This window comes from Miscanthus floridulus, chromosome 8, assembly GCF_019320115.1.
Source record: "Miscanthus floridulus cultivar M001 chromosome 8, ASM1932011v1, whole genome shotgun sequence".
In the NCBI taxonomy this organism is placed as follows: domain Eukaryota; kingdom Viridiplantae; phylum Streptophyta; class Magnoliopsida; order Poales; family Poaceae; genus Miscanthus; species Miscanthus floridulus.
This window is the reverse complement of record NC_089587.1, coordinates 224,207,734-224,275,996: the sequence shown is the minus strand read 5'-3', so window position 1 is coordinate 224,275,996 and position 68,263 is coordinate 224,207,734. Positions and strand designations below refer to the sequence as shown.

General features: G+C 47.7%; 8 protein-coding genes, 1 long non-coding RNA gene and 1 pseudogene across 11 annotated transcripts in view; 7 read left to right on the top strand and 3 right to left on the bottom strand.

The window, feature by feature from the left end:
- The window catches only part of LOC136470718 (secreted RxLR effector protein 161-like), a 357-nt gene extending 3 nt beyond the window's left edge, over positions 1-354 (top strand). The window contains exon 1 of the mRNA XM_066468463.1: positions 1-354. This exon is cut by the window's left edge and continues 3 nt beyond it. Coding sequence (XP_066324560.1) covers positions 1-354 — 354 coding nt within the window.
- Positions 355-4,938: 4,584 nt separating this feature from the next.
- On the top strand, positions 4,939-9,560 carry LOC136475156 (kinesin-like protein KIN-10A). Its single transcript, XM_066472711.1, has 6 exons — positions 4,939-5,732; positions 6,597-6,752; positions 6,836-6,943; positions 7,158-7,268; positions 7,340-8,770; positions 9,107-9,560. The coding sequence occupies exons 1-6, from the start codon at positions 5,091-5,093 to the stop codon at positions 9,416-9,418; spliced, it is 2,760 nt and encodes a 919-aa protein (XP_066328808.1). The 5' UTR covers positions 4,939-5,090; the 3' UTR covers positions 9,419-9,560.
- Positions 9,561-12,103: 2,543 nt separating this feature from the next.
- Positions 12,104-14,775, bottom strand: LOC136475155 (uncharacterized). Its single transcript, XM_066472710.1, has 5 exons — positions 14,580-14,775; positions 14,300-14,459; positions 13,610-13,973; positions 13,379-13,527; positions 12,104-12,470 (listed from the first exon to the last, which is right to left on the bottom strand). Exons 1-5 carry the CDS (start codon positions 14,623-14,625, stop codon positions 12,371-12,373), a joined length of 819 nt encoding a protein of 272 aa, XP_066328807.1. The 5' UTR covers positions 14,626-14,775; the 3' UTR covers positions 12,104-12,370.
- A 10,556-nt stretch (positions 14,776-25,331) lies between these two features.
- LOC136470715 (glutathione S-transferase T3-like) lies at positions 25,332-26,933 on the bottom strand. Its single transcript, XM_066468462.1, has 5 exons — positions 26,922-26,933; positions 26,613-26,674; positions 26,460-26,468; positions 26,139-26,412; positions 25,332-26,057 (listed from the first exon to the last, which is right to left on the bottom strand). The coding sequence occupies exons 1-5, from the start codon at positions 26,931-26,933 to the stop codon at positions 25,332-25,334; spliced, it is 1,083 nt and encodes a 360-aa protein (XP_066324559.1).
- Positions 26,934-27,486: 553 nt separating this feature from the next.
- On the bottom strand, positions 27,487-29,685 carry LOC136475154 (uncharacterized). Its single transcript, XR_010763108.1, has 2 exons — positions 29,323-29,685; positions 27,487-29,214 (listed from the first exon to the last, which is right to left on the bottom strand). It is a non-coding gene; the product is annotated as an uncharacterized lncRNA (long non-coding RNA).
- A 730-nt stretch (positions 29,686-30,415) lies between these two features.
- LOC136475152 (ABC transporter I family member 19-like) lies at positions 30,416-34,549 on the top strand. Of its 3 annotated transcripts, none has more exons than XM_066472708.1 (6): positions 30,416-30,750; positions 32,376-32,536; positions 32,899-32,950; positions 33,278-33,414; positions 34,062-34,148; positions 34,220-34,549. In XM_066472708.1, exons 1-6 carry the CDS (start codon positions 30,588-30,590, stop codon positions 34,505-34,507), a joined length of 888 nt encoding a protein of 295 aa, XP_066328805.1. In that variant the 5' UTR covers positions 30,416-30,587; the 3' UTR covers positions 34,508-34,549. The 3 variants fall into 3 exon arrangements, with proteins under 3 accessions (XP_066328805.1, XP_066328804.1, XP_066328806.1); XM_066472707.1 differs by having other exon boundaries at positions 33,275-33,414; XM_066472709.1 differs by having other exon boundaries at positions 30,612-30,750; positions 32,267-32,536; positions 33,275-33,414.
- A 4,270-nt stretch (positions 34,550-38,819) lies between these two features.
- On the top strand, positions 38,820-42,775 carry LOC136478324 (casein kinase 1-like protein 10). The gene is made up of 14 exons (XM_066476731.1): positions 38,820-39,283; positions 39,387-39,427; positions 39,633-39,702; positions 39,837-39,985; positions 40,132-40,227; positions 40,606-40,676; positions 40,845-40,906; positions 40,980-41,043; positions 41,154-41,238; positions 41,325-41,451; positions 41,538-41,611; positions 41,692-41,752; positions 41,832-41,932; positions 42,053-42,775. Exons 1-14 carry the CDS (start codon positions 39,208-39,210, stop codon positions 42,374-42,376), a joined length of 1,401 nt encoding a protein of 466 aa, XP_066332828.1. The 5' UTR covers positions 38,820-39,207; the 3' UTR covers positions 42,377-42,775.
- A 124-nt stretch (positions 42,776-42,899) lies between these two features.
- Positions 42,900-47,726, top strand: LOC136478323 (diphthine--ammonia ligase-like). Its single transcript, XM_066476730.1, has 12 exons — positions 42,900-43,470; positions 43,554-43,625; positions 43,735-43,814; positions 43,926-44,151; positions 44,260-44,292; positions 44,372-44,454; positions 44,777-44,849; positions 45,045-45,372; positions 45,507-45,838; positions 45,990-46,309; positions 46,430-46,772; positions 46,886-47,726. Exons 1-12 carry the CDS (start codon positions 43,393-43,395, stop codon positions 47,105-47,107), a joined length of 2,190 nt encoding a protein of 729 aa, XP_066332827.1. The 5' UTR covers positions 42,900-43,392; the 3' UTR covers positions 47,108-47,726.
- An 80-nt stretch (positions 47,727-47,806) lies between these two features.
- Positions 47,807-53,947, top strand: LOC136478322 (rab GTPase-activating protein 22-like; annotated as a pseudogene).
- A 469-nt stretch (positions 53,948-54,416) lies between these two features.
- LOC136470714 (uncharacterized) lies at positions 54,417-54,848 on the top strand. Its single transcript, XM_066468461.1, has one exon. It carries the CDS (start codon positions 54,417-54,419, stop codon positions 54,846-54,848), a length of 432 nt encoding a protein of 143 aa, XP_066324558.1.
- Positions 54,849-68,263: the final 13,415 nt, after the last annotated feature.

Genomic DNA, 68,263 nt, shown 5'->3' with positions numbered 1-68,263 from the left:
GAGGAGCGGCTGAAGCTGACGAAGGCCAGTACCGCGGCGAAGGTAGATGCAACACTTTACCAGAGCATCATCGGCAGTCTACGCTACCTAGTCTACACGAGGCCGAACATTGCGTTCGTCGTGGGCTACGTCAGCCGCTTCTTAGAGGATCCCCGAGAGGATCACTGGGCCGTAGTGAAGTGGCTGCTGCGCTACGTTAAGAGGACGGTGGATCAGGAGATCGTCTTCCCCAAGATTGATGAAAGTGAGCTACAGCTCACTGTGTTCAGCGATGTAGACATGGCGGGAGACATCGACGGACGACGGAGCACCTCTGGCGTGCTCGTCTTCCTCGAGTCGGCTCCAATCGCATGACTGTAGCTGAAACAGAAGGTGGTGGCGCTGTCCACGTGCGAGGCAGAGTACGTGGTGGCGACCACAGCGGCATGCCAAGCTGTGTGGCTGCACCGGCTGCTGGGCGAGCTGACCGGTGTGGAAGTTCACTCACCAGCACTAATGGTGGAAAACCAGCCCGCTATGGCCCTAGCGAAGAATCCGGTTCTTCACGACCGGAGCAAGTACATCGACATCAAGTTCCACTTGCTTAGGGACTGTGTCGATGGAGGGCAGATCGTCATCGAGTTAGTCGAAACTAGTCGGCAACTCGCGGACGTCCTCATCAAGCCGCTTGGCCGTCTTCGGTTCATGGAACTGAAGAAGATGATCAGCATGGTGGATGTTTTAGGGTTACAAGTAGGATTAGGGAAAGAATTATAAAGTAATCTGCTGCTCTCCCATCGTGTGAACGCGCGGCAGGAGTAGGCGTCGAAAGGGCTCCCTGCTGCTGCACTGTAGCCGCAGCAGGAGCAGGCGTCGAAAGACTCCCCTGCCGCACTGTAGCCAGACGCCAAAGTCAGTCCTGCTATCACATCTAGTCACTGTAGCAGTATGTCAGCCTGACATGTCTATGTACTAGGATTAGATGGGTAGAGTTGTATACGTAGCTTCCCACTACAACTCAGTAAAGAGTAAAGAGTTGTCATCTCCTCTATAGAGCTTCGGCCAACGCTGGTGCTTGTACTGTGTGTGCGCGCGCTCTGTTCTCATTTTCTTCTTCTACCTCTAGCTATAGTGTGTGGTCGACGACGCCGGTGAGTGGTCAGCTAACTCGTGCCGAAGATCCCGGGTCCAACACTGCTGGGCCAAGCTTTGCATCGTCTATTCGGCTTCCTCAGCGGCAGACAGCGGGTGACCCCGAAGCTTCACGGGCCGTCCTGCTTAGTTTAGCTGGCTGGGACTGAGATTATGCAGTAAACAGACTGGCCATGAGTTGTTTGCTGCCGGGATTAGTAGTTTATCAAAGTGTGACGTGTCCTTGCTTCAGTTTAGGGGAACTGTGCATGGATTCATCCAGGCAACATGCATCCCTCTCACTCTCTGGAAAGAGAGGCTGTTGCTGCGCCATGATACGATGCTGTGATGTGGTATTCATGTCTAATGATGACGGTGATGATGATAGCTTACCCGCTGACTAACGAGTTTGTGGGCTGATTTCATCATAACGAAAAGGAAAAAAGGCCTTTTGTGGGCTCTATGCTGGGCCTTAGAATCCAGTGACATGGATGGGTATGGCCTGTTCTTTTAGAACTCCAGAGCATCATGCATGCGACATGCTCTGTCCGTTGCATTCATCAGGCACATAAATTCAGTGTTTCAGCATTCAGATACATCGAAGTTCAGCTCAGACTTTCAGAGCATCCACTGACGCAAAGCCAAATTCTGTTTGCATTATTGCCAACTGTTTGGATGGTGATCCTAGCAAGGTAAGATGTCTTTGGATTATCGCCGCAGTAAGCATGTCAGAGACCGGGTTTTTCTTTTCACGCAACTGATGCTTATCTAGCGATTCAAGTCTACCGAAGATGGTCTGACACTTACTTCAGCAACACAACACACCTCTAATTAGAGCAACTCTAACAGAGTGGCTATTTGCGTTGTGGAATCTATTTTTAGGTATTTTTGCAAGAATTAAAAGTCCAACGGCTATTCCATCGTGTCATCCAAAATAACCAGTCTGCTATCCCGTGTTTCTAGCTGGGTAAAGAAAGCAAGCTGTAGAGGCTCGCCATCGGCCTATCCGTGCCTATTCCTGCATAGCACTCGCGATAGGTAGTGTTTGGTGGCATGCAAGCAAATGGTGGGAGTACACAAACCAGGGAAGTGAGCCAATCACAGCATGCCGTGTGAGTTCTAAAAAATAGATGATGAGAATTTAGAAAGGTTGTTGCATTACTCTGTTTTTTTAGAGGAAGTTTTATTTTGGACAATGGCTAAATCAATGGTTTTAGAATCTAATTTTACATAATCTCTTGGAGTTGCTCTTAAGCCGTTTAGCAAAGGGTCCTGGGTCCAAAATCTAACGACATATAGATCAAACATTGATATCTACAAATGTACTGGCTTAAAAAAAAAACGTACTTCCATATATTCATGTGCTAGTATAATGCCAGTGCATTGCTACAAACTAACATTAATTTCGTTATTTTCTTTTGAACCCCACAAAGTTTTTTCCCCTATATTTGTCATTGCACTGATGAATGGGTCTTTTACATGTTTGCTAGAAAAAACATAGAATTCTGAGTTTATCTTCTTCTTCTCAAGTACTCGGACTTAGCAAGAGAATTCTTAGGTAAAAAAATACTTACAGCCACATTCTACAATAGGACACTATCTCTTCTCAAGTTATTATAGTCTTTGGTCTAAGTTAGCAAGGATTTTGCACACCTGCATGTGCCACTATGGCAAGGAGTATCTTTTGTAAGTTAGCTAATTAGATTCTCTGTGATGGAACTTTTCACAGAGTTTAAGTTTTTGACTTAGTATGGTGCTTGAATTTTTTTTTAAACTATTTCAAGATTTAACGTGCTATTCTTCAAGATATGCATGTGTGCATGGAGGTGAGTACATGTGTGCGTTCATGGGCGTCTACGTCTCTAATGTGTACTAATTTAGGGGGGGGAAGGGAGAGTATATGTCCAATTATGGCAGGACAGTGTTTTGGGGGCTATAAGCTAGGCGTTGCAAAATTGCAATCCACTGACATTCGGCCTGTTTGCTGGTTGGTTTCTGGACTGGTTTGGGCTGGCTGGTGCTGGTTTTATGTGAGAGGAAAACACTGTTGGTTGGCTAGTTGTTGTAAGAAGGCACCTCTAGTGTGAAATCAATTTGGTGCCTGTTTAGTTTCCAAAATTTTGCAAAATTTTTCAAAATTTTCCGTCACATCGAATCTTTGGACGCATACATGAAGCATTAAATATAAATAAAAAATAAAACTAATTACACAGTTTAGACAAAATTCACGAGATGAATCTTTTAAACCTAATTAGACTATGATTAGACACTAATTACCAAATAACAACGAAAATGCTACATTTTCCAAAAATTTTCACCCTAAACGAGGCCTTGCTCTGCAAAGAGCGTTCTACGCGGCCATTATGTGAACATCGGCTCACGGCCTGCTAGTTTTGTTTCCCTCTGGCTGCGTCAGATCTAGGTAGGTCCGTAGGTATGTGAATCTCTCGCTCCTAGATTAGGCCACGTTTAGTTCGTAAAAATTTTTGGGTTTTGCAACGGTATCACTTTCGTTTGTATTTGGCAATTAGTGTCTAATTATAGACTAATTATGTTCGAAAGTTTCGTCTCGCGATTTCTCATCCAACTGTGCAATTAGTTTTTTTCGTCTACATTTAATGCTCCATGCATGCGTCCAAAAATTTGATGTGATGGGCAAAAACCAAATTTTTTTTTGAACTAAACGCGCCCTTAGTATTGCCAGGCTATTGAGAGGTGATTTTTTTTATGCAGAGTTCGATTTTTCTGCAACATCCGATTTTCAGATCCCCTTTCCCAAAAAGTTTTTCTCAATCCCCCGAAATCTCCCCTCTCTCCCTCAAATGCAGGTCTGGTAGCATTTTTTCTCAACCTCCTTTCCTACCTTCACACTCAAAGGCATATGGGCTCCACGTTGCGCTACACCACGCGCGAGCATCGCGGTGCCACCGCACTGAGCTCGGCATTGGTTGGGATTGTGCCGGTGCGCTTGGCAAGCGAGCCGCTGCAGCCACGCGCTAGGCCATGCGCGTGGGCTAGCCACCGCCGCTCCGTTGCGGCGGGCGCGCGGGCTGGCCACCGCTCGTCCGCTCGTTGCCACGAGGGAGGGAGAGGATGTCGCGATAGAGGAAGAAGAAGAGAGTGCCACTGACCTATGAGTCCAACATGACAACAGATGGAAATGGACGGATTGTTTTGTTAATCTGCTGCAGAGCATCTCCCATATCTCCTTTAGTTTTGTTTTCTCAATCTCCTATATCAAAATTTTAGGGAAAGGAGATTCTCAATCCAGTGGAGATGCTATAAGGAGTGATTATGATGCTACGAGGAGTGATTAGGGCATGTGAGTACGAGACCTCAAGCAAAGTGCAGCGGGGATTGCTCCCTAATGGGCTGCTTCGTCCGGTTAATTGGACTTTTAATTTAGTCGATATTCTTTTAATTATGTTCTAGTAGTTGGTGTATCATGCGCATCCAGTGTATTAAAGCTAACGGACTTGGCAGAGCAGTGCATGCGTGTTTCGCAATACTCCAGACCAGCTGAAATTAATTTCAAATTCAGATTAAATTTGCAGCATCTAAATGCCAATTACTCCTACTTAGTTCATATAACTACACAAGTTCTGAACCCGCATCGCAATTATACAGCGACCGCACCCCGCCCCGGACGCAGCACAGGCCTCGTGATCCCCACCGTCTCCATCCTCGCGCGGCGGCCCGATCCACCTCCCTCTCCCTCCTCCAGCTTCAAAACAAAAAGGGTCCAAACCAGGCTACCGTTACAGCTGCACGTCCCAACGGCTACTCCCATTTCAAATCCCTTCCCCTTCTCCCCGTCCCACCTCTACTCTCCACAGCGCTCCTTCCTCCATCTCTCGCCACGGGTTTCCGCGAACCCTAGAGCTCGCCCGTCTGCGGAGTACGGGCTCACCAGCAGCGGATCCCCAGATCGCACCCCGCCTCCCGAAACCCTATCTCGGCTGATCCTGATCCCCCCACCGATGGCGCCGCCGCCCACCCCGCCTGCGCGTCCGGCGCCGGTGCCTCAGGCCACGGCCGCGGCCGCGACGCCACTCAGGACGCCCGCGTCCAAGCACCGCCTCCACTTCCCCGCCGCCACCCCGAGGAACGCCAACAACGGCGGCGGCGGCGCCACGGAGCACCCGGTCGAGGTGATCGGCCGCATCCGGAACCTCGCCTCGGGTGCTACGTCCGCGCTGGAGATCGCGGGCGGCGGGACGGCCGTGCGCGTGCGCGGCGACGCGGGCGGGTGCCGCGACTTCACCCTCGACGGCGTCTCCGTGTCCGAGGAGGAGAACCTCGAGGGCTTCTACCGCCGCTTCGTGCGCTCCAGGATCCAGGGCATCCGGGTCGGGGCCAAGTGCACCGTCATGGTCTACGGGCCCACGGGGTCCGGGAAGAGCCACACCATGTTCGGCTGCGCCAACAATCCCGGGATCGTGTACCGCGCGCTCAGGGACATCCTGGAGGGAGGCGGAGGCGGCGAAGGCGATTCCGCCGAGGATGACGCCGGGTTTGACGCCGGCCTCTTCGTGCAGGTCGCGGTGCTGGAGATCTACAACGAGGAGATCTACGATTTGCTCGCGGGAAGCGGGGCCACTGCTAAAGGAAACGCCCCCAAGGTGATTTACGCTTGTTATTGTCACATGGCACGCTCTAGTCTGCTGATTATGTGCTTGCAAAATTTCAACTGTGATGTGTTTGCAAATGTGAATTCTTATTGCCTGGTACTAGTATACTTTATTAGGAATTTGCTCTAGAATAAGTAATTTGTGGTTTTGAGTGCGACATAGTGAATCTAGGCTGAAACAGGTACTGTGATTTTAACCCTGATAAACCAAAATATTTTGTATTAGGCGCTATACTTAGGTACTACTAGTAGTATTTTCTTGGGATTCAGCTGGTAAGTCACACGAACTGACAATGAAGTGCTCATAAGACATAACATGAATTAAACAGAAAATACCTTAAAGTGTCATAGATACTTTTCACGTGCTGTGATTTATTCTGCTGCTTATGTTGCTGTAAATGTGAGTTCCTATGCGACCAGTATTTCAGATCATTAATTACGGACCGAGAAGGTGGGTACCATCTTCTTGCTTTTTTGCGTGTGTGTTTTGTGTGGGTTTCTTGTCATTCGATTGTTGCGATTTTTAAATCTGATTAACTATAAGCTCAATATTAGGTCATTGTGATGTTTAAATATGTTAATGCGCTTTCTAACCCGAGTCAAGCAATGCCGAGTTTTATCCACCAAAAACAGATTGTCATTTGGCCTCAAATTGTAATGTTTTATTGGGGATTGTAGCTCGAACATCCCAGGTCTTAATTAGGAAGTGCTGACGAGTTATAATGTGAAATGTGAGAGCAAATCTCATGATTACCAATGTTGCCATTCGTTGTTCTTGGTGACTGTCACTGTAAATTTATGAATTGATGTAAATCAGTGTATCATTGAAGCCTCACAGTTCTGTATCTATGCACAGGCGAGACTGGAAGTAATGGGGAAAAAAGCAAAGAACGCAACTTATATATCTGGAAATGAAGCTGGGAAGATATCAAGAGAAGTTTCTAAGGTGGAAAAGCGAAGAACTGTGAAGAGCACACTTTGCAATGAGAGAAGTTCGCGAAGCCATTGCATGGTTTGTTGCATTCAGCCACCAGCACTTTGAGCATTCATTTTTTTTAAACCAAGCTTTTTACGAGCTATGCATTGCATCTGTAGATTATCCTGGATGTCCCATCTGTGGGAGGAAGGTTAATGCTTGTGGACATGGCTGGTTCTGAAAACATAGAAGCAGCAGGACAAACAGGATTTGAAGCCAAAATGCAGGTGTGTTATGCAACTGATTCCTGTATGTTTGTAGCATCTAGCATCCATGTGTTCCAAACTTCCAATTGCACTCTGAACAATGGCTTTCAAGTAGTTGCTCTGTGTATTTAATAGATAGTTTCACACTGATCTTGCCACATGAATTGTACCACTGTCAAAAGCCTATAATATTTTATTACATGTGCGGTCTATAATGTTGCCAATTTTTCCACAGACAGCAAAAATTAACCAAGGGAACACTGCTTTGAAGCGAGTAGTTGAATCCATTGCTAATGGTGATTCCCATGTTCCATTTAGGGACAGCAAGCTCACAATGCTACTACAGGTACACTACAAAAATTTACATTTATTGATACAGCCTCTCTATAACGATGACCTAAATATCTTGTATTTCAGGATTCATTTGAAGATGACAAATCAAAAATCCTGATGATTCTGTGTGCTAGTCCTGACCCAAAAGAACTGCACAAGACAGTTTCTACTTTGGAATATGGTGCTAAGGCAAAGTGTATTATCCGTGCTGCTCATGCCGCAACGCCTAGGGACAAAATGAGCTCTGAGGAGTCATCTGCGATGCTCAATTCCAGAATTGTTGCGATGAACCAGTTCATCCACAAGCTTCAAAAGGAGAACAAATTGAGGGAGAAAGAGCGCAATGAGGCCCAGAATGGGCTAAGGCTGAAGGAAGAGGAGCTAGCACAACTGAGAACAAAGCTCAATCTGATAGAAGGGCAAGAAATGGAGAAAACCTGGTCATTGAGGAGTGAACTCATGAAGATGGAAGAAGCGATGCTTAAGCAGCAGCAAGAGCTTACTGCACTAAGACAGCGACTGCAGGAGGTTGAGCGTGAAAAGGCTGATGGTTCTCAGCTAGTGCAGCAGGATATCTTTGGAGGTAGATTGCTGGCACGGCTATCAGAGATGCCTGCAGGCCTTGATCAATCAATGGCAATGTCCATGTCTATGGACTTGGATACGGGAGACCAGTCAGCCATGCAAGATGTCAAGGTAATAAAGGAGGATACTCGCCAGCAGGGCCACATATGGAATCAAACAGCCACAGCAGCAAGTGCTTGCACAGGGTCTGTGGTGCAAGAAGATGATGTCAGGCTGTCCGGGTATCCTGAAAAGACTGTCCTCACCACTGTGTTTGAGGAGGGAGATGAAGAGGATGCAGAGAAGGAATGTGGTCTTCAAGAGGGGGTACGCAAGGAGGTTGTAGAGGAGAACTTTAAGGTGGACATAACACAACATACACTTTCTGAGCTAGATGATCCTGCAACAAGGAAGCATCGGATTGAGAACATATTCAGGCTCTGTGGCAATCATCGTGAAATAACTAAGAAACCAAAGGTCCAGTCACCAGCAAAGGAAATGTTCTGGAATGAGAACAAGTCTCCAGCGAAGCAAGTGTTTGGGGATCAGAACAAATCACCGGCAAACCAAACTTTTGGAGATGAAAACAAGGAGCCGTCGGCATGGGGAGCTATAGAGAACCCCATGTGCGACGTCAGAGTGACTGACAGCCCAGTGTCTTCTCAACTTTCTCCAATCGTATGCCAAGTTGTGGATGCACCATTATCGGATCAACTGAATACATGCAGTGCAATGGAAGAGAGTGATCCCAACAAGGAGAACAGCCTTGCTGGACAGAAGGATGGTGGCCTCTTGGAAGTTTACATAAAATGGGAGTCTGGCAGCCTGATCAAAGGGCTGAAGCTACTGCACAACTCATGCCTTTCAGATCTGAGGAAGCTAATAGAGGCTCACTTTCAAGAAGTAGGCAGCAAACAGCAGCAGCATCAGTTCACCTTCCTTCTCCTAGGGGTACGTCACTCCTCTCTATCCATGCCATGCTTTCACCCAAGTGTTCTGTGCTACCTGTTTCTCATCACAATGGTGCTCATTTATAACCATGTACTATCTTGGGGAAATGAAACCCTACAACAATAGAGAAATGAACATCTTGCCAACGATTTTGAAATAAAAAAAAGTAGCCCATTTATTTGAACTTGTGTTTATCATTCTGGAAGAAAATCCGATTTTTCCAAACAACTCATTGATAAGAAAACCATGCATAGCAATAAATGCACTGAAAATAGCCTGCTTATATCACAAGGAAAGTACTGACAATAGTGCAAAATTGGTGGTTGATTGGTGCAGGATCCGTCCGGTGCTCCGGTGTCCAGGGACAAGGAAGCTTCGGTGCAGATAAGCAGGCTGCCTCACTGGAACAACCAGCCGGACAGCTACCTCGCGTGCCTGCGCGCAGCCAAGAAGCCGGCTGCAGACCACATGCCCTTCAGCCCGCTGGACAGCAAGCTGAACACGGTTGTGAAGGACGTGCACCTCGCCGCAGGTGCGATGTCGCCCAAGGTCAACCAGATGAGCTCACCCAAAAAGGTCAACCAGATGAGCTCACCCAGCAAGGTCAACCAGATGAGCCCCAACTACATCCGGGAGCTGAGAGCTTGAGCTCCGGGTGGCATCTGTTGTTGCTCGTCTCGTGGCCACATGACTGGTGTATCTTCTATGTATGATCGATCGACCATGTTCTTTGTAAGATTGATTGCTAGTCTGGTTTCTTTAGCCGGAACTACTACCACCCGTGATTTCAATTATGAGATGGCATCGCTCAGATGCCACCACCTATCGATTCTTGTGTGAGCTACATTTCCTTTTCCTCTGGTCGTTGGAGAGCTGGAGGCGGGGCTCTGGTCTGTAGTACTCTGTAGTCTGTACACTTGTACAGGACGCCGCGGGCGAGCCCGTGCCGTGGTTGTTGACGCCCAGTGCCAGTCCCCAATCATGAGCGCTGGCCGTGCTTTGCCAGTTTGCCGGGCGAAAAAGGGTTACAGGCACGCGTCTCCCAGCGCCAGCGGGGAGGATGTTATCAAATTACCAAACAACAATGTGTTTTATTCAGTTTCAATACATGATTTTTTTTACATCATAGAATTAAGATCCAACAGCTTTCATCTTTCTTCTGCTTTCAGCCTTCAGTTTTTTTCTACCTCCAGATAATCACAAATCACAAGATCACAGATTACATATCACAAGAAACAATTTTTTTTATGGAAAGACAAATCAGATCAGGAGAGGCCATGACCATCCATCCGATCAGAGGAGACTCTTCAGGGCTGCTGTGCGCCTGTGCCCATCTCCGGCCTCCGCTTCGTCCTCTTCCTCTGCGACAGCTGCACGCACAGATGGCACTGCCGCCCGCCTCGCAGGCTCCCGATCCTCTTCCCTTTTCCCGGCAGCAACGCGCGCAGGTGCTGCACATGTGTGTTGTAAATTCATGTGTTTTTTCATGCTAAAACACATGTGTGTTGTATAGCATTTCTGTATCAAATTTGTCCCTCCTATTATCTCGTTGTTAACTTTGTGGTTCCACTATTGTGATTTTGCTGTCGTCGTCTTTTGAAAAAAGAAGAAGAAGAATCTAAGCCCTCTCTTCCAAGCTCAGTTTTGAATATTTTAGTCCTTGCAAATCTATTCATATTCCATTTCAGTAAGACATATACCTCATTACTCTGCAATGCTCTAACACGGTTTTAGAGTCTGACTGAGGATGCCTTGGTGGCTATGGTATGCCGCAGGGTGTGAAGAGCAGTGCCCCAGTTCAGGAAAACATACATGGTCGAGAACAAGGCTCCGCGGAAGAAGCCAAGAAACTGGAGGAGCTCGACACCAGCCTGGAGAAGCATTACATAGCAGGGCTCCGCATGAGAGATGGCAGGACAATCGGCCTTGGCGGCCTCTATAAACTCTGCTTGCAGATGCTGCGGCATTGAAAAATTCAGAGAGCCTGCTCTCTACAACCTACACAGTGTCTTGTTTATTCTTGCACTTATCAATTTTCCTGGCCGGTTTACGTTAACTACTGTGTTGCCGGGTTATCTTGAAGCTCTAGAACATGTATGCCCTGATTGACACTCCTGTACCGCGTTGGCATAACCCGTCATTCTGGAGTAGTAATTCGCCGGTTATTGTTTCGCCCAAAGATGTTTGGTTTGAGGCCTAACTAACTATGCCTACCAAGAATCTTGGTTACGACTAACGCAACGTCAGGATCAAAATTTTGGTCATTAATCCTTCATTCATGTACCTACAAAACTTACAGAAGCCCTTACAATTCAGTTTCCTTCCGTTGGAATAGTGCAATAGAAACAACATGTGGTCTAAGCTATCTCTTTGCTATCTTTAACTCTGACATTACAAAGCAGCAATTTTAGCTGATTCTACACCTGCTGTCCCTGTGGCTCTTCGTGTTGAACTTAAACCTAAAAGTGATATAAGGTAAGCTGCCTCCAAGACAGCCCTCTCCATCCTTCAACAGTACCTTGTACCTTTTCCTTATATATATCCCAAAATGAGCAACACCTTTTCGTTCTTATGATTTGGGTGCTTAAGATATGGACATGCAACAAGATCTTTTGAGAACATTGTTGGGATCAAACCAAAGCGACCAAAAGTTAGCAGCCCTTCACAGCCAAAGGATAGCAATAAGCCTAAGCATGGGGGAAGAACATTCTGTCAGCGAGTTGTCTTCATCGCAGAATCAGTCACGACTATTTGTGGGCGAGAAGGGATCATCCCATGGGACTGTGAATCATGATGCGGGTGTCTGTGTTGTACGGTGTAATTCTAAAAAAAAAAGACTAGATAAACCAAGAGAGGTGAAGCAACAGAACACAGCTGGAAATTTGCTTGGTTTAGCTTAGAGTTCGGACGAAGAATAGTTGATGATGTCATGTGAGCCCTATGGGAACTGGACTATATTTCCTGTCATATGTCTGCATTCCAAACGGCAAAATGTAGATTGTATATTAGTTTTTTTAATGCATATACTATTATTAGGTTGTGTTTTGCACCAGGATTGAAAGCAAAGCTGCTTTAATGTTGCTACTAAGTTGCTACTCCCCTATCTGTTAAGCATTTTTCACGTTCCGTTGCCGTAGAAGGTCAACGCCAAATTTTCGCTGCCACGCATCTGTGTTCTGTTTCATCAGAAAGTTCCTCACAATTCCCATGTCATTTTTATCCGGGAAGCAAAGCAATCCAAAATATTTAGTTAAATAGCACAACGAGCTAGGGTGGTAAAGTCAGCTGAGGAGGCATAAGATTTGCGCCCAACATTCAATGTGTGCACAACAATTGACAAACACAATAAGTTACCACCAACACTTTGATACCATGTGAACTTGGGGCACAATAGTCAACAGGGGCAATACTAACACTCCTATCTAGCTTTATCAAAGCGTCATAGCGGGAACTTGACAATTAGTTGTGACATAAAAAGAACTTTACAAAGGGACAAGTTACTGTAGCCTTCTCAATTTGGTCCAGTCTTAGAAATTGATGAATCCACAAGAACGAGGGGGCTCCACGTGTGTTAGGTCACGGCCAAAAACAAAAACAGATTTACATATTTTTCCAGAAGTTTCTGATGCCATAAGCAAAAGATTTCAGGCTGCCCAAAAGACCCGTGTTTGCAGATTGCTCATGCTTTGGGTTGTCATCTCTGCATAACACGACATACAAAACAAAAAATTACCATGGCATCCAAAGTTGACATTTAAAAGCAACAAGTTTGCACTTTTTCCAGCTATATGCATCGAATGGAACAAAAGAAACCAGCTTAGGTTCCATTATATCTATGACACTGCGTACCAGGAATGAAATATGTCCTTTATGAACTATGATGTGTTAGTGTTAATTATCTTAGAGAATAGAGAGCAGCTCAACAAAATAATATTAGCTGTGCATTCTAATACAAGGCTTCTAAAGCTGACCCAAACCTTAGTTCCTGGTTACAGTTCCAGGATGTTTCAGGCTGTGAACCACCCTGGCCCATCCACGAACCTGAATTCTGGGTCTAGTCAGTCAGAAACTAACTGGTTCAGTCTTTCATGAAAAATCTACCAGGTCACAAGGTTCACCATGTTGCATAGAACTGTTCTCTCACATATCAGAATTGAAGTGACTCCACAATGACTAGGAATAAATTAGTTGAATCAGTCATTGGCACAAATTGATGGAACTTCAGCTCTGTTTGGCAAAGGCATATTTCCAGGGAATCCAGGAACTGCATGTCACCAGTTAGTTAATAACAATTCTCTAACTAAGTCCAAGGGAAGATTCATCTTCCACAGCCTGAATTAACATGTCACCAGTTAGTTAATAGCAATTCTCTAACTAAGTCCAAGGGAAGATTCATCTTCCACAGCCTGAATTAACCAATTGTATACACTAAACGGCAGAAGTAATCCTCTTGCCAAGTCCAAGCAGTTGATCATACCAAAAGAACTAAACCATACAGGCATAACAACTTTTAGCATACTATAAATCTTATCAAATAATTGTGACATGTTGGTTTTAATGAAATTGAAAGAAAAGCATTTTGCACGTAAAAGCCTAATAGGGTAATACCTGGCATGTGTCTTTGCCTCATTTGTCATGTCACTTCCACTTTCATCTGATGCATTTGAAGCATTTGCATCCAAAGATTTTTTCGAATTCTTCAAATTGAATTTGTTAGCTTCTATTTCCCTTTGCTGATTTCCAGGGTTTGGTTTGTCCTGCACATGGACAATCTTAAGGGATATGTCTAAAAAAACTTTGCTAAGCACAAAATAACCACCTCGAGTTTTGACTTCATACCGTTAGGTCCTTAAAGCTCTCACTCTCTGTTCCTTGAAACTGATCCACCTTACCTTCATCCTTAGGTAAGGAGTTCTCAGAAACTTCAACTGTTCCTTGATGTTGAGCCACTTCAGCACCATCCTCGGCCATGGACTGCTCAGAAACTTGACTTTCAAGCACTCTGGCTTCAACCTTTTGCATGGGGTGCTCAGTGACTTCAACTGTTCGTTGAAGTGGAGCTGACTTAGGATTACCCAGTTGTAATTTTGCATGATTATACTTCATTTCTGAAAGTACCTCATACACTGTGTAATGACTGCCTCCAATTTGCTGACGGATATTTGTTATAGTAGGAAACTTGCCTTCATTTGATGCCCTATAACTGCACTAAACAGAAGCACATGGTTTAACAGTCACAAAAATAACTAACTAACCAGAAAAAAGAAAAACGTTTTCATAACTCGTAGACATAATTGCCACTCTTTATCAGAATCCTACAAATCTGAATGAGTTGAGCCACATTTCCATTGTTAATTTCTAAATCTCAAATGTCAATCCTCAATGCACAACTAGCATAAATGTCTATTACTCGGCTCGAAACAAGCCAAACAGAAATGCTAATGAGCTGAAAGCTACACACACTTGCTACTTATGAACCAAAAAGATAAACTCTACGACCAGAAAATCGAGTGAGAAAAAGTCACCTACTTCTCAACGAATTCCATTATCCGAACCTTCCTCTCCTGCTTTGTAGTCCTCTTCTGCCCCTTCAGTGGCGGCTCCTGCGCAGGCAGCGGCGCCGCATGCGCCTTCCCCCGGGAGGTCCGGTAGCACGACCGTGTGGTGGCGCTAGAGACACCCGCGATCACTGGAAAGAGGGAACAGATCAGGCAAACAAGATCACATCACCGCCGGGGCCAAAACCCAGAGCCTGGATCGAACACGGGAGGCGCGGGGCGAAATAGGCTTGATGACTATCTTTACTCACCTTTCCTGAAGGCGGCGGAGGAGGAGAGGCGCGCGGACGCCTGCATCGCGGAGCGCAATGGCGGATTGCGGAGGGAAGCCGGGCGCCCTAGGGTTTCATGCTCTGTCTGACTAGCCGACTGAAGAAGGCGAAGAAAGGGGACGAGACGGCGGGGCGGCGGCGGCTGGGTGTGTGTTGATGCTGCGGCCCAACCAAAAGAATCAGGGCTGACAAAAAAGTTGACTTCGCCAGGGTAGTCCTTTTTCATTTTCATATGCCTTTGGTGAAACACAAGAAGACCGATTGTTGTTGCCAGATTTCATCAAAAAGATTCGTTGTCATTTTTATTGTCCAAAAAGAAGTTATGCACGTCTGGATTGAGGGAGATTTTGAAAATCTGATAAAAAGAATCTCATAATCCTAGGAACTCATCCAAACATGATAGATTTTATACCAGATTCTAAAATTTAACACATCAGAGATATTTGATTTGGAAATCCCTATGCAATCCAATATTCATCGTACAGATCACCAAAGTTGAGCTCTAGGCACATAAATCACCAAACCTCCCAAATAGGGTTTTATTATAGGCATGACAAAATATTAAAAAAATGAAAGAAAACTGCTGGATTTTATATGGTATGACAATAAAATTTTGAAAAATATAAAAAAATGATTTTATTATAGGCATGACAAAATATAAAAAATAAAAGAAAACTGCTGGATTTTATATGGTACGACAATAAAATTTTGAAAAAAATATATTAAAAAATTGCTTTCATTGAGAGTCAAACTCAAGACCTCCCAAATAGGGTTTTATTATAGGCATGACAAAATATAAAAAAATGAAAGAAAACTGCTTGACTTTATATGGTATGACAATAAAATTTTGAAAAATATATTGAAAAATTGCTTTCATTGATAGTCAAACTCAAGACCTAAGCAGTGCTCTAACCAACTGAGCTACAAAAGCTGTTGTGTTTAAAAAAAATCAGTATCTCTTTTAAATAATGAAACCTGCTCTTGCAATTACATTCTTTTTGAGATAGGATGGAGTAATTTATTTGATTGAACATGTTGGAGTATGACTAAACCTCACCTTCCTCCTCATCACAGGAGACACAAAATATAAAACGTTAAACCAATATTTGACAAAGAGCACCTCATAGAACTCTCAATCAGGAGAAATAGCTCGAGTGACTATCGAACTGGAGAGAATTGTTGGTTTGCCTATTGATTATGCGTGCGTTCGAAAGCATCATTTTTAATGCAAAAACAACTCTGTGATTACCAGGGGGATCTCTGTCTTCTCTCCCTGTTCTATAAAGTAGAACAGAAGAAAATGACAGCCCTTTGATGGTCTCTGATGAAACCAACATGCATGAAATGGTGCGCAAAATGTCACACCATGAATCACATGCATCTGAACAATGTATGGCTAACAAAGAAACACAAACACATTTGTGGAGCAGCAATCCATCTTGCCACCACCACCTAGATAGATAGAACAAATACACTGAGACCATGCCTCTGCTTACAATTTCTATCCACTACGAGTTCGCCGAGACGACTCGAACACCAGACCGGCCGCTCGCCACGCTGCCGCTGCCACGATGAGCGCTGGCTGGGACTGCCTCTGCTTGCTCTGTCGGGGCCTGTTCATCGGGCTGCAGCGGCCGCAGTACGTGACTGCTGGACTGCTCGACAGCCTCGTCGCCGGTGCTCCACGACTCCGGGTCCGGTCCGTGGACTCGACCAAGGTGGGTTCCTAGGAGGGCTTCCACGGGTGGCCAGAGACGCTATTGCTCCCGGCTGACTGACTCCTGAGGCTCAGTTTCCACGCGGACGTCTCGCACCGGCAGCAGGTGCTTGCGCGCGGCGCTCGGCTCGACGAAGTCGTCGCTGCCGACCGGCGCGTTGACGGAGCCTTTGTCACCGGTGGAGTGGCCAGGCTCGTATTCGTAGGTGCGGTTCTCGGACGAGGAGGAGTTTAGGTTGGCCAGGGACTCGACGATGGAGCAGGCCTTGGCGACGCACGCCGGGAGTGAGAAGGACCGCGTCGCCGGCGTGGCGGAGAGAGCTGCGGAGGTGGATTGCTGGTGGTAGTTGTGGATGTCCTCGACTCAAGCAGCTGGGTGGTGTACGAGCCGGGGTTTTGGTCCAAGTCGCGCGACGCCCGCCGCGATCGGCAGCCTAGCTGCGCACCGGGCCTTTGGCCCTTTGGGTTGTCGTCTTTGTTTCGCCGGCGCCCGCCGCCGGAGACGTAGAAGACGACCTGCGGAATCCCAACACACTCAACGCGAAACACAGGTGAACACTATGATTTGGTGCCGCTTCAAAACCGCAGCTTTTTCTGACTCTATTCATGCGAATATAAAGATCCGATTACAATGCCGTGACCGCAAATTCAGTCCACGACTCCACGCTCGCCACCACCTCCTATCGGTCCGCGCCATCCCACGAACGAGACGATGCCGGGCGTGCTACCACTACAAGCTAGAAAACAACAATGTCGTTGCATGCTCTCATGCGCACGACTCCTACAAGCAAGCTCGCGCAGGAGCTATTATTGGAAAGCAAAAACACTCAAGCTGAACTGAGCTGGTTTGTCCAACAATCTCCCCCCAAACCAGACTCTGTTCATCAAAGCTTGACGACGCCGATCTTGTCATGCAGCTCACTGAACCGCGCTCGCCCAAGTGACTTCGTCAGCACATCCGCGAGCTGCTCCTCCGTGCTCACGTGTTCCACGAAGATTCTCCCGTTCTCCACACATTCACGGGTGAAATGATATTTAGTGTCGATGTGCTTACTTCTGTCATGAAGAACGGGATTCTTGCTTAGTGCAATGGCGGACTGATTGTCCATCTTCAGGATCGGCGGCTGGACCTTGACGCCAGTGATGTCGCCCAGCAGCCGAACGAGCCACACAGCCTGGCACGCTCCTGCCGCGCCCACCATGTACTCTGCTTCACACGTCGAGAGGGCCACCGTCTTTTGCTTCTGTGATTGCCAAGACACTGGCATCTCACCCAGGAAGAAGATGACTCCACCAGTGCTCCTCCTCTCGTCAATGTCTCCCCCCAAGTCACTGTCACTATACCCCTCCAGCTCGTACCCAGTTAGCATGTTGCCGATGTTGCCGAGCTTGGGGTAGAACAGCCCGTAGTTGACTGTGCCGGCGATGTAGCGCAGAATGTGCTTGACGGCGGCGAGGTGCTCCTGTCGAGGCGTTTCCATGAAACGGCTCACATAGCCCACCGCGAACGCGAGATCTGGCCTGGTGTGCACCAGGTATCGCAGGCTCCCGACAAGACTGCGGTACATCGTGGCGTCGACCTCCGGCGTGGTGCTCTTGGCAGAGAGCTTGAGCCGGACCTCCATTGGCGTGTGGCAGGGATTGCACGCCGTCATCCCTGCCTTCTCCAGCAGCTTCCTGGCATATGCGGCTTGTCCCAGCCTGATGCCGTCGCCACCTTGCTTCACCTCGAGCCCGAGGTAGAATGACAGCAGGCCGAGGTCGCTCATCCGGAACATGCGCCTCATCTGCTCCTTGAACGCCTCGACGTCCTCCTGCCTTGCTCCGGTGATTATTAGGTCGTCGACGTAGACACCAACCACCACTCGCTCCGCTGCGCCTCCTCTGGTGTACATCCCATGCTCGCTGGCACACCTGGCGAAACCCAGCTCGCGCAGGGTCTTGTCCAGCTTCGCGTTCCATGCACGGGGAGCCTGACGAAGCCCGTACAACGCCTTCTTGAGCTTCAGAACCTTGCCTTCATGTCCAGCAGCAGTGAAACCTGGCGGCTGCCGGACATATACTTCCTCCTGGAGCTCGCCATTCAGGAACGCTGACTTGACATCCATGTGATGCACAAGCCAGTTCCTATGAGCGGCGACAGCAAGGAGCATGCGCACAGACTCCATCCGTGCGACCGGAGCGAACACTTCATCAAAGTCCACCCCGGCCTGCTGGATGTAGCCCTTTGCAACGAGCCGAGCCTTGAACTTCACGATCCCCCTTGTTCGTCGCGCTTCAGCTTGTACACCCATTTGAGGCCGATCGGGCGGTGTGCTGGTGGAAGATCAGCGAGTGTCCATGTCTTGTTCTCCTCAATCGATGACATCTCCTCCACCATGGCTTTCCGCCAGCGAGCATCACCACGTGCCTCCTTGAACGTGGCTGGCTCGTCGTCGCCGCTGGCGAGCAGAAGCTGCTCGTCGACCTGGAACTCCCGCTCCGCCAGGCCGGGAATGTGAGCTGGTCCGAGCACGTTGTCCAGTGCTCTGAACCGAAGTGGTGCGTCGTCGTGGTCGTTGTCGAGGTCCGGGTTCGCGCTTGGTGGCGAGACGAACTCCGGTGACAGCCCCACTGCTGCAGGCGTTTCAACCCCGCCGGGTGCGTGCACTGGTGTCGACGGCGGCTCTGGCGCTGGAGGTGCGATGTCTGTGTCCGCCACAGACTGGGGTCCCGCCGCGCTTCCTTGCTGCGGCTGTGGGTCGATGGCGACACCGTGTCGCACCGAGACCGTCGTGTACTCGACGTGGAACGGCTCGGTGTTCTCCCCGCTGGACTCGCCGACGCTGCTCTAGTCCCATGCCCTTCCTTCGTCGAACACCGCGTCGCGCGAGATGATCACGCGCTTGGTGTCCGGGTTGTAGAAGCGGTATGCCTTGGAGCCCGGCTCGTACCCGATGAACACCATCGGTGTACTCCGATCATCGAGCTTCTGCTGGTGTGTACCTGCCACCTTGACGTGCGCCACACATCCAAACACGCGGAGAAAGTGGACAGAGGGCTTGACGCCATACCAGACCTCGTACGGAGTCTTCCCCTCGACGCTCCTCGTCGGCGACCGGTTGAGGATGAAGACAGCAGTGGCGACTGCCTCCCCCCACAACCAGCCTGGCAGACCCTTTCCCTTGAGCATGCTTCGGGCCATCCCCAGCACCGTCTGGTTTCTTCTCTCCACCACGCCGTTCTGTTGTGGAGTGTACGGCGCGGTGAGATGTCGCCCGATGCCCTGCTCGGCGCAGTAGTCGGCGAACGCGCGCGCCGTGAACTCGCCTCCACGGTCGGTGCGGAGCGTGCCCATCTTTCGCCCCGCCTCAGCTTCAGTTCGCGCTTGCAACTGGATGATGGCGGATGCTGCCTGATCCTTCGACGCGAGCAGCACCAGCCACATGTACCTGCTCTTGTCGTCGACCACCAGGAGGAAGCTCCTCTTCCCTCCAGGTGTCTCCGACGTGATCGGCCCGCACAGGTCGGCGTGCACCAGCTCCAGTGGGTGCGTCGCGCGGTACCTGCTGGCCGCCGAGAACGGGCGTCGACGCTGCTTGCCCGCCAGACAGCTGTCGCAGATCTGCTCGACGTGGTCAATCGGCGGCAGGCCACGCACCATCCCACCTTTTGATAGCGCGCGCAGCCCTTGGAAGCCGAGGTGCCCGAACCTCGCATGCCATTGCCAGGCCACCTCGCTGCTCCGCGCGGCGAGGCACACTGGCTGCGCGATCTCGATGTCGAGGAAGTAGAGCCTGTTCGCCGACCGCTTCACCATCACGAGCAGGCGATTCTGCTGATCCCAGATGCGCAGAACGCCCTTCTTCATGCGCACCTCGTGGTCGTCCTCGTCGAGCTGACCGAGGCTGACGATGTTCGCCGTCAGCCGGGGAATGTAGTAGACGCCGGACAGGAGGCGGTGTTCCCCGTTCTTGCACTCGAACAGGATCGTACCGCGCCCCCTCGATGGAGACCACGGACCCATCACCGAAGCGCACGGTCCCATGGATGCCGGTGTCGAGCTCGGAGAAGAAGTTGCGGTGGCCCGTCATGTGATTCGTCGCGCCGGTGTCAAGGATCCAGCGCGTGCTCCCGCCATCGCCCTTCTCCCCGATCTGGACGAAGAGCTTGCTCTCGTGGAGGTGGATCTCCCGAGCGCCGCCTGCGCGATTCGCCTCCGCGAGACTTGGTGTGGCCAGGGCCACCAGTGAGGCGGCGGTTGGCTCCGCCTCAGCGAATGACCACCGCGTGCTACCTCCCCCCTCGATCTTGACTGCGAGGTCGGCATCTTCCGCCACCGGGAACGAATCCACCGACGGACCCCGGATTGGGGACGGACTGGCGTCGAGGTTGACGACGCCCAGCATCAGGGCCCCCTCCATGGGCCCTTCCTCGACTTGGGCCGCATGGGCCGCCTCGTCCCGCTTCTTCTTGCGGCACTCACGGGCCCAGTGGCCTTTGATGCCGCAGTACGCGCACTCGTCGCCGGCGAGTTTCTTCTTCTTCTTGCCGGCGCCGTCGGTAGGAGGTTTGGAGCCTCCTCTGCTTCCTCGGCCTTGAGACAAGTTCCCACCAGCTCGGCCTCGTCTCTGGTTGGACGTCAAACGCCCGCCTCCGGAGCCGCCACCAGTGCCGCCACCGCCAGACACCTGTAGCCGCGACATCACGCGCTCCACCAGCTCGTCCTCGGTGTGATTGAGACGAGCTGTAGAGGAGCCGCCTCCAGACGATCCCGCACCCCCGCCGGGGTCGGCACCGTCATCAGCAGCCTTGAGCCTCCCGGTCACCTCCTCGATCGAGAGAGTGTCGATGTCTAGGAGCGTCTCGATGGAGACGACGAGCTGCCTGTACCTCGGTCGCGCGACGCGGAGGTACTTGGCAACTACCTTGGGCTCCGGTTCCTCATCACCGAGAATCGCCAACCGCTGTACAAGATTGGACAAACGGAGGGCGAAATCTTCGACAGACTCACCATCACGAAACGTGATCTGCTCGTACTCCGCCCGGAGACTCTGTGCCGTGGCCTTCCGCACCCGCTCGTCCCCGATGCGCATCGTGCGGATGGCTTGCCACGCCTCCTTGGCCGTCGCCTTGGTCGCCAGGGTTGGCACCATCTCCTGGGGAACGCCGGAGCAGATCGCCTCCAGCGCGGACCTGTCGTCGTGGAAGTCGACGTTGTCCTGCTCGATCGCATCCCAGAGGTAGCGAGACTGCAGCTTGAGTTTCATCAGCAGTGACCAGATGTCATAGTTCGTCTTTGTGAGTTGGGGCCAGTTGCCTGAGCCGCTTGACTCACGAACGACGCGCTCGACGATGGCGTCGCGAGGATGTCGGCCGCGGCGACCGCCGCGCGTTCGCGAGCGGCTGCGCGACGGTGATTGGGAGCCCTCCTCCCCGTCCTGCTTCGGCGCCATCACTACTCCTCAGAACCTCACACAAGCTCTGGTACCAATTGTCGTCTTTGTTTCGCCGGCGCCCGCCGCCGGAGACGTAGAAGACGACCTGCGGAATCCCAACACACTCAACGCGAAACACAGGTGAACACTATGATTTGGTGCCGCTTCAAAACCGCAGCTTTTTCTGACTCTATTCATGCGAATATAAAGATCCGATTACAATGCCGTGACCGCAAATTCAGTCCACGACTCCACGCTCGCCACCACCTCCTATCGGTCCGCGCCATCCCACGAACGAGACGATGCCGGGCGTGCTACCACTACAAGCTAGAAAACAGCAATGTCGTTGCATGCTCTCATGCGCACGACTCCTACAAGCAAGCTCGCGCAGGAGCTATTATTGGAAAGCAAAAACACTCACTAACAATAGGAGCTGAACTGAGCTGGTTTGTCCAACATGGGTTAGGCTCTCTCTCGGCCACGATGCTCACCGTGCGCGTCGCGTTCGTCTTCGACGAGTGCGCTCTCGTCTCTGACGCGGCAACCGCAACGGTGGCGTCCTCTGCGATCTCCGGCTTTTCCTTCCCGGAGCAGCGGCTTGGCACCGCCGTCGGCTCCTTTCCACGCCCCGTAGCCTCCTTGGGCGTGGCGGCGACGGCAGTCTCAGTGGATTTCTCAAGTCACGGCAAAAGTTGCATTGGTGCTTATGGTGAAACTCTTCTATTTACCTGAAGACCGAATAAATAAACGAATTGCATAAAAGGAAAAAAATCAAGAGAATTAAAAGACGATACTACACATTGACTTTATTTATCCTAACCGACCTTCCCTTCCCTTTTCGCCAATGGTTCATTAAGCATGGACAGCCTGTTAAACTCACTTAGATTTGAAATACTTGTAGATTTTGCTGTATAAATTATTTCGAAATGCTGTGTAAGAATATTTAATGTCAAAATAGAGATAAAATTACAGAGTATTAAAAAAATTAGAGCAAACTCGAATAGGCAAACTAGTCCCCTTTAGCTCCTTTATATTTACTAGCTAATGACCCGTGCGTTGCTACGGGCAATAAGGCCAGTCTCAATGGCTAGTTTCACTACATGGTTTTCAAAAGACCACATCAACTAGAGCGTGATGAAACTGTGAATGAAATTGGCCTTCACAGTGCAGCGTTTCATTTCACCAATTCCAAAGCTAAGTGAAGCACTTAATTGCAGCAAAGTGATGGGATCATATGCACCGCATGCTCGTGTAGCCATTTCCACAAAAACTAAAATACGTGCACTACAAATACTGCAACACTCCTAGTTCAGATAACAGGACAGCAAGTATGAACTGTTGTTTCAGAACTGCAAGAGGAAGATGACAGCAAGTATGCACTACACATTGTAATGCATTTCATCGACTCCTAGATCAGTATGAACAGCAAGTATGCACTACACATTCAGAACTTCAGTTTCAACCAACAGAACAGCAAGTACGAACTGCATAATTTAGATAATTGCATAAGTTCAGATAACTTCAGAACTGCACTACAAACTACAGTATGAACTGCATAAGTTCAGATAACTGGAACAGCAAGTTTTCCAATGGCAAAAGATGACAGATAACTGGCGGTAAATTGATGATGACCATTCAACCAACAATGCCGAGATGCACCCCATAGATTCATATAGATGCTTTCACCCTGCACAAATAAACATAGTTCAGCATGAGATCTCAGATACAAATGCACTTGCACATATATATAAACAAACATTACAGATATATAAAATTATTATTACATGTATTCTATCTCAAACTCCAGGTATACGTGTACGACCACCAAATTTACTCCAGATATGTTCCACCAAATCATTCTTAAGTCGCTGATGAGCCGATCGATCTCGAATATTAGTATCTTTTTCTAAAGCTCTCTCGAGCGGAACATACTGTTCTGGAGAGCTTTCCGGTTCTTAAACGGTTGCTGAACTAGGAGCCACATTTAGATCTAGATTTTCTTCAATGTCCTCTTTTTCTCATCTTCAACTATCATATTGTGAAGTATGATGCAAGCTAGGACAACATCACGGAGTACATCTCGGTCATATAGACGAGCTGGTCGTTTTAGGATGCACCATCGACACTGCAATACACCAAAGGCTCTCTCAATATCCTTTCTTGCCCCTTCTTGTTCTTGTGCATACAACTTGTCCTTGTCGGTGATAGGGAGTCGTATTGACTTAACAAATACTGTCAAATCAGGGTATATTCCATCAATAAGATAATACCTAGTGTTGTGTTGATTCCCATTGACCATGTACTGGACTCTAGGAGCTAGTCCTTTTAGCTCATTGATAAATATAGTAGATTGGTTTAAAACATTAATATCATTGTTAGAACCCGCTACTCCAAAGAACGCATGCCAAATCCAAAGATCATGTGATGCCACGGCCTCCAGAATCAGCGTCGGCACTTTCTGATCACCACGAGTGAACTGACCCTTCCATGCATTTGGGCATCTTTCCCATTGCCAATGCATGCAGTCAATGCTGCCGAACATACCAGGAAAACCTCGTTTCTCACCAATTTTGAGTAGACGCTCAATATCTTCCATAGTGGGGCGCCTCAAATACTGTCCACCAAATACATCTCTAACACCTTTGACAAAATTCTTCATCGACTCCATTGCAGTAGTCTCTCCAATCTTCAAGTATTCATCTAGTTCATCTGCAACACTACCACTAGCCAATTGGCGAAAGCTACAGTACACTTCTGTAGTGGAGTAAGCCCTTGCCTATTAACGACATCCACCCTTTGAGTAAAATAATCAGAATTTTGGCCTAAGGCCTCGACGATGCGTAGGAAAAGAGGCCTAGACATACGAAATCTTCGGTGAAAAATATTGGAAGGATAAAGAGGATTTTCTGAGAAATAATCATTCACTAGTTTTTGATGTGCTTCCTCTCGTGGTCTCTTGATGTGCTTCCTCGGATGCAGTCGATGGTCAGCTGCCTGTTTCTGCAGAGCTTCGACAGTAGACTGAATGACCACTGTGGCTTCACTGATAACATCATCTAGGATCTCATCCTCCGCAATGAACTCATCCAACGAGTACAGATGATTTTGACTTTCATCAGGATTGTCATGTTCCTCAGACATCTTTGCAGATGAGAAAAAGGAAAGGTGAGAGAGTACAGTAATAAGAAAAATAAAATAGAAAGTTTAAAGATATTAAGATCACCTCAAAACTGTAGAACAAGATGGAAGAAGAATGAGAAAGAGAGAAGACATTCGTGTGTGTTAAGGAAAAGAGAGGATGGTGTATATATAGGTGCACACGGCAGCCATAATAGATAGTACAGTTTCACACCTAATGTGAAACTAAATAGTTTTCACACCCAATGAGAAACTGAGCAGTTTTCACACCTAATGTGAAACTGAGCAGTTTTCACACCTAAAGTGAAACTGCCATAGTAGATAATGCAACATTCACACTACAAACTGCCATAGTATATAGTGCAGCATTTACACATGATATGAGTAGTTTTCACATCTAATTAATATAGTGCACATGATGCAGCATTTACACATGATGTGAGCAGTTCGGAACTAACCTTAGTCTGCAAACAACTTTTCTTCTATCTTGCGTATTGCCCTGTCTCGGCTAGCCTTTTGATCTTCAGACATGTGACTTATGTCTTGATTAAGCAGGGAATTATAGACCTCAAACATCTTTGCTTCCTTTTGCTCCTTTGCTGCCCTCAAATTTGCATTTGATATCTGAATCTGTGCTTCTGTGACCTTTTCCCGCTCCACCTTCCGATCTTGCTGCACCTTGATAATTTTCTCAATATTGTCCCCAAGGATGACAATTCCTTCCATAACATTGTCCTTCTTGCGCCTTCCACTGCGCTCAGCCTTTGCTGCTTCTCTACCAATGGGACGTGATTGTTCATCTAGAACATCAACTATCTCACTCTTGTTTTTCTCTGTCTCCTCAATCGGTGCACACCATTTGGGCTCGTTTTTTAGTATCTTCCACCAATGCACCAACGAAAAAGGCTTTCCAAACCTGTTTGCATACATCTTTTGTGCCTCATCTTCCAGCATGTCGTTGGAGTATCCGCTTGTATGCATTTGAGTTACCTTACTCCAATATTCATTGAAATCAGTGATCGATGACTTGAGGCGTGACCAATGAACCTTCAGTTGGTTTATTTCCCTTCTACGCTTCCCATTCCCTTTCTTGTTAAAATCATCAGTGACTTTCTTCCAAAATGTGTCACCTCTCTTGTCATTTCCCTTAATTGGGTCTTTAGAAGCATTCAACCAAGCACTGGCCTACAAAATATAAAATATTGATATAAGATGAACAAATCAAGTATTATTGACAACACTGGCCTACAAAATTAAGTATTGGACCAGTCTCTCTTCCTCTTCATGACTCCAGTATCTCTTCTTTACTTGCCTGTTTGCCTCATTGTTGTCATCTTCATCAATGTCAATGTTCACCGTCTCCTTTGTTGAAGTACCTTGTTTCACAGCTTGGGGTGCTCCACAGGCACTTGGTGGTGGTGATATCGGGTTGAAGCCCATAGGCTGTCCAACCAAATGAAAATTTTCTCCTTGAATTTGTGGCTGCTGCGGATAGTGTGGTTGTTGAAGAAAATTCATAAAACCACCTGGTGGATAGACCCTGAAGTTTTCACACTATCATTAACACCAACTAGAATAGAGCTGAACCTTTCTATGCTAAGATCAACTATAAAACCAACTGTACTAAACAATCTTCAATATCATGATGAACAATCTTGCAGGCATCAACTTCCAACGAGTACAAATCAACTACCGACAGCCATGAATTTGGGAATACACAGATCGAAATCAAGTGCTTACCATGAATTTGGGGATTGTTGGTTTCCAGGTTCAGAGGAAAAATTGGGGGTACGGCCCCCATCCTACTCGCGTTGGCTGCGGCATCATAGACGAAGACAGGAGAGCAGGGGAAGAACTCAGCACAGCAGGGGAGGAAACCACAGTGGCCGGCGTGGGAACTGGTGGCGGCACTGGCACCTCGAGGGAAGGCAGCACCGGTGACGAAGCTGGAGGCCACGACGACGCAGTCGAGGGTGACTTCTTCAGTCCCAGACGGCTACCCGCTCGCCCTTTCCCCGCACTCGTGGAGGTGCGCCGCCCGGAGCTCACCGCTGGTGCCATCGGAGCAGCATTGCTCGCTGATTTGAAACCCTAGCGCAGGCGATGTGCGGGGGGGCGAACCTATCCACGGAGGAGGAGAGGGGCGGGAACGACTAGAGGGAGGCGGGAGGGGGCGAGAAGATCGGGGAAAGGGCGGGGGGGGGGGGGGGGGGCGAGAAGGGTGCGCCATCGGGAGCCTGGTCGCACGGGATGAGGATGAAACGCCGGACGCCCCTCAACGCGAGTTTCATTCAGTTACCGAGGACTTGGTAACGGTGCCCAAACGTGTCGTGGCCATGAAACGTATTCCCTCTCTCTCCTCCTAAAATCATGCAAAGATTCCTTTTCTTGCTGATGTGTCATCTAATTAATGTGCATGATACACCTACGAAACCCCCATTGAGACTGGCCTAAGAATACAAACCAAATTTATCCATATGAATGATAAATGAGCAACATCTCAAAATCAAATCAAGTGAAAAGAACACATCGAAGTACTAAGGCAACATTATATGTATACTATATATATTCGTTGGTAATGAGTTGCATAATGAAGTTCTAAAAGACGTAGGTGAATAGGGCACGCTGACACAAATTCCTTTACACAATTACAACTTCATTATTGTCAACAAACAATTTTCATATAGTCAATTGCAACGATGGACATAGGCTCCTTTCATGACCACCACCACCAAACACCACCCGCACCTCCTGTTCTTATTGTGGGCCGTTGCGCTATGCTCAAAGTATTTATGGTCCTCTCTACAACATCTTTTCTTTCTGCAACTGACTTGATCTCAGCAAGGTACCTGCAAAATCATCACAACGAGAAATTCATAGTCCCCTAAACACAACCCATAATCAAGCACACAACGATTTCAGAAATTACAGTCAAGGCAGTGTCTAGTACTCTAGAGTGCGGGCGGATCTGCATTCTGCAGCACAGTAGGAGGCTGGCAGGGGCTCGGTGGGAATGGGAGGTACCTGGTTATCTAAGTGTAGGAGGGAAACAAATAAGAATTTCAGTTTGTCTACAGTGGCAACTGGAGTAATTTATAGTTTTTAAATCTTGGCATGGTATTGTAGTATTGTACTTGTTTGTCTACAGTGGCAACTGGAGTGAATTTTAGAAAAGGCAGCTCATGAGTCTGACCTCATGATAAGAATACAAGTTTGGTAACGGTCGAGCCTAATTTGTGCCACTGAAATGCAATATCATTTGTTAAACAGTAAAAAAATGAATGTGTGACCATGCAGCCTTTCTCTAAAGGCAAAACTAACTGAACGTATTTGTTTAATAAACTTCTATATTAATCAAATTAGCAGCCATCCTACCTATTTCATAGATATGACCAACCAAGAAAAAATAGAGATAGAAACAGTTATGTGATAGAATGCAACAACTATTTCAGTGTTTTACCCATTAGCAGTTCTTGACATCTCGTAGGTGACAATCTAAGGCAATAATAGACAAGCATGAGGTTCAACAAACCACTTGTGCGCCTTTCAAAAAGGACCCATCTTACTGAATGCAATTGTGGTTCTTCAGGGAAAAGAAAAACTAAATCTAAACAGCAGGCAACAGTTTTGGGAAACATCATCCGAGAACAACATGCCACATGCATGCAAGTGGAAATTCACACCTAATTGATGATCTGATACGTTGTTGTTGAAGCTACTCTTTTCAGGAGCTGCAATAGTATGAGCAGAAGCACAAATCATCATCATTAGAATATTGCATTCAGTGCAGCAGATGCCCAATTGACATTTCACATAACCCAAAACTGCATCCCCTTGGGACAAAAATATGCAAGTACCATATACTGTGTATCACAAATGACTAGTCCCTTTAGACTTCAATCAGTAACTCAGCCTCAATTACTCCATACACAACGATTGCTACAATGTTCACAAACCACTAAAACTCAGCCTTATTACTTCATACCCAGCAGATCCTTCAATGTTTCCAACCCATGCCGGTGCAAATTTCTACTTGTTGGATTCTGTTACAAAAATTGAAGGAAGCTTTGAAGATTGAATTGTTGAAATGTGACACATGGTCATTTTGTCGAACACCTTTCTGACATGTAAAACACGACTTGCTAATCAACACTAAACAGCACCAAAGCCATCAACTACCAAGAACATGAGCACCCAATTTGGTGAGGCAAGAAGAGGACACGGACGATGCACATCTAGACGGCAGGGGTGAGACACAGATTACCAGGAACGGAGGGCAGGGTATCCCGTCGGCAAGGGCGTCGTTCACCTGGACAGCATAGAGGCTGGGCGAGATCCATGCCTGCGTCCCAAGCGAGCATCAGGGCGCCTCCACATTTGGATTTGCGAGGAAAGTGAGAGATGGAGAGAGTTGAAGGAGGGAGAGAGGGGTACGGCAGACAAGGCTCACCTCGGAGACAAAGCTCATCCCAACAAGCTACAGGGCAGGGTATCTTGTCGCTCGCGCCGCCCCGGCAGGGTCGGCCGGCCGCCCTCATCTGCTTGCACCGCCCCCGGCAGTCGCGCAAATTTGCTGGACAGTGGCTGCGCAAGCACAAGCGGGATGAGGCGCTTCGGCGGTGGCGTCAACGGGGAGGCAGTGGGGGCTGGGCCGGGCGTTGGATGGGGCGGGGGCTTCGGGGCACGGAGAGGCGGGGTGGCACCGTGGCGGCGTGGGGAGGAGGGGCAGGTGGAGAATCGGAGAGGCACGCTGGAGTGGGGCCGTGCAGGAGAGAGAGCGGGGGCCCACATGTCGGCGGAAAAAATTGCTGGGTGAATTCTCACGCGCCGGCTTCACCACGGCGAGTGAACGGGTCCTGTATCGTCTTTTTAGGAGCGGAGGGAAAAAAACGGGACAAAATCATCGGCGAGGTCTGTAAACTCATCCTTCATTTTAAAAATACGGGAGCAAAATCATAAATAAAATTAAATGAATAAGGAAAAAATATAGTTAGAGTCTGTCCGGGACACAGGAACTTTATAAAAACTAGCAGGTGACCTCGCGCTTTGCGCGGGTAATAGTGGGGAAAAAAGATTCGTATTGCGCCGCTAAAAAAATTTCATAAAAACCCGCTACTGTTCGCACGAACCCCGTACTGTTCACCTTAATGGGTCAGGACTGTTCATAGGAACCCGTTACTGTTCATAAACCCATTACTGTTCACAGAAACCCGTTACGGTTGGTAACAGTGATCTGTGAGAGGGACGGAACTTCTGTGGTTGCACGTGTATATATATATATATATATATATATATATATATATATATATATATATATCAGTTTAATTTTAGAGGAAAACACAGAAATAGAAAAAAAAATCCTGTGTTCCTTTTTTTTCTTTTTCTTTTGAGGAATCCCGTGTTCCAAACAGGGCCAACACGGGTAGGAAAGAACACGAGAGCCCAAGTATGTTTGTTGGGCCTAAAAACTACGAAGTGAGATCTGAAGAAGCGGTTGGTGTCGTGCGTGGGCTGCAGTCTGCAGATATATGTATGTTGAACAGAAGAGGGTGACGCGGCGAGCACACGGCCAGAGAGAGCAGCGTTCCCTCTTCCCACCAACTCCCAAATCATCCCTAAAAATAAGAACAAGAGGGAGAGCGATCGATCGAGCGAGCGAGGGGGTTGTGCGTCAGATCAACCAGCCGGCGGTGAGGCTGCGGCCTGCGGGGGGAGATGATGGCCGGCGAAGGGAACGGGGACGAAGGGTGGAGGCAGAGCGGCATCGAGGTCAGCGCCCTGCAGTTCGCCTACGACGGGCAGCCGCCGCTCTTCGCACGCTTCAACCTCCGCGTCGCACCCGGCTCCCGCTGCCTCCTCGTCGGCGCCAACGGATCAGGTATGTATGCTTGGCACTGTCCCCTGCCTCCTGCCGCGGTTCATCTGATGGATTATGGGTAGGAGTGTATGTGTATTCGTAATGATTGACCATCGCAGTTTGAGCTGTAGTCTCTAGGTGTCTAGTGAAAGGGAAATCACAATTCTGTAGGCTTAGGGGGACGAAGGGCGATCATGTCTGCGACATAGGATGTCCTGTTGTGATTGAATTGAAGTAGTTCCACTGTCCACTGCCTCAATTTTTAATGGCACACTGCAACAATTAGTGTTTGATTTGATGGTTGCTTACGATGGGGATTGCCTGCCCAACTCTTCGCACCCAATGGTCCCTTTAATGATGAAAACCGCGTTGTTCATAGCGTTATCCTTGGAATTGTGGAATTAAACAGTCTGGTTGTGTAGCTAGGCTTGTGCTGCAGAAGTTTGATGGAGTGATAAATGCAATAAAGTTAACTGCATGTAGCACCAACTAGTGCTGTTTCTGTGTTATCCATTTTGTGCTACTCCCCCCACTGATTTTTCAGCACTGTGCATTTCATAAACATGTACTCCACTTTCTTTCTGCCTTTCTTTCTCATGGAGATCAGAAGGCGTGGTAGTACTTTAATTTGGAATCTCCAGTGCCATCGCTACGATTTATCTATTTTCCAAGGTTGTTGTGTAACAGGAGGGAAGTCTTTATCCATTTCATATAAAGCTTATGTGATGCACAGATGATCTCTAGTGTTTCATGTAGAGTTTGGTAGTTGAGATATGGTTACCAGCTTTGCTGAGTAAATTTTATGTACAGTAGCAATGGATGAGGTATGCCTGATCGTGACCCCTGCTTCCAGCCGCGGTTCATCCGATGGGTAGGACCGTAGAAGTGTATTTGTATTGAACTATTGATTGGCCATCAAACTTTTATATGTGGTCAAGTAAAAGGAAAACAACAATTCTGTGGGTTTAGGGGACAAGGGGCGATTATATTTGTGACTTAGGATGTCCTGTTGTGATATACAGTAGTTTCTACTGCCTCAATTTGTGACAACGCCCTGCAACAATTAGTGTGTGCTTTGATGGTTGCTTTTCATGGGGATTGCCTGCCCAGCTTTTCACACCCAATGATCCCTTTATTGATGAGAATGGCGTTGTTTTTAATGTTATCCATGAAATTGTGGAATTACATATGGTACTGTAACCTTGAAACAATGCTATGCTTGTGCTACAGAAGCTGAATGAAGTGATAAATTCAATTAAGCTAACTGAATGTAGCACCAACTATTGCTGTTTTGTATATCATTATCTGTTTTATGCTACTTCCACATATTTTTTTCAGCATTGTGCATTGCATCCAGCCATCCATGCATACTTTTTTTCTGCCGTTGTTTCTCGTTGGAGAGTGAAAAGTGTGTTAGAACTTTAACTTCGAAATTCCATTACCATTGCTAGAATTTGTCTATTTCCAAAGTTGGTGTGTAACAGGAGGTAGTTCCTTAATTCTTATCCATTTCAGATAAGTTTTATGTGATGTGCAGATGGTCCCTAGTGTTTCATGTAGTGCTTTGTAGCTGAGATGTGGTTACCAGCTTTGCCGAGTAAATTTTATGTACAGCGGCTTATGCATGTACTTATGCGAATACTCAGGCAAGACCACACTCTTGAAGATTCTTGCGGGAAAGCATATGGTTGGAGGAAGAGATGTGGTCCGTGTTCTCAATGGTTCCGCTTTTCATGATACACAGCTAGTGTGCAATGGCGACCTTTCGTACTTGGGCGGTTCTTGGAGCCGTACTATTGGTTCAGCTGTAAGTTCCCTCGCCGTATACTTGCTTTAGGAATTAGATTCACTTTGCAATAGTTAATACATTATTCATTCCAATTCCATCATTATCAATGTTTGTACAAGTACACTCTTCCTCACAAATGGGGTTTTGGCACATAGATCTTTTGCCATTTAAAAGATAAATAAATCCTTAGAATATTCCATTTTGCCTACTTACATAGTTACATCTATTAAAAGTTGGCCATATGCAATTTCTTTTATTTGCAGAGTTTGTTAATTGTGAATGCACAGTTACTCGAGTTCTGCATATTGACAGATCATAATGTTCAAGTGCATGATTTCTCAGTGGAATTTCTCTGTCTCACTTGTAAACAATTTTCTCAGGGTGATGTTCCGCTTCAAGGCGATTTCTCTGCTGAGCACATGATTTTTGGAGGTTTTCTATCACACTGCAATGCTCATCATTTCAGCATGTCCCATACTTGGGGTTCTTATTGACAGAAGATATCATGAGTCTAACAGACTCCTTTATTTGTCCTTGAATTGAAACCCTTGATTGCTTCAATCATCTCTTTGGAGATCACTTCTTCCCTGCGGGCATGTGTTTTTGTTTAAACAAATCCTGCTTCCACATTTGTGGTTTAGTTTTTCCTAGTTTAATAATGCCTTAAGTTAGAAGATAGGCACTAAGATCAGCATTACTGCTGGTAGAAAATCTTTTAGCTTATCATTTCTTTCGTTCTCTACCCTGAAATATTAGCAGTTGATGGGGTTGATCCTGGTAGGCGAGAGAAGCTGGTTGATCTGCTAGACATTGATCTGCAATGGCGCATGCATAAAGTTTCAGATGGGCAGCGACGCAGGGTGCAAATCTGCATGGGTCTTCTTCATCCATACAAGGTGATGTTTTGTTCCTTTTTTGTGTGGATTTTGTTGTTCAGACAGCATGACACTTAAGCTAATATTGAGTGCAAACTTGATATGGTAGGATGAGAACAATCCAGGACTTATCATTTCATCGTGAACACACTAACATTAGTTATTTTTGGTGATCTCTAATAGTTATTTTTGGTGATCTCTGACAAAGCTGTACTAGTAATTTCCCTTTTTGTATGCTGAATACTTGTATGGTACATGCTGTGGTCCTTGGTTCACTGCTGAGTGAGCCTGATTAGATAGCTGTGTTGTCCATGCCAAAGAGGAACAAAAAAGACAGCTGTTTGCCTTGATTGTTCTGATAAATCCTTGCGAGTACATATTCTTCTAAATGGAAGACAGAATATTTATAAAATTAGTTGTATTGGCATCGAAGTTATTCTGTATGGGACATCTTTGGTGAGTGTATGGGAAGTTCCTCATCCTAATCTGTACAAGAACATGATTTGCTCTGTGATACTGATAAGGAGGGCATTTCTCATGTTGAGCATTCCCTATTAATTTTCATTTTGTGATTTTATACTCATTTGTTTGGTTGGTCCTCGTGGTTTACTTTGGTTTACTATATACCCATATTTGTCATGGCATTAAAACATCTGATACAATTGCAGGTGCTTTTGCTTGATGAAATCACCGTTGATCTGGACGTTGTGACCAGAATGGATCTGCTTGATTTCTTCAAGGAAGAGTGTGAGCAGGTACAAGTTTGTGTTAGATTGCTTGTCATGCCTTCCTCATCGCATCGCATAACATGAAACGCTCACCACAGAGGGAAGCTACCATCGTGTACGCGACTCATATATTTGATGGACTCGAGACATGGGCTACCGACTTTGCGTACATCCAAGAAGGCGAGCTGAGAAGATCTGGAAGATACTCCGACATCGAGGAGCTAAAGAGCGCCAAGAACCTGCTGTCAGTAGTCGAGTCGTGGCTGAGATCAGAGACCAAACTCCCGAAGAAGGAACCTCCACGTCCTGAGACCCAGGCCAGGCGTTCGTCGCCGTTGGACGCTTCTCCTTTCCGCTCATCACGCCACATGGCCTACTACCGTTGATGATTTCCCAACTCATACAACTTTTCCTCTTTTTCTGTGCCATTTTTTTTTGTCATATATAGGTCTGGTTTAGTTCCAAAAAAATTTTCAACCCAAACTATCGCATCGAATCTTGCAACACATGCATGGAGTATTAAATATAGACGAAAAAAACTAATTACACAGTTTGGTTGAAAATCGCGAGACCAATGTTTTAAGATTAATTAGTCCATGATTAGCCATAAGCGCTACAGTACTAACATGCGCTAATGATGGATTAATTAGGCTTAATAAATTCGCCTCGTAATTTCTCAGCGAGCTATGTAATTAGTTTTTTTATTAGTATCCGAAAATCCCTTCCGACATCCTTGAAACATCCGATGTGATATCCAAAATTTTTCATTTCGCGAACTAAACACAGCCATATTATTGTGAAATTTACATGTCATCGTCTATGCCTCAGACCCTTGTACACATCAATATATAGGCACATAAATAAAGTTAGGTTAGGTTGGTCTTGTGTTGATGAGCAGTTGTTGCCCAGCACGTTCATCGCTGCTCTTTGTTTCTGATGCCAGAATTCAGTCCTTGTCACTCTCAAAGGGTCCTTTAAATATTCAGTAAAGTTTTCCCCGTTTAACACGAGAAAGTAATGTCGACCGGTATCTCCTGATGCAACCATTTTGTACGTATCCAATCCATGTGTGCTGTACAGGTCTGTTGGATGCATATAAACTTTGCAGCAAACCCTGGCGTTGTTACTTGGTCAACTTTGGCTACCAGCTGGCAGCTGCTAACCTAACCTACCCTTCGGTAATGATGTTTTTCTTTGGCTGTGCTGCATGTGCTAGCTAGTGCCACCGGCCATCCTATCCAGCCAAATTGAAGGGATGCCGGGCTGCACCTGCACTGCAACTCGGACGCGTTGCTCCCCCGGTCGTGCTACCTCACGGCCGGCCCCACCGTTTGGCGGCTTGCCTGCTTTGTTTATCCTTTGCTAACCTTATCTGTAATGCATTTCACATGATCATTACTACATGGGAAACACGTCAATGTGCAGGTCTTGTCTTTGTCGGTATGGCACTATGGCCGTACTGCCGTCCATGTCCAGCTGCTGCCCATCTGATGAGCAGTAAAATATACATACGCTGATACTGATACACATACGTCTGTGTATGCGTCCTGTGCAAGCTATCATTGACTTCACTAGTATCACCGGCATGTCCAGTGATGACCGAAATCAGTGCAGTACGCAGTTCATTTCAGCTTACGCCAGCACGGCAGCACATAACATCTGCGATCTTACCCTCGTAGTTAAATGCATCGTTTATTTGTAAATAAGCCGTTAATCGATACCCTTGGTTTTTTAAGAGTACCATGTCATCTGCAATCTTACCCTCGTAGTTAAATGCATGGTTTTTAAGAGTACCATGTGAATAAGGTAATTGGTTGTTCCAAATGCAATACTACTTCCGTCCCCAAATTTGATTAAATATATAAAACGTAGTACTATTTGTAATGCGTAATACATACCGTAATAGTAGAATATATTTTCAATATAAATATATTTCTTTAAAGACCAATACTGATTCTATTTTTTATAATCTGGGGGTTCGACTCCACAAATACACGCATTCTTTTTGTACGGAGAGTACCTGTTCTCTTCAAGGGACGTGTTGACTTCTTATATCCACAGCAACTCGTAAGGACGACCTCGATCAGCTTCACTGACTATGGTCCCGTTCGCTCGGAAGAATTCTGGAGAATTCTGGAGAAATTTATGAGAAAAAAAATACTATTTCAAATGAAAAAAAAAGAATAAAATCAAATTTAAGGACACGCGAACGGACCGATACGACGGTGTGCGGTGTGCCCCGGCTGTGGGCTGTCGGCTGTCGGCTCGGACCAGATCGAGACGAGACGAGACGACTCTGTCAATCGACGAGCACGTGCAGCTCTTGGATTAGGATTTACCGTGGCCCTCGGCCTCGGTCCAAGTGTCACGAGGAAAATGCAGTGATGTCGCGTGTAAACAAAAGAAAATAAATAAAGCATGGCAAGAAAGAGCACGAGGACTTGCGTGAGGGGTTTTTGCGTGGAAGCTACGCGCCGCGCCGACCATTCTGCTGTACTAAAGGACGTCGTCAACGGGAGCCTGCACGCGCGGTCGATCTCATCCGTCGCCTGCGCGGACCGACGGCCAGGATGAGACAGCTGCTCCGGATAAATCCCGGGGCGCGAGAGGGCACGTGTCGTGTTGGCCGCCACCAAACCCTGTAGCCTGCACCTGCCCGATGGGCCGGGCCCCACCACGAGACGGCGTCTGCGTCTCGCTTTGCACAGTGCAGTGCCTTTTCCTTGTCTGCAAAAAGAAAACGGCCACGTCATCTTTTCTCGTTGCCTAGCTGTGGCTGGGGTTCAGGCCACAAGACCGTGCATGAGATGGCACTGGCACGTACCACTTTTTTTTTCCCTCTCTAGGAAATGTGTTCATGTTGAGTACGTACAAACAAACAGCCTATTTGTCCCTGGATAGATTTCGTGTGCTATGTGCGTTCGCGTACGTGTATTGGGATAGGTTATTGCATCGTTCTACGAGAGTCGTATTTTCTTTTTCCTCGGGAGGAAAAAAAAAGTTCGTGATCAAATTCTAAAACGTCGACATGCATTCAAAAGGTGCAGGTCTTGCTCAACCAAGACTGAAAAGGTAGAGAGACGATTGGACACGAGTGGTGGGCGACACGTTTTAAAAAAGCAGCCGAATTAAGGCGCGGTATGGGTCGCATTTTTTGGTAGGTTGTCTTGTGGAGAATGAAAATATCAAACTATGACATTTTGTCATTATGTCTAGCTAGTGTTGGTTTGGAAGATTTTAAGTTAGCTCAACCACTCGAGTCTCGGCTCGCAATTGTTTTTATATACTTTTGTGGCAACAACATCCATCTCTTATTAGGCAAAGCTACAAAAAAAAAAGAGCTGAATATGCGGACAAAATAACTGAAAAGTTACCGTCTTTGCCTAAAAAACTTGTGATTAACTAAGCTTAATTGTGGCAAACTTATGCGGCAATCAAGCGTAACCTAAATCACAAAAATAATTTGCAAAAAATGGTATTTTTAGTTATTAGCAGTGAAGATTTTTTGTCCTCATCCCAAGACAAATAGGTGAAGGAAAATGTACGGTGACCTCCTGGTCCCTTGCCACTGCCCCTTACGGTAACCGTGACCTCTCTCTTCCTACGTGGCGGACACGCCGACGGTAAGAAAGAGTGGGACCTCTCTTCGTCATTCAAGTCTAATATAGTTTTTAGAGTTTTAGATCATATTGAATAAAAGCTATTTCGCGGGATGATAGCTGGCATCGTCTTCGTCTATTGCTCATGATCTTATTTATCCTAGAGATCTCTCGTGTGTGTGCCATTCTAGGCATCCAATCTTGTGGTCTTCATGCTGCTTTTATTTTTGCATTTCAATGCAGCTCGAGGATGGCTGAATTCCCCATTTGTATCTATGTGTTACCGCTTTGCTGGATTTCGATTTGGCGGCCGCCGCGCAGGTATCCGAGTTTCCAGATCCACCAGTGTTGGTACTAGCGGCGCTTCTCTTGATCGTCTTCAACGATGACACGGTTTGCTATTTTTTCGTCGTGTCAGGCACGTCTTAGAAAGTTTTCGTGGCATTGCATCACACGGTGTTTTCAAGTTTTGGTGGCTATCGTAACGGATGCTTGGAGGGTTATGCTTCTTTTGGCTATTGGCCCCGTTCGACTTGCTGAAACTTGGCTGAAACTGGCCGAAAAACACTGTACTGGCTGAATTGTTATGAGAGAAAAATACTGTTCCGACTGAAAAAATAAGCCGAACAAGCCGTTTTCTGGGTAAGTCGAATGGGCCGTTGTGGGTGTACTAAATTCCAAAGGATTGAGATTAGATAATCGTCATCATGATTTAGAGATGAAGATTGTGCTCTAGATATATATTTCTTTATTACGTCGAGAGACTCGCGTATAAACATGCATGTTATTGTGATATTTTAATGATAGAATCCAAAATAACATATTTTCCCCATCTAATAGTACAGAGTTTCATGATGTACGGAAAAACCCTTCGGCTCAGTGAGTGCGATTATATATTAAAAAAATAAAGTGGCGGAAAAAAGAAAAGAGCGACAGACAAAGAGAAGGCGGGCGCAGCTGTCCGAACCTGCTCCCCGTTAATCAGTTTTCTTTAACCGGCTGCTGTCCATTTACTAATCAAATCATCATCCCCTTCCCGTCTTTTCCCTTCCGCGTCTCCTCCGGTCCTCCCCCCTCTTCCTCGTCTTCTTCTCGCCTCCCCTCCCCTCCCCTCCCTCTCCCACCCGCCGCTTCCCGCCCCCGTGCCCTCGCAGAGACGGCTACGAATTTTGCTCGGAGAAAAGAGTGTTTTTTCTCCCTTACCGTTTCTCCGGATCCGGGGCCGCAGCTGTTTCGTCCCCCGCCGGTTTTGCTCGATTTAGATTCCATTTCTGTTCGTTCGTTCTTGTCCCCTTGTTCGTTCGTTCGATTAGAGCTAGCCGCCTCCCGGATTCCTTGGTGCGCCGTCTGGATCTGGCCTCGCTGAGCCCCGGCTGCCCCGAATCCCGATTCGATTCGGCCCCCGCGCGGTGCCGTTCCTTCCGAGGCGTGCTCGGATCTCGTCGGAGTAGAGGGGAACGAAGCCTCGCGAATCGCCTCGGGGCGAGATGGATCATGTGGTCGGGGGCAAGTTCAAGCTCGGCAAGAAGATCGGGAGTGGATCGTTCGGGGAGCTCTTCCTCGGTGAGTTCCCTGGCTGTCTGTCCCCTCTCCGCGGATTGAGAAGATCCCGACCCCGTATCTTGTTGGGAGGAAAGACGCTCACTTTGTTTGCTGTTGTTCGCAGCTGTGAATGTGCAGACTGGAGAGGAGGTCGCCGTCAAGCTGGTATTGGATTCTCTCCGATTGCTATTTATTTGTTACCATACCATAGAATTTGCCATGTCGGTCTATTTCGTGATAAGATCACTGAGATGCAAAAATCTAGCGAAATGAAATGATGATGGTCCATTTCAGTACTGTTTGTCAACACTGTTAGATGTTTGGGTTGGTGGAACCGATTGTCATTGGTGTTGCTGCTTTTATTGCACAGGAAAATGTCAAGACAAAGCACCCGCAGCTTCATTATGAGTCGAAGCTATACATGCTTCTCCAAGGAGGAAGTAAGTTAATGCCATAGAGCCTATCCACCCATCCAGTTTTAGTTATGGGACGGTACTTTGTGGTTAGTTAGTTGCTAGTATGATGCGCGAGTTGGGCTGACCTTTTCGCCCCCCCCCTTTTTGTTTCGTTACAGCTGGCATTCCACACCTGAAGTGGTTCGGTGTTGAGGGGGAGTATAATGTGATGGTGATTGATCTTCTTGGCCCTAGCCTTGAGGACTTGTTCAACTATTGCAGTAGGAAGTTCTCTCTGAAGACTGTGCTCATGCTTGCTGACCAAATGGTGAACACTTAATCCCAGATTTTTCAAACTGTTCCATTTTATTTCTTAACTTTAACTTTAATCTCAGTTCGTTGTGCATAGGGCTGTCCTCTTTGTCTTAACTCTGTGAATTGCTAGTGTTAACACATTCCTTGTTTATCTTTCAGATTAATCGGGTTGAGTACATGCATCAAAAGGGGTTTCTTCACCGTGATATAAAACCTGATAATTTCCTTATGGGGCTTGGTAGGAAAGCCAATCAGGTCTGAATGTCTGATCCTATATATGTGCTTAATTCTTGCTGTCCAACTCATTATATTTGAACCAAATGTCTTTACATGCATTCTGCCTCTTGCTTTGCTTGCGCTGCACTTGAGAAGCCCCAAATTCCTGCACTAGTGATTTGGCTGGGTGGGGGTTAGTGTGTTATATGATGTGTTGGTTACATTCGATGATGATTTCCTTAGCGTGCTTGTATTTTACAGTCTGCTACCTACAACTTATTTTTTTATCTTTGGCTAATGCTGTATGGTTTCCTTAGCTATATAGCTGCTGTTATGTTATATTCCAGAAAACATTTCTTCTCTGGAATTGAGATCTCTTGGTCTAATTATTTTTGAACTTACTGGCTTTTGTGGCAGGTATATATAATAGACTATGGACTCGCAAAGAAATATAGGGACCTTCAAACTCATAAGCACATCCCGTACCGGTTGGTCAGCATTACTCATCTGGGTTGCTAAATACGCTTAGTAAATGCCACATGTCTAATTTTCTTAAAAAAAACGTATGAAGTTATGTGCAGTCATGCACAATGATACTATACCAAGACACTGTTCTTGTAGTTTTATGATGATGGGATGCTCATTTCAATATGCAGAGAGAACAAGAACCTCACTGGAACTGCACGATATGCAAGTGTCAATACCCACCTTGGCGTTGGTGAGTTTCTGGTTTCATCTGGCTAATTAGTTGAGTTACATTTTGCATAACCTCAGAGTTTACTTGGGTGCAGAGCAAAGCAGGAGAGATGATTTAGAGTCTCTTGGTTATGTTCTTATGTACTTCCTTAGGGGCAGGTTAGTTGGTCAACAATCTTTTCACCCATTCGTTGTAATGGTTCGGTTGGTTCCACACATGTTTCTGTGAATGGATTTAACATTTCATTGGTGTTTTTGTCTTTGAACAGCCTACCATGGCAGGGGCTGAAAGCAGGAACCAAGAAGCAGAAATATGACAAAATCAGTGAGAAAAAGATGCTTACTCCCGTGGAGGTGGCTCATAAATTCACTCTTGCTAATTCATTTTTTTGTATGAACTGCAGTAGGCAGACATTCATAAATTGTTTATTATGGGTTAGGTACTCTGCAAATCGTATCCATCAGAGTTTATCTCCTATTTCCACTACTGTCGTTCATTGCGGTTTGAAGACAAGCCTGATTATTCTTACCTGAAGAGACTCTTCCGTGATCTCTTTATTCGGGAAGGTATAATTTTAGTGCACATGCTTGTTCTTTTGGTATTTACTACTACGACATCCTGTTATTTGTATTTCTAATTGTCACTAATGCAGGATACCAGTTTGACTATGTGTTTGACTGGACCATTTTGAAGTATCCTCAGATAGGCTCCAACCCGCGGATGAGGGTATGCAATCGTCTTGTGTTTCTGTTTGATGTACGTTTTGTAGTTTGTTGGACTTATTCCATCTGTTTGTCATTGTTTAGGCAGGGGAAAGAACTAGTGGAGCTGCTGGACCCTCAATGGATAAGATTGAGAAGACCCCAGGTATTTGCTGCTCTTGAAAGAATGTGTAACAAATCTATGATACAAACCGGACACATGCTTGAGCATGATTTTTGTGCAGGAGAAGCGTCTGGTAGAAGGAATCCTAGTGGTTCTGTGAATCAGAGTGACAGTTATGCACAACGACCACGTGAGACCGTATCTATGTCATTAAAGGAAATTGTAAGTTAAACTTCCCTTCGCCTCTTGTATGATCTATGAACATTTAGTGCTGTTGTGTCTTTGTTCATGCAGTCCTCGTATATCTCATGAACTTTAATCATGCATCACCCATTTCTCCAGATGCATAGCACTGACCGGTCTGGGGAAAGGACTGTGGAGAGACCACGCACATCCTCACGCACAGGCAGTGCATCCCGCAGAGCTGTTGCATCAAGCAGCAGGCCAGCCTCATCTGTGGAACCAAGTGAGCAGTATAACCGGACAAGCAGATTGTTCTCTAGCAACAGTGGCAGTCGCCCATCTAGCTCCCAGAGAGTTAACCCATCACCAGGCGAGTCAAGGGCTACCTCCCTCTCACGGGCGGCAGTTGCGAGAGGCTCCCGTGACGAGCCACTCCACCGCAGCCTGGAGCTTCTGTCCCTCGGTGGTGGTAAAAGGAAATAGTGGGAAGGAAGGAAGCGGGCATCTGAAAGCGGAAGGGAACAATGCTTGTTTGCGACTCTGTAAATGACAGGATATCACCTATTCGTCAACAGTTCCCCTGGGGCATCCCATAATTTCATAGTGCTCCGGTCTGTTGTACCATTGCTTCATAGATAGCAATAATTCGTTGTTAAATGTGTGCGTGTTGCAGTTGTTGTTGCGTTAGGGCCAAGTCCTAGCCTTTGTGATGATTAAATTTAGGGGTGGTCAAGATTCACATATTTATGTTTCTTCACCCCTCTCCTGGACTTGGCGACTTTTTCCTCCCGAGACCAGTGCTCGCGCATTTCTATGTTGAACTCTGAATTTGCTTATTCAACAGAAGTTGATAAAGAAGGGGACTTCCTGTGTAAATCGATGCCTCCTTGTTTTCATGCACTGCTACAGTGACATGGCATGTCAGTGGCTGGGACAGAAATTGTATGTAAAGCTGTACAGTATTGCATGATATATCATGTGAAGCAGAATCAAAATCCTGCTATTGCAAGATAATGAAAATCATAGCACCGTTGCAGGCTGCTATACTGTATATACTCACTACAAAGTCAACCATGGTGCAGGTTGAGCATGCGAGAGCGAAAATGTTATATACTGACTGACGAGACCGTGGCCAGCTCAAAGGGTAGTCCTGGGGATTTTGGCCCAGAATTTTTTTACCACTTCTCATTCATGGCCCAATAGGCCAACCCTAGCCCAGCACCTGGGTGTTGCCTGAGGCCTGAGCTGGCTGAGCGGCTGAGCCTCACGCCCCTCCGCCTCCCGACTCCGCGCCAGCGTGCGTGACTCCGGGTCTGCGCCGCGCCGCCGCCCCTTTGGCCCTTTCCCGTTCCCCGTGCCTGAGCAGCCGCACAGAGTTGAGGAACAGGGTGGCCCGAGTCCATCTCCGAAGCCGGCGACCGGGGAACGCGAACGGACTCTAGGTTAAGCTTAACCCTAGAGCGAGAGAGGGCGAGAGAGGTCAGCCGCAGCCGGAGGCGATGGAGGTTGTGGCGCTGGTGAGCGGCGGCAAGGACAGCTGCTTCGCCATGATGCGATGCATCGACTACGGCCACAAGGCAAGGCTCCACCCGTTCACCCCGCACAACGTCCGCCCCTCGCCCACGGCTGGCACCGTGTTGAACTCTGCTGTTGCTTGCAGGTTGTCGCTTTGGCTAATCTTATCCCCCTCGACGACGCCGTCGATGAACTCGACAGCTACATGTACCAAACTGTATGGCACCTGGCGCTCGCTCTGTAATTCGGCCATTAGTAGTTGCTGGTATCTGAATGACGCTTGCTGATGCTCCTGCTTCTTGTGGCCGGGGTCGGGGAGGCTTCAGGTTGGGCACCAGATTGTGGTGAGCTACGCGAGATGCATGGGACTGCCTCTTTTCCGGAGGCGCATTCGTGGATCCACAAGGCAAGCTATCTGTGCGGGCCTATGACTGGGATGCTCTACAAATGATCCGGTTCCATTGATTCAAATTCAAATTCTGTTTTTGTTTTTGTTTTTGTTTTTGTTTTGGTATAGGGATCAGGATCTCAAGTATAGTGTCACGGCGGGTGATGAGGTAGAAGATATGTTTGCTCTGTTGAGCGAGGTTAAACGGCAAATTCCATCCATCAGCGCAGTGTCGTCAGGTGCTATCGCATCCGATTACCAGAGGCTCCGGGTTGAGAGTGTTTGCTCGAGGCTGGGCCTGGTCTCGCTGGCCTATCTATGGAAGCAGGATCAGACTTTGCTCCTAGAGGAAATGGTACTTCGAAAAATCTTGTTTATTGTTTTTACCTGATCACCTGAACTAGCACAGAAAGAATGTCTGCTCACATTGTAAGTCTTGCTATGCTGTTTACTGCTTACACAGATAAGAAGGGGCATCGTGGCAATAATTGTGAAGGTACATATTGTATTCATATGTTTACAAGATTTAGCATTTGTTGCAGTACAATGAGCGCCTGATTTCTTGAGCTTTGTAGGTTGCTGCACTGGGGCTGAAACCTTCTTCTCACTTAGGTAAAGAACTGGCTGAACTTAAGTGTCATCTGCTCCAAATGAATGAGTATGTTTCTCACCACCCTGCGCCTACCATATGTGTATCAGTCTATCCCCCACTTAGGAGGATTCATGTTAAAATAGTTGTTTCTTGTCCCTTTATCAGAAGTCATCCAACTTATGTATTAGTTGAGCTAAGGTACTAGCATCTTCTAGTGATCTCTGATCAATAACCAAGTAGTCTCAAGATATGAGATAACATAGATTGTAATTTTACCCTTATCTTCATGTTTGTTTCTCACAAATGATTTTCTAAATAAATACTGGATAATTTATTTTATCTATACTCAGCTTTTAATATCTCTGTTTGTTTTCTTATGCCCTATTAGGAGTTATGGAATCAATGTGTGTGGTGAAGGTGGAGAATATGAAACACTAACTCTTGACTGCCCTCTATTTCGTGTAAGTCTGAGCCTTTGAGGAGCTAACTGAAAACCTGATGCCACTTGTTCTAGAATGCTGTGTAATAGACTCTAACAATTGCATCACATGGCGACTTGTTATTAGTTCTTACTGTCTACGTGCTGAACATATTTATCGGCTTTTGTCAACCATCCATGTCAAATTTCTTGTGCCTTAACATGTGTGTACTTACAGAATGCAAGAATTATTCTCGATGACTCTGAAGTGATACTCCACTCTGCTGACTCCATTGCTTCTGTTGGAATTCTTCATCCACGAGCGTTTCATCTTGAGCACAAGCCAGATTCATCTGATAGAATTGAGGATGGTTCTGTTACTCAAGAGAGTTCTAGTTGTCTATATGAGGTTGATGAAGTTATCACTCACGCTGATGTGGAAGAAAAACAGTCCCCAAGTCCAGCTGTTGATGCTTGTACCAATATAGACCTATGTATCTCAAAGACAGGGAAGAATTTACGTTCAATTGGCAGTTGGATTCAGGATCCATCCAGAGCTTCGGAAGGTGCATACTGTCATCCTATGTTATTCGATTGGCATTGTTCTTTGCACCACGTGACACAGTGACAGGAACACCTCATTACATCTATTGTTTCTTTCTTTGTGGAACATTCATTTAATAATCTATTGCATCAATAGGCCTGAAGGCAGACCTTGTAGCAGTTTTGAGCAGAATTGAAAATCAGCTCAAGGAAGAAGGGTTAGGTTGGGTGAATGTTTTATATGTTCACCTCTACATTTCAAGCATGAAGGAATTTGGATTGGCCAATGAAGTTTATGTCAGCTTTATTACGGAAAAGAAATGCTACCTGGGTGTTCCTTCGCGCAGTACAATTGAATTGCCACTAGTTCAGGGTGGGTTGGGCAAAGCATATGTGGAAGTTCTAGTTTCAAATGAGGTGGTAAAGAGAGTTCTACATGTGCAAAGCATCTCTTGCTGGGCTCCTAGTTGCATTGGACCTTATAGCCAGGTACAAGATGCACGCGTTGATATGTGAAATATCAGCCCATTTTCTTGGGAATGGTGGTTTCACAATATAACGTGTTGCTTGTCTTTTTTTAGTTTTTTTGGGGGTAAGATATTAATTTTAGGTCATAATGTTTTGATCTCTTTCCTTTTAGGCAACTCTTTATGAAGAGATTCTCTATATGGCTGGTCAGCTGGGGCTTGACCCTCCTATGATGAAGCTCTGTCCTGGTGGTCCAAGAGCTGAACTAGAATCAGCACTAAAAAATAGTGAAGCTGTGGCTAATGCCTTTAGCTGCTCTATATATTCCTCGGCCATTCACTTTCTGGTGTACTGCTCTGCACTGTTGACATCCAGCGAGAAGGAAGAAGTTGAACAGACATTGAATAGTTCTTATATTACTCATTTGGATCGCTCGAAAGCTGTATCATCTCCAACTGTTCTATATGTATTTGCACCAGATCTTCCAAAAGGGTATGTACATCTTCCCTTTTATATCCGATCAAGAAAGCAATATTCTTTGTACTGATATATTTGAAATGTGCAATAAAATGGTTTTCTGAACTTTGTCCAAATGTTTTTTCCCTTTTTAAGAGCACGTGTGGAGATAAAGCCTATATTGTATGTCCCCTCCAATGATGATGGGGTTGCTACCATAGAGATGGAGACTGGAGTTCCACTGCCAACACTGAGCAAAGCTTGGACTGATTTGAGTGCACTATACTCTGAGTTGCGTGATTCATGTTGCCAGGTCCACACAATTGGTGGGAGAATTTGTTCTGCTGTGGTGTCGCTCACAGATGATATCGCATCAAAGATCTGTTCTACAGCTGGACAGCTATACCACAGAGAGAATTTGAAAACTATGGCTAGATTCTGTGCTTTCCAGACCGTGAAGATCCTGGCGGATAACAAATTTTCCTGGGACAGTATAACGGTAAGTTTGTCGCATCTTTACTTGGTAGCTCTGCTCTTTTTTTTTTTCTATTTTAAATGGTAGCTCTGCATTCATGTATCCTAACCAGCATTTGTGTGTTATAAAACATGCAGATGCTGAGGTTCTACTATTCGGTTGATCTCTCGGTGGCGGCAGATGCAATATCAGGAGCATTTTCCGAGGCATTTGCCGAGCTTGCGGAAGACAACAGTTCCACGAGAACTGACAAAGTTCCTTTCTACAACATCGTGCCGGTATCCGGATCTGGCCGCTCTGCATGTACGAACGATATAATGACATGCGAGTTACTGGCTTCCAACATTTCGAGTGCATAGTCCAAACCCAGTCTACACACGTATCCGAATTGTTCGCTGTGATGCCTGCTGGAATGCAGCTTTCATTTGGAAATCGGAGGTGGGTACATGTTGGAATTTCTGCCAGAAGAGGAGTCGGCGGCCTATCAATTGCCAGCTGGACGACGGCAGTTAACCATTTTCTCTAGGGTTGGCAGCGGTAGCTTTCTGTGCTGATTATCGATAAAAAAAATCGTGCGGTGATCATCATAGATACACCATACTGTATTCTGTTTCTGCTTCTGTTTCAGTATCCTATATATTGGGCTGATTAGCCCGCCCTGATGCTTGCAATGACATTGGCTCAGTATACAGAGGTCCGGCCGGTCAGTAACGTGTGTATGTGTTCTTCCTCTGTGTTGACATTACTTGCTATGGAACATGTTGCAGTTGGCGGAATTGAAGCCACGTAGCTTACCTGGTCATGCGCACGTCTCTTAGCGATCGGATGATCGGATCAGGGGAAAAAATAGAAATGGGGGAACAAATATTCCAGGATCTACAAGTGGTTGACATAAACGAAATAACGATTTCCTTCTGACGATCTGACCAAATTGGGCAGATAAGCAGACTTAACAAAAATCTCTAATGGATCGGCAGGCAGTCACGCACATTCTGTCAACCTGGTTGTAAAACTGGTCAGCAGCCGTCTGTGATTCTCTTCTCTGTATCTCCCGTCTCTCTCCCTTCCCCTCGTCTCTCTCTTTCTCTCACATCCCCCTCCCTGCCCAAATTTAGCCGTTGTAGCTTCCGCCCTCTCTCTCTCTCTCTCCCTAGGCTCTCAGAACACGAAACGTGAAGAGGCAGAGGAGGACGAGGAGACGGTTAACCTTTCCTGAATCGGCCCCGTTCTTGGCCGCGAAGCGATCTGTCTCCCACCCGAGCGCGAGGAACTTCACTTGATCCTCGCATCTTCTTCCAGTGGTTGCGTTTGCATTTGGGGGCAGTCAAGATGAGGCTCCTGGCCTGCTGCTACAATGATCCGGAGATGCAGATCGATCCGGACACCGTCTACCCCATCCGCCCCGACTGCCGCGACGACGCCCCCAAGACGCGCTTCAAGCCCCGGGTATTTCTTTCCCATCCTTTTTTCTTTCCTGTTATTATTATTAATTATTATCAGCTGCTCTCCAGCTCCCATGTTTAGTGGGCGAGATCTAATTGGTACTTAATAAGATCTAATTTTAGACTGGTGGTAGTCTTACTGAATGAAGTGGAACTGATAGATAGCCAGACTGAAATGATGAATCAATCTAGTGAGGTATAATGCGCGACTGTTTCAGTCAGATTGAAGGCGCTTATGTGAGCAAATAAGTTTAACTAGTAGGGTAATTCAGAAACCTAAGGTCAATCTAGTGGTTACATATGAATATGGAATGTTGAAAAATGATACCTTTTAATGAAATTTTCTGCTTTACCTGTCAAATCGAATTGCCAGGAATGCTGATGACTGAGATCAGTTGATGCCATGTACTGATGTACACTGATCGCTAGCTGCATTAATTGACTAGTTATTCATGAAGCGCCCTTTTGTTTCATCCCTACTGGCAGCCTGGCCTGACCCTCAGTCCAAGGAGAGGAAGCTTCTCCACAATGAGGAAGGTGTTCTGGACATAGCTGGAATGATCAAAAGAGTGCAACATGGGGTAAGCCATGCTTTATCCAGATTCATTCATGACCTTTGTGCTTCTTTCAGTGATATATGTCTCATACTCAGAAAGTTTACATGCATTTTGTGTTAAAAACCATCGAGAATTTTTTCACGCGAAATGAAGATTAGGAATCCCTATTGGATGTTCTTTTATGTTTTGACTTGCTCAACCTGTTCCATAAGTCAACACAAGGTTTGATGGGCAAAACCTAGTCATAGCTATTTAATGCTTTAACCAAGGACACCTACATGGCTACACACTCTTTTATGGAACTAACTTACCTATACCTTATGACCTCTCCAACAGGCAACTATATGCATTCCAACCTCTGGTACCTTTCCTCAGTCTCATTGCTAACATGTTCTCCTTGTGCTCAATTTCTTGTTCGTTAATTTCTCCTTCTGGTTTTGCTTAACGTAGCAAGTTCGCCTACATGGCTGCACTCTCCTTATAAAACAGGCTTAACTTTTTTTTTCTGAACGCAATGGCAGGAGCTCAGCCTTTCAATTAAGAAGAAATAGAATTGACCCACAAAACAGGCTTACCTATATCCTATGACCTTTCCAAGAGGTTACTCCATGTGTTCTAATATAGTCCTCTGTACATTTCTTCTTGTTCTTCTCAATGATGATTTTTCAATATGGTGTGTCCCTATTATGGCCTTCACTGCTAATATGTGTTCTTTTTTTATGCCGAGAATCGTTACTATGTCATGTGATTCCTTAGATTCATTCTGCCATGGTATTGTCTTTATTTTTGGATGTGCAAACAGGGAGTCCACCCAACAATCAAAGGAGAAGTTTGGGAATTTTTGCTGGGCTGCTATGACCCTAAAAGCACTACTGAACAGCGCAACCAATTGCGACAGCGGCGAAGGTTTTTCTGCTGTTGCATTTTCCTTTTTGGTTTAAACATGCTTGTTCTTCTTCACGTCTAAAATATGTCAGTTTTAATTGCAGCACATCATTTTATATAACCAATTGCATCATGGCACACTGTTTTGTTCTTCAAGAAGTTCAGCACTGTTTTATGTGGCTCACGTACTATTGAAGTCTATTTACACATCATATCCAAAGATGAGGAATATACTGATTTTCTTATTTTGATAGGTTAGAGTACGAGCAACTGAAATCAAAGTGCCGAGAGATGGACACAACAGTCGGTAGTGGAAGGGTAATCACTATGCCTGTAATAACAGAAGATGGTCAACCTATCGAAAATCCTAACTCCGATGGAGGGGCAGCAGGTTCTGAACAGCAAAACAATGGCGCACCACTCCCAAAAGAAGTTATTGATTGGAAGCTTACTCTACACCAGATTGGTAAACACTGTTGCTCTTTTTTCAGCATCTCCTATCTATCATGGGCTTCCCAGAGCCTTTCGTCAAGGGGGAGGCAAGAGACAGAGAGCACTACCCCGTAAACCTGCCTATTCAGTAATGATATGTAATTCGGCCTGCGCGTGGGACAAGGAGGTAGCTAGTCTGCACTTGGGCTGCCCAAACGTCCCCTCCAATAGGCCTGGGATAATTAGGCCGATGACTGGTGTCTATAATTTTTATTTATCTAATTTTCCACTATTCAATTGTAGGTCTTGATGTTAACCGTACTGATCGTGTACTTGTTTATTATGAGAGACAAGAGAATTTGGCAAGGTTGTGGGACATTCTTGCAGTGTATTCATGGATTGATAAAGACATAGGTTATTGTCAGGGTGAGTTACGTTGTTGAAATAGATATTTTTCTGTTAACCTAGTTTAGTTATACAATGCTTTATCATGTTATACTTTGCTTAATGTGTGTTGTTTGAACTTGCTTAATCCTCCTATGCAGGAATGAGTGATCTTTGTTCACCAATATCAATCATTCTGGAACATGAAGCTGATGCTTTTTGGTGCTTTGAGCGTCTAATGCGCAGGGTGGTAAGTACCCTTGCATACTTAACCTTTTATTCATTGAACATGAATGTACATATCCTTGATTGCATTCTGCTAACATACTGTATAGTAAACTTTCAGTTGATTTTTTTTTGGTATATGTGATGTAATGACATTATAAGATCGAGAAGTTAGATACTACAGAACTGCACATATAACACAATAAGTCAAGATGGTTATTGTACGTTACATTAATCAGCGTGCTTGTCCTTCTGCGCCCCCCCCCCCCCCCCCCCCCCCCCCCCTTCCCTGCGCACACGTGCATAAATTAGCATGGCTACTGTGTAGCATATGCCCCTAGTTTGGCTTTGCTTAATGTTAAGCTGCGTGAATTGGTCATCAGGATTTCTTTGCCAAAAAACTGTCAAGAGACATGTATTTAATAAAAATAACAACAGAACACCAGGGTTGAATCCATGTTAGGTAGCTATTTGATGTACTCCAGATATTAACAGAAAAAACTATGGTCTTCTAGGCCACGCAACGCATATACAATTCTGGAGTACGTAAAAGCCTGAGCTTCTACCTTCTAACTATGCAGCGAGGAAATTTCAAAAGTACTTCTACTTCCATTGGAGTTCGAGCTCAACTGACTACCTTGTCAACCATAATGAAATCTGTTGATCCAAAGCTGCATGAACATTTAGGTACAATCACTGGAGCTACATGTTTACTCAACGGCTCAAAGAAAACAGTATCTACATTTTACAGTAAGGGAGCATGTATGTATGCTCTGATAAAATATTGTCTATGCAGAAAATCTTGATGGAGGGGAATACTTATTTGCCTTCCGAATGCTGATGGTTCTTTTCCGTAGGGAATTCTCGTTTGTTGATACGATGTACCTTTGGGAGGTAAGTTGTCTGGACAAAATAATTATAATAAATTTCATAAGTAATGCATATTCTTAACAATTCAATCTGGGTACCACTAATATCAAATCATTACTTTTGTTATACTTCTAAGTATAGACCCAGTAATGCTAGAAATATGTATTGGTTTATGCATGAAACACTACTGTACAACTTCAAAATGTTGCAGCTCATGTGGTCTATGGAGTACAATCCAAATCTCTTTTCGATGTTGGAGAGTGGCACTGGCACATCCAGCGCAAACACAAAGGATGAAAGTGTTCTAGGACAGTGTGGAAAGTTTGAGCGGAAAAACATTGCAAGCAGCTAAGAAAGATGACCAGATCCCTCTATCTGTCTTTGTTGTTGCTAGTGTTATAGAGGCTAGAAACAAGAAGTTACTGGGTGAGGCAAAAGGTCTAGACGATGTTGTCAAGGTCCTCTCTGTCTGTCTGTCTCCCTCTCTCTCTCTATATGATGATGATGAAAGAAATTTATGTTGTGTATATGTCGCCCTGCAAACAGATTTTAAACAAAATCACTGGTAGTCTGGATGCAAAAAAGGCATGCAGAGGAGCATTGCAGATTCATGAGAAGTACCTTAACACGGTGAGTCCTTTTTTATTCATAAAATTCTTAAACAACATATAGTCACGCCACAGTATAACACAATGAGAAGTTCAAAATGACCACAAGCTTCCTGATTGCAGGTAAAAGCATCATAAGGACATGTACAGCTTTTTTTTGGATGGGCTATTTTTTTTTATTGGAGAAGTCGTACCACAGAACTTTTTTCATTCTTTGTTTGTGTATTGTGTAATTCTTTGACACACTTGTAGCATTGCATTTACACAACAAAAAAAGAAAGGTTGATGATTTCATTCAAAAAGGGAAAAAAGATGGAAGAAAAAAATGTTGATCTTGTAAAGATGCGAGGCAAAATGTTTATACCATAATAAAGTCATCATGATTCTTTTCTGCTTGTCGTCAGTTCTCATACTGCAACAAGTTAGTTCACCTTTTTTGAACAATATGTGGTACTTTGAAGATGAATGTTACTGTATGACTGCATACGGGTGCATTGTGGGTCTTGAAAAGACCTACTATTTCATTGTATTTAGCCAAAATTTCTCCCAATTCTGTAGCTTTCGATGGTTTGGACAAGTAAAGTAGAAACCAAAGTGAAATTACAAGTAAATGGAATCGGAGCGAGGCCTTTGTGGTCTAAAATCAAACGAGAAAAATGGAAAATATGAAGAACCCTCTAGTCCTGCAAATATCGTATTTCCTATGTAAATATGAAACTGTGCAATATAATGGATGATCTACCCATTTTCCTAAAACAGGGGGGCAGGCCCTCTGTGTGCAGCAAGTTAAGATCATCTTGGTGCATTGAATCTCAAATCACACCATGTCTTATGGGACTGACCAGAATCAAAAGTCACAAGTAATTTAGCAATTTGTTGGCTTTATCAGTCGTAACTCGTAACTAACATGCTATATATGGGAAATGGTAATACGGGAGGTTGTGATTGAGAGCCTAGTGACTTTCCACCTAAGGTGATGACTCCTGATTCTTAAGCAGTACTACCCAACATCCATTCCCGTCATTTGCGTTGCGGACAAGTTGAACAGAGCCACGCATGACCTCTCAAACTGGACTGCCTCGTGATGAACTGCAAACAAGGGAACATTCACCAAAAATAGTGCACTATAAATAGATTGGACGCAACAACTTTCATCCCTTCCATTTCTCCAACTAAGAAGGTGGGAAATCTAGGCCTGCCTCTCGTGGACCTCTGGAGGGGACTGCAATTCTGCTAATTTGTGACAGATCATGCAGGAATAGGAGGCCAAGAGAATTTCTACAACCACGATGAAGATGGCACCAGGACGATGAAATCCCGTCGACCGGATTATGTAGCTCCTTGAATGTTGCTTCCTTAGGTATGTGAGCTTCATTCGATGGGTCTGATAATTGTTCTGATAAATCATTTAGCGGGTTCTCATAATGAGCGTTCATTGTTGCGTGGTGGATGGATAAAATTTCTCAGCATTGTTCGCAATGACTTCATGCATGGCATCATTGATCTGCATGGTTCTATTATAATTTATATATAAACTCAATATTCAGGCTAACAACTGGCCATTTCTAGGATTCCTTTCCCCTCATGTTGTTTGACAAATCGCATCATGTTTTTACAAACAAATTTTCTAGAATGGCACAGGACCTTGGTCGTTCTAGTTCAAACAAACTAGACAGAGAACTGTTGGTGCATTCTTATGATTTGGTATATGTTCCTTTCCTTCTCTCAACATTGTGACCTACCTGTGAAAGGCAAGTTCAAGAGTCGGAGGACGCAAATACGTAAGTGGTGGATTCCTCTCAGGGCACCGCGGGCGGGCAGCCGCCTGTGGAACCTGCTAAGATGAAGGGCCTTCTCAAGGGTCTCCGATACATCTCGCAGATTTTCGGTAAGCACAGTCACCAACCTAGTATACTACAATGTTTTTCTTCCAAAATGTAATTTCCAATGCCACCCAAATGGAATGTGTTTCATAGCACAGTTCAAATCAATGCAATGGAAATGTAGGAATAGAACCAGAATGTGGATGTTGTAATTAAGATGTTTACCTTGTCTGCTGTGCGGGTGTCGCAGATGCGAAGGAGCCGGAGATGCAGATCGGGAAGCCGACGGACGTGAAGCACGTCGCGCACATCGGCTGGGACAACGCCTCCGTCACCGCGCCCAGCTGGGTAACCGCTTCGATTCCACCCGCGATCACGCCATTCCGGTGCACCACGCACGTCCGATCTCCAACTAACGGCTCCGGTTGCGCGTGTGCTGCAGATGAACGAATTCAAGGCTTCGCCGGGGACGGCGAGAGGCGGCGATCCTGAGCCCTCGCAGCCCGGGGGATCGGGAGGATGCATAGAGGAGCAGACCGGAGGAGGAGGAGGAGGAGGAGACGCTGGCGGCAAGGCGGAGCGGCCGCGGCGGACGAGGGGAAACAAGGGGTCGGGTGGCAACGAGCCGGCGAAGCGGCGGGACTGCGCGGCCGAGGGGTCGCGGCGCGACCGGCGGGCTGCGAAGGCGGCGGACACGGCGGAGGGCGCCGAGGGGGACGCTGCGGCGGCGCCGAAGCAGCGGCGGAGGAAGCCCCGGGCGGCGTCGGGGGGCAGGTCCAAGTCGTCGTCGGGAGGCGCCGCCGCCTCGGACTCGGAGGCGGCGCGGCCGGCAGGGGCGCCGATGGAGGCCGAGGACGATCGCGACGGCTGCTGAGGCCTGACCGCCTGAGGCGGAGGAAACGCTGGCCGGTGGGAGCGTGTGGCGTGGCGCGGCGGAGCGTGGCCGCGCGCCGTTGCCCGCTGGGGTTCGACTGGTATACTGTACGCGGAGGGAGGGGGGCATCTTCAAATTTGAATTTGGGCTTGGCTGTCTGGAGATCGGAGAGATTTGGGCCTTTTTGTGTTTTCTCTTTTTATTTATTTATTTATTTATTATATGATGGTTTTCGACTGGTCATTTCCATGCACGGATTATTGCTCTTTAGGAGTCGTGCAGCGTAGAGTGGCACGACAAGTGTATCTATAAACACTTGATTATAGAAAGCAATTCTTTCCATGAAAAAGACCACAGTTTATACATACACTGTACCAAATGCTAGTTGGGACTCCTCGTCTTAAAGAAGCCAGGATGAAACTGGCATCCCTCATCTCTCAACTCGACTTCAAACAAGCACACGCGTATAAACCGATGGAAAATCCGCCGGCACGGCAAGATCCACCGCTGGCCCTGGCCGGAGGGCCCGAGGCAGGCAGCGCGAAACAGACCAAAACCCCCAGGGCACGGCACGGCGCGGCGCAAGTGGCGAGGAAAACTGGCCTTTCCGCTACGCTTTCCCACCACCGCTGCTGCCACCGCCAACCCCCCACTATTTACGCCCGCCTCGGCTCCGGCACGCCCTCCCCCACCCCAAGAGCGACCGCCGTAGCGCTGGGCAGCCGCGCGTGCGAGCGAATAAACAACGCCGCGACGAGAAGAGAGCAGAGGGCGGGGCACCGGGCAGCGGGGGCTCGGAGGCCGAGGGAGGCGAGGAAAGCGGCGGGTGCCGGGCCGCTCGCGCCGGTGCCGAGGCCCTCACCCCCCCTTCCGTCTGTCCCCCGCTTGCCGCCACCGCCGCCGCCCGCTCGCGATCCTTCCATTTCCGCTTCCTCTCCCCAGTCCCCTTTTTAACGCCCCGCGTTGTCCTCTCTTCCGTCGCCGCTGCGTTCCGTGCCTGTACTCGCGGGTTCTCCTCGCTCCCCAATCGCTGCGCCTGGGCGCCGCTTTCGCCGCCGGATCTGGGCGCCGGACGGTGCCCCTGCCGAATCGATGGCGCGAGCGGCGCTCCGATTGGGCGCCCGCGCGCTCGCAGGTGATGATTCGTAGCTAGGGCGTCACGAGACATTGTCCAGACCCTCTATGGTAAGCAGGAATGGATCCTGTAGAATTTTCATGGAAAAGAAAAATCTCACATTCCAATGGGCCTAGTAAGAGATGTGAACTGAGGCTAGTTACATTCACAGTAGAATCTGACCATCTAAGTTATGTTTTAGACTTACACGTCAGTCTAAGATTTAAAATTGTTGCTTTTTTAATGCAATTATTCCAAGAATAGGCGGCATTATTTTTTTAGTTAGGATGAAGATAAAATGACAAAATGTAGAGTATATGAAGTATATGTTGTGAAGTGTGTATAGCAACCTTGTCAATCTTAGGGTCTACTTGTCATTCTAAAGAGTATATGAGTTTGTAAAGCTAAAGACTCTGTTTAGAAATGATAGGCATATTTGACATGAGGAAAAGTCAAATTTTACAATTTTTTTTACCAATAATTAGTCAAACTATATGCAAATTTAGGACATAAAACTTACATCTACATATTTATATTCAAAGTGGCTCCAAGATGATATTGATATTTTAATATTTTATATTATATAAGAGAAATTACTGATCAATATCTTTTTTTACGACTTTTCCTGTAGTCAATTAGCTATCATTCCAGGACGAAGGGAGTAGATAAATGTGCTAGCGTGTATGTAAGTATTCCAAAAACAACCATAAGAGATGCTACATGAAGTTTATCTCTCACTCTCACATTGCCTTCATGAGATCATTGCCTTGAACCGGTGTCAAAAGAAATCAATAAAATAATTTATTGTGAGCATTATTTCCTTTTAGGGTGGAGAATATTTGGGAAAGTATATGTTGTTCTTCTAATATGAAGAAGTCATTTTTTTGTCCTTCAATCGAAGTTTAGGTTTTCTCCTTGAACTCCAAAACAGGACAAATTGTCTTCCTCAACTAACAAAATTATTAAGATTCCCTCTCTACCCCCAAGTTAGATGTGGCTTTCAAGGTGGTTTTATTATTTTTTAATTCAAAAAAATCTAGTTACACCTAGTAAGATTTTTAAACCACATAAAAATCACTAAACTTATAAAATCATGAGAAAAATCCAAGAGACATATTAAAACATGATAAACGCAAATAAAATATTTAGAACTCATAAAAATATACCTAGAAGATTTATGAATTAGATTGAGCAATAGAAAATAAGAAAAATATCCTGAAAACTCCAAGAAAAAAAATTTGAAAAAATGTTTTAACCATGTTAAAAAAAAATTACTACAAAAATATGCATTCATGCAGGTTGATATTGTGTTTTTACTGTAGAAAGTTTTTTTTTAAACATGTGGGCATTGTTAGCTCTAAATATTTTGTTTTGTTTTCTCAAATCCCGATTTATCTCTTTGTTTTTTTCTTGAAAGTTTTAGAATCTCAGAAATATTTGTAGCGGTTGAAAAACTTGATTAGATATTTCCTATAACTTTTAATGATGAACCCGTTTTGAAAACCTACTCTAAGTGGGGCAAGGAGATAACTCATGGTCTCATGGAGTTAAATGCATCAGCGGCTCTTGAACTTGTCAAGAGGTTCCAGTTAGGTTTATGAACTCTAAAGATATATTTTTAGATCCCTAAATTTATTAAGATGTGCATCGTGCATCCCTAAACTTGTAAAATGGTTGGCGAAAACTTGCCATCAGTTGGTTCAGGGACCTCTCTTGCATTTAACTCTAATCTAAATAACTTTCAGAGTTAAGGGAAACAATTTGTCTAGTTTTAGAGTTCAAGAAGGGAACTTATATACTCTGGCAATAATATAAGGAGGCAAATTTTACAATTTTTTCTTCCGCCTTCCCCGTTCACCGTATGACAACTGCGGCACAAGCTTACCTCCAAACAAGCCCTTCACATCTTGGAATGATGGGCTAACTTCCTTTGGAGGCCGGAGAATGGGCCGAGCGGATGAGTCGGAGTGGCCATCAGACTCTTCCACGCGCCGGCGCAACCATGGGGCTCTTGGGCCCAGCGGCTGTCGGTTCCGCTCGCGGCCGGGCTCCTAACCAGCGCCGGAAGGAGCTCCGCGCCTCTCTCCGATCCCTCGGCCGCCGCCGGCCACCCGATCTGACGTCCAATTCAGGCAGCAGGTGGGCCCGGAGGTGTGGCAGCAGGCCGGCGCTTAATCGCCTTGACAGATCGACGCATTTGGCATCGGCAGTTCAGTTCGTTGTCGGCCTTGGCAAGGTATCCACTATCTCTCCGGCAACCCGGACATCCGGTTGCTCCATTCTCGTCGCGATGACAATTAATTCACCCGCTCATGACAAACATGTCTTTGATTACGTGTTAACCTATCTTTTGTTAGTTTCCTGCAGCTGCAAACCCACAATGGTGGATATCTGAATTCTGACCACTGCAATGCTACTACCCGCCTCGCTCAATCAGTGAAACTCTGAGACCCAAAGCCAGCAGGAATCTTTTTTGCTGCTACTAGTCATGTGCTTGCGCTTATATGGAAAGAGAGCGCGCGCTAAGTCCAGTCGTTTGTATGCTTATGTGTTTCAGGAGGGTGCTCCCGGGAATGGGCCTTATTCTTCTGGTCGACAGAACTTGCCATCAGTTCGGTCGTCATCTTGGGGCTTCTTGCATTGGTCCGGCTCCGGCCACGACCGAACGAAGCAAGCAAGCATTAGATATGGAAGAGAATCTTCTGCTCGATCTTATCTTTCTTCGCCAATTGAATTGCTTGCGATTGCAAGCACAGCGGGATAACAGATACACTCGCGTCACATTTGCACCTCAGCACCTCTGAAAGTGGGGTGCGCAACAAGAAATGCCACCCACTGAATTGAGCCTGAAAAGCTTGAGCAACTTTCAGAAAACAGTGGGGGAAGCGTCGTTTCAGACACATTCCTCCCATGGTGGCGTGGTCTCTTTCTCCACATCATCCACAGTGCACAACGCTACCTAGCGCATCTCACCTGCACTGCACTACACCTTTTAGTTGTCTTCGGCCTGCAACAGTATTATTTTGCGCTAGCTTAAGCTATATATCCCGGAGAAACGGACAGCTCTATTTGTTCCTGCGTGCCACTGTAGCGTAGCGCCCCACCTCACCCGTGGTCATTGGTCAGGTCAGGAAGTGGACAATCGTGCTGGTGCTTCCTGATCTGGAAGTGAAATGAGCACCAAACTGCATGCTTCCAGAGATGGAGATGGAGATGGAGTGTGTGCAGGGCACTGCAGGCAGCATTAGTTATGGCTTGTTCTTTCCCCCGTCGTTTCGTTTCTACTCTCTAGGTAGATTCTAGCTACCAGCGGGCTGGGAACATACAACATTGCATGGTTTTTGGTTACTGGATAGGTTAGGACAGTAGAATGCTGGAGTCGTCACGGGAGATTTTTACCTGTCCGCTCTGTAGGTCGTCGCTAGCATATGCAATGGTGAGTTGTTAGTAGAGGTTGCAACTTACAAGAATCTGTAGAATCCCCGATCTGTTAAGTTATAAACTGCGAGTTGCTGTCAGAACAGTGATTCTGACTGGCACAAGTAGCTGTCCCTGGACCACGGACGGCGTCGTCTCTTCTCGCCTCCGTCCGACACGATCCTCCCCGGCCCTGCTGTTGATCGATGCGATGCGATTGCGAGCTGAGTTGCTGTCAAAATTATTGCAAGAAGGTAGCTGAACCACCGTTGTTGTTCCTGTGACCCCGATCGATCGCAACCGCCTTCACTGTCCGGTGTCCCTGGCACCCTGCCAATACATACCATATCCCGTCCAGGCCGGCCGCGATACGATCCCTCTCTGACTCTGAGACCGAGCCCTCAGCTGCCGCCCCCTGCCGCTGGCCACGGCGCCCTGGCGGCAGGCCACAATGCCACATTACCGCGCGAGCGCAACGAACAAGGACAGCACGGCTCGCCGGCCGCGCGGAGCGCGCAGCCGTTGTTGCACGCTGACATGACGCGCCCCAGGCCCCAGGCCCCAGGCCGCTGGCTGCGTTGCGCGCCGCGCCGGACAGCAGCGCATTCCGTGAGCGAGCGAGCGTGGGATAGACAGGCAGCGTTGGCGGCATCTGGACCGCGACGTTGCCCGCAACACAACTCCGGCCCGTGAACCGCGCCTTGTTCGTATCATACGTACCCTGCCCGGCTGTTCGGCTGTCCGGCTCCGGCAATCAATCTAGCGTGATGCTCATTGCAGGCCAGCAGAATCCAGATGCTGCTGCTGCTAGCAGCTCCCGACTCTTGGCTGTGAGCTGTGATGGGCGCGGGTTATACTATTGCAGCCCTGCCCCTTGGTAGACGAGGCATGGCCAAGTGCGTGCCCAAGTGGACGGTGGTGACCATGGCGACTAGTGATCACCGCGGGCGCGTGTCCCTGTCGCCGCCTGGTGGGAGTGGGACGAGGCGCGGCGCGGCGCGCGGAACTGGACCCCGGACCGGAACCGGACACGACAACGCCTCGGTTGGGTCCGGCTAGGCTCGGCGGGAAGCATGCGCGCGTGCGTCCGGCGGGACGGGACGGGAGAGAGCCCGCGCTCGTCGGCGTCGGCCACTTCCCCGGCTGGCAGTGGCAGCTGCCGTCGTTGTCCTCCTCACTCGATACTGGATACTCAGTCTAGGAGTTCCTTAAAAGCAAAACCGCATTGAATACAGAGGGGGACAAGGGTAAAAGCAGGGCACAGGGACATGCTCTCTCTGTCTGCGACTGGGATCGGTCCAGTCCAATGAGGCCGGCCGGCACTGCACCGATCAGATCACGTCCTTGGGTGACGTTGCGTCCGTCCCAGTAGCAGTAGCAGTGGCAATGCTTCGGTATGTATCTTGCTCCCAGAAGCAACACTGCAAGTGCAACAGCTAGCAGCTAGCGATGGTCGCTACCACCAACAGTAACAGCATGCAATGCACGCATGGCTGCCTCTACCTGCCTGTGGATATCTACTATATCTACACTACGTATCTAGTCCAATCTATACGGCGAGCGCGCGCGATGCCGCACGGCCGCCGGCCGGGTGCCCGGGTCCTCCGTCCCTTCCTTACTGGGCCAGGCACCACAGCGGGTGCAGCTCCGAAGTCGCCGCGTGCTGGGCTAGGCTAGCTCCATGGGACGGACGGACACGGCCACGCGCGCGTTTACGCGGCGCCGCCCGCCGACACAAGGCTTGGTTCCCGGGCCGGGAGAGTAGCCAACAGTAGAATACGGTGGCAGCCACTGTTGCCGACGACGACGGATTGGATCTAGTCGGAGTCGGAGCAAGGCACGGGCGATCGATCGAGTCCTCTTATCGCGTTCGCGTCGCGGCGGGCCGGGGTCCGATCATTCGTTCTCTCCGAGCCATCCAGTAGCCAACTAGCCATCGCCCACCGGTGGCGCCGTACGTGTGGAGGTGGATGCGTCCAGTGGCCTGGATGCGTCGTCCATGGTGGCCAGCGTACTACGTGGCATGCCGCATGCGTAGGCCGTCCGGGGCGGGCCGGAACGGGAAGCAACATAATGCAAGCAAGAGTCAAGCGCCCGTACAGTACAGGCCGCGTCGTATGGCGTACGCGTGCGATACGTACATACTGTGTCCGGCCAGGGGTGAGCTGAGGACGTACACGTAGACGTACTGAGGACTTGAGGAGGTCGCGTCGCGTCAGTGTCCAGCCCGCCAAGCCACCGGAGCTTACTTGCAGGCAACCGTTTTCCCACCCGCCCAAGCCACCTCCCTCCCACTCTCACAGCCCCCAGCCCCGCACGTAGCGCAGGCGCGGCCACGCGCACGCCCTGCCTGCCTGCAGATCGCCCGCGGCGAGCGGGGGTCGCTGTCGCCGAGGGAATATATGCTGACGACGTCCCGCCGGCCGGGGGGCCCGGTTGACTGGCCCATCAATCAATCATTGGCGCTGCCGCTGCGGCTGCCACGGCGGCCTCCAAGTCCCACGTCACTGATGCATGCGCGGCATGCCGGGCCGTAGCCGGAGCAGCTGCTAGCTTGCCTCTGGATCGCGAGCGCCAGGCCGCCACGGCGCATGCGTGCAGACCCCGGCTAGCTCTAGCTCCCACAGGATCACCCGCTCACATGAATGAATCACTCATCAGTTTTATCGAGCATCTGCTAATATTGCCGAACATCTACTAGTCGTGCCGACCATGAACAAGCATTATCCGTCCCCACACACTATGACTAGAGCTAAAAGAAAAAGAAAGAACAGAGCATGCACACACAATACATGACACCAGCGTTGGCCGAAGTCATGTCTGTAAGATGATAAATCTGAGCTCTCTTTACTGAGTTGTCGTGGTAGTCTATTTATACAACTCTATCTATCTAGTCCTAGTACAGCGCACATGCTGTAACAGTAACTAGATAACATACAGAACTGACTCTACGTCGGCCACTGCATGTGCCTACAGTGTTGCAGGTGAGCCGTGCGATGTCTGCACCTACAACAACTACAGTATCACAACAGGGGGTCTTTTCGGCGCCGCCTTCCCTGACTGTGTTCACACAAGGTAGCAGTAGATTATCGAACAATCATCCCCTAATCCTACTGCTAACCCATTGTAACCCCTCCATACCGATCATCTCCTTCAGCTCCGTGAGTCGAAGTCGTCCGACCGGCTTGGTGAGAATGTCCGCGAGTTGCCGACCAGTTTCGACGAACCCGATGACGATCCGCCCTCCATCGACACAGTCCCTGAGGAAGTGAAACTTCACGTCGATGTGTTTGCTCCGGTCGTGCAGAACTGGATTCTTCACGAGAGCGATGGCGGGTTGGTTGTCCACCATCAGTGCTGGTGGGTGAGCTTCCACGCCGGTCAGCTCGCCCAGCAGCTAGCGTAGCCATACAACTTGGCACGCCGCTGTGGCCGCTGCTATGTACTCTGCCTTGCACGTAGATAACGCCACCACCTTCTATTTCAGTGACAGCCAGAAAATTGGGGCCGACCCGAGAAAGACGAGCACGCCAGAGGTGCTCCGTCGCCCGTCGATGTCCCCCATCATGTCTGCATCGCTGAACACAGTGAGCTATATTCTACTCCCGCTGGTCCTTTGGAAAATGATCCCATGATCCACCGTCCCCTTGACGTAGCGCAGTAGCCGCTTCACCGCAGCCCAGTGATCCTCTCTGGGTACCTCCATGAAGCGACTGACGTAGCCCACGACGAACGCAATGTTCGGCCTCGTATGGACTAGGTAGTGCAGACCGCCGACGATGCTCCGATAGAGTGTCGTATCCACCTTCGCCGCGGTGCTGGCCTTCGTCAGCTTTAGCCGCTCCTTCATCGGAGTCATGCATGGCTTGCACTCAGTCATGTCGCTCCTTTCCAACAGCTTGGAGGCATACGCGCTCTGACCGAGCGTGAGTTCCTCCTTCCCCTGTCTCACCTCGATGTCGAGGTAGTAGGAGAGTGCGCCGAGATCGCTCATTCGAAAACGAGCCGCCATCTCGTGCTTGAAGCTGTTGATGTCCTCCATGCGTGCACCGGTGAAGATCAAGTCATCCACATACACGTCGACAACGAGCTCCTCCTACCCCTGTCGCCGCATGTAGAGCACGTGCTCGGTTGCGCACCTGTGAAACCCAAGCTCGCCCTACGTGGCGTCAAGCTTGACGTTCCATGCTCGTGGGGCCTACCGCAGCCCGTAGAGCGCCTTGCGCAGTCGAAGCACCCTGTGCTCCTCTTCCTTGACGGCGAAACGTGGAGGTTGCCTGACAAAGATCGTTTCCGCCAGTTCACCGTTGAGAAAGGCCAATTTAACGTCCAAGTGATGGGCGCGCCAGTCCTTTGCTGCTACTAAGGCAAGTAGCAAACGAACCGACTCCATGCGCGCTACTGGCGCAAAGACCTTCTCGAAGTCTATGCCCTCGCGCTAAACAAAGCCTCAGGCGACAAGACACGCCTTGTGCTTGACAATGGTGCCGAGCTTGTCCTGCTTGACTTTGTACACCCACTTCAGGCTGATCGGACGGCATCCTGGAGGTGGATCGACGAGCTGCCAAGTCTCGTTTTCCTCGATTGCCTTCATCTCCTCCAGCATCGCCCGTTGTCAGTTTCTGTCCTGCTCGGCCAGCGCGAACATGGATGGTTTCTCTACACTGACTAGTAGTAGCTCTACATCATTGAGCAGCCGACCAGCCAGTCCTGAGGGTCCTGTGCCGCCAACGATGTCGTCTAGCCTACGGAACCACACCTCATCGCCTTCATGGAAGGCATCCACAAACTTAGTGATGTCACTTGAAGGTGAGGTGAACTCGATCGGCATCGATGGAGTTCCCTATTTTCGCCAGAGTGCTCGGTACAGTACCTAAAGTGCTCGGCACTCCTGGTTCAGTGCTCGGCACTATGTCTGGACTTCTCGTCATAACTCCTGCAGTGTTTGGCCACACTGTAGGAGTGCCTAGCCTCAATCTCGGAGTGGTCGGCACCACTGCAAGACGTCTTGGCTCTGTCACGGGAGTGCCCGGCACCCTTTCTAGAGTGGTCGCCACTACTGCAGTCGGTACCACTCCTAGCGTGCTCGACATCCCTCTAGGAGTGCTCAACACTCCTCCTGGAGTGCTCGGCATCCCTCCCGAAGTGTTCGGCACTACCCTAGGAGTGCTCGGCTCCCCCACCAGAGTGCTCGGCACTCCTCCTAGAGTGCTCGGCACTCCTCCTGGAGTGCTCGACACCTCTTCCTCAATGTCTCCACCATCGTGGATGACTAAGTGCTCGATGATGAAGGTGCTGGTGAAGCAACTAGCTTTCCCCATGCTCGGACTGCTCCAGTCCCAAGCTGCCTCCTCATCGAACATGACGTCGCGCGAGACAAGCACCTTGTCTCTGCGTGGGTCATAGAGCCGGTACGTCGTGGTACCCTCCGCGTAGCCTAGGAACACCATGGGTGTGCTCCTGTCCTTCAGCTTGGTGAGGTTCGGCTTCGTCTTCCTGACGTGGCCGATGCAACCGAATGTCCGGAGGAAGAACACACTCGGTTTGCGCCCATACCAAGCTTCGAACGACGTCTTGCCCGTCAGGGCTTTGGTCAGAGCACGGTTGAGGATGAACACCATCGTGGTCACCGCCTCCCCCCAGAACCTTGCCAACAAGCCTTTGCTCTTCATCATTGATCGGGCCATGCCGAGCACCATCTGGTTCCGCCTCTCCACGCCATTCTGTTGTGGTGACTAGGGTGTGGTATGGTGTTGCCCCACACCCTGATCCGTACAGTACGTAGCGAACTCTACCGAAGTGAATTTGCTGCCGCGATCAGTCCTCAGCACGCGAAGCTTCTTGCCGCTCTTGGCCTCCGCGCATGTCTTGAACTTCTTGATCGCCGCCGCCGCTTCGTTCTTGCTCATCAGGAGTTGTAGCCACATGTAGTGACTACAGTCATCCACGAGCAGGAGGAAGTACCGCCGACCACCATTTGTAGCAGGCGTCATCGGCCCGTAGAGGTCACCGTGAACGAGCTCGAGAGCTTCGTTCACACGATACTTGGCCACCTTTGGGAAAGGTAGTCTCCTCCGCTTCTCGGCCAGGCAACTATCACACAGCTCACCTCTGTGCTTGATGTGGGGTAGATCTCGGACCATCTTCTCCAGTCGACCAAGCGCGTCGAAGCTGAGATGTTCGAACCGGACATGCCATATCCACAGTTCCTTAGAGTTCCTTGCCGCTAGGCACACCGGCTGCTTTACCTTCAGGTCGAGCAGGTATAACCGGTTCAGGGACCTCTTTACCTTGGCAAGAAGTCGCTGCTCCCAGTCCCTGATCCTAAGGACGCCGTCCTTGATTAGTACCTCGCTACTGCGCTTATCCAGTTGACCAATGCTGATGATGCTAGAACATAGCTGTAGGATGTAATATACATCCGTTAGCGCGCGGTGCTCCCCGTTTTGGCATATGAAGATAATGGTGCCACGCCCTTGGATAGCCACCCTTGAGCCGTCACCAAACTTCACCGTACCGGTAACATCACCGTGAGCTCGGAGAAGGATGCCTTGCCTATCATGTGGTTGCTGGTACCGGAGTCCAGATACCACCACTGCTTCGGGTCGGTGCCCACACGTCTGAGGTGAACTTGGGCGCGTGGTTCGTCGAGGTTGACGATCTTCAAGGCCTTCCTAGGTCCTTCCACCGTCGTTGCCTCTTCCTTCTCCTCGGCCTCGACGTCGTGCAGTGCATAGAACATCACCATCAGGATAGTGGCCTCATCCTCATCATCAACTTGCGCCAGATGAGCTTCAGCCTTCTTCTCTACTTGCAGTTTGGGCACTCCTGTGCCCAATGGCTCATCTTCCCGCAACGCCGGCAGGCGTTGGGGTGGACCTGCTTCTTCTCTGAAGAAGCCTTGCCGCGGCGTTTGCCATTGCCACCGTGGCTGGAGGAGGCTACCTTTCCGAAGTTCCTCTGAGCAGCCCACTCCTCTTCCGTCAGCAGGAGTTTCTCGCTGTCCTTCGTTGCTGTCGCCTACTCTAGACGCTCGTCCACCGCCCGCAGACGGCCTGTCACATCCTCAATTGTGAGGGTAGATAAGTCCAACATCGTCTCTATGGAGAGAACGATCTGGATATACTTTGCCGGCACGGAGTGGAGGTACTTGGAGACCACCTCCCCTTTATCGATGGTGACGCCGTGGCTCTTCAGCTTGCTGATGAGCGTCTGCAGATGGAGGGAGAAGTCCTCTATAGTTTCACCATTCTTGAACTTGAGGTTAGTGTACTGCTTCAGAAGCTAGGCCGTCGCCTTCTTTGCGTGGTCAGAACCGACGCGCATCACCGCAATAGCCTCCCACGCCTCCTTAGTAGAGCTCTTCATCCCCAACGGCTTCCTGTACTCCACCGGTACAGCAGTAAGGATAGCCTCCAGTGCTGACATGTCATCTTCTTCATTGTCGGTGCCCTTGTCAATAGTATTTCAGAGCCGTCGGGCTCTGAGCTTGACCTTCATGATCACCGACCACTCTCCATAGTTGGTGCGAGTCAGCGTCGGCCAACTGGTGCCGCTGACCTCTCGCACCGTGCGAACAACGACCTCCGGTCATGGTTGGGCAGCCACAGCAGTACCACTGCTGTCGCCCATCTCCGAACTACCCATCACTGCCGGCGGTTAGTCTAGCGATGGCGCTTGTACGGCTTCGATACCACTTGTTGGCCCACAGGATCACCGGCTCAGGTGAGTGAACCACTCATCGGTCTTGTCGAGCACCCGCTAGCGTTGACGAGCACCCACTAGCCGTGCCGACCACAAACAAGCGTTGTCCGTCCCCACACACTATGGCTGGAGCTAGAAGAAGAAAGGAGATCAGAGCATGCACACACAATATAAGACACCAGCGTTGCCCGAAGCCCTGTCTGTGAGATGGTAAATCTGAGATCTATTTACTGAGTTGTCATGGTAGTTTATTTATACAACTATATCCATCTAGTTCTAGTACAGCGCACATGCTCTAACAGTAACTAGATAACATACAGGGCTGACTCTGCGCCGGCACTGCATGTGCCTACAGTGGGTCCATTCGGCTTGCTGAAACTTGGCTGAAACTGGCTGAAAACACTGTTCTGGCTGAATTGTTGTGAGAGAAAAATACTGTTTTGGCTGAAAAAACAAGCCGGTTTCTGGGTAAGCCAAACGGAGCCAGTGCTGCAAGTGAGCCGTGCGGCGCCTGCACCTGCAGCGGCTACAGTATCACAGCAGGTGGACTTTTCGACGCGACCTTCTCTTGCTGTGTTCACACAAGGTAGCAGTAGATTATGTAACAGCTGCCACGGTGTGTGTGTATACACACACTAGTATAGTATAGCAGCAAAGCAAATTAAGCTAATCTGCTCCGACCCTTGTTCAGTACACCATGGCATGCAGATCGAGTTTGCTTGCTTGTTTTTCCATATATTAATGATCCATCAACTAGCCAAAACTTGCCTAGGCTGATCTGCTTGCTTGTTTTTCCATATATTAATGATCCATCAACTAGCCAAAACTTGCCTAGGCTGATCTGCTGAAAATGACCACACGCCTACTGGTACAGGGAGCTAGCTAGTTCTGCCTCTATGCAGTAGTATGCACGAGGCTGATTTCTGTATATGTATGATATGGGGAACAGATCGAGCCCACTCGCGGAAATGCATGCCTCATGTGTTCATCTATATCCAGCAGGAGCAGCTACATATATATACATGCACCTGCGAGTCGCACCCAAAGCTTGTGTGTGTACTTAGCTTCAGCTGGATCATCATACATATATATCGCGAGCAACAGAACAGTGGACACAGTCGAGAAGGTCTTCTTTCGCACAGGGAATGGCATGATTAACAGAGATCAAGTAGCCTGCTTG

What these genes read in the sequence shown, in the direction of transcription:
- LOC136478324 (XM_066476731.1), top strand. Translation starts at nt 39,208, where the DNA reads ATGGATCATGTGGTCGGGGGCAAGTTCAAGCTCGGCAAGAAGATCGGG. An exon ending in GTTCGGGGAGCTCTTCCTCG is followed by an intron (nt 39,284 to 39,386) that starts GTGAGTTCCCTG and finishes TGTTGTTCGCAG; the next exon opens with CTGTGAATGTGCAGACTGGA. An exon ending in CATAAGCACATCCCGTACCG is followed by an intron (nt 40,677 to 40,844) that starts GTTGGTCAGCAT and finishes TTCAATATGCAG; the next exon opens with AGAGAACAAGAACCTCACTG.
- LOC136475152 (XM_066472707.1), top strand. Translation starts at nt 30,588, where the DNA reads ATGATGGCCGGCGAAGGGAACGGGGACGAAGGGTGGAGGCAGAGCGGC. An exon ending in CGTCGGCGCCAACGGATCAG is followed by an intron (nt 30,751 to 32,375) that starts GTATGTATGCTT and finishes GCGAATACTCAG; the next exon opens with GCAAGACCACACTCTTGAAG. An exon ending in TGAGCACATGATTTTTGGAG is followed by an intron (nt 32,951 to 33,274) that starts GTTTTCTATCAC and finishes CTGAAATATTAG; the next exon opens with CAGTTGATGGGGTTGATCCT.
- LOC136470715 (XM_066468462.1), bottom strand. An exon ending in ATGAAGAGGAAGAGAGACTG is followed by an intron (nt 26,058 to 26,138) that starts GTCCAATACTTA and finishes TATATTTTGTAG; the next exon opens with GCCAGTGCTTGGTTGAATGC.
- LOC136478323 (XM_066476730.1), top strand. Translation starts at nt 43,393, where the DNA reads ATGGAGGTTGTGGCGCTGGTGAGCGGCGGCAAGGACAGCTGCTTCGCC. An exon ending in TCCATCCAGAGCTTCGGAAG is followed by an intron (nt 45,373 to 45,506) that starts GTGCATACTGTC and finishes TTGCATCAATAG; the next exon opens with GCCTGAAGGCAGACCTTGTA. An exon ending in TTTCCTGGGACAGTATAACG is followed by an intron (nt 46,773 to 46,885) that starts GTAAGTTTGTCG and finishes TAAAACATGCAG; the next exon opens with ATGCTGAGGTTCTACTATTC.
- LOC136470714 (XM_066468461.1), top strand. Translation starts at nt 54,417, where the DNA reads ATGAACGAATTCAAGGCTTCGCCGGGGACGGCGAGAGGCGGCGATCCT.
- LOC136475156 (XM_066472711.1), top strand. Translation starts at nt 5,091, where the DNA reads ATGGCGCCGCCGCCCACCCCGCCTGCGCGTCCGGCGCCGGTGCCTCAG. An exon ending in CTAAAGGAAACGCCCCCAAG is followed by an intron (nt 5,733 to 6,596) that starts GTGATTTACGCT and finishes ATCTATGCACAG; the next exon opens with GCGAGACTGGAAGTAATGGG. An exon ending in GTTCGCGAAGCCATTGCATG is followed by an intron (nt 6,753 to 6,835) that starts GTTTGTTGCATT and finishes TTGCATCTGTAG; the next exon opens with ATTATCCTGGATGTCCCATC.
- LOC136475155 (XM_066472710.1), bottom strand. Translation starts at nt 14,625, where the DNA reads ATGCAGGCGTCCGCGCGCCTCTCCTCCTCCGCCGCCTTCAGGAAAG. An exon ending in ATAATGGAATTCGTTGAGAA is followed by an intron (nt 13,974 to 14,299) that starts GTAGGTGACTTT and finishes TGTTTAGTGCAG; the next exon opens with TTATAGGGCATCAAATGAAG. An exon ending in AGAGCTTTAAGGACCTAACG is followed by an intron (nt 13,528 to 13,609) that starts GTATGAAGTCAA and finishes GTCCATGTGCAG; the next exon opens with GACAAACCAAACCCTGGAAA.